Source organism: Bubalus bubalis, chromosome 22, assembly GCF_019923935.1.
Source record: "Bubalus bubalis isolate 160015118507 breed Murrah chromosome 22, NDDB_SH_1, whole genome shotgun sequence".
NCBI classification, from domain to species: domain Eukaryota; kingdom Metazoa; phylum Chordata; class Mammalia; order Artiodactyla; family Bovidae; genus Bubalus; species Bubalus bubalis.
The window spans coordinates 38,329,134-38,401,222 of record NC_059178.1 but is presented as its reverse complement, the minus strand read 5'-3'; positions in this window follow the sequence as shown (position 1 = coordinate 38,401,222).

Genomic DNA, 72,089 nt, shown 5'->3' with positions numbered 1-72,089 from the left:
GTACCTTCAAAATTCAGGGCTGGAGAGACAAGCAGTGAGCAGCAATGGGCTCAATCGTGAGCACCAGGCCTGTGTTCTCACTGGGCTCAGAGCTGTCGGGGGTCTTCTCCATCCCTTGCAGGGGCCACCAAATGTAGACCTAAAACAAACAGCCTGCTAGGTATGTCTCTAGCAAAGGTGACTTGATTTGGGATCAGTAGAGATTTACAGTTTGGAATCTACAACCATGACAAGTGAAAGTGTTAGTTACTCAGTCATGTCCAACTCTTTGCGACCCCACCAGACTTCTCTGTCCATGGGATTCTCCAGGCAAGATTGCTGGAGTGGGTTTCCATTCCTTTCTCCAGGGGAATCTTCCCCACCCAGGGATCAAACCCAGGTCTCCTGAATGCAGACGGTTTCTTTACTGACTGAGCCATCAGGGAAGCCCTGGTGACAAGCTACAGGTTAGCTGCAGCCGCACAGCAAAGAAAGAACACTTATATATAGAGGGAAAGGAAGGTGGGATGATTTTAGTAAACAAAGATTGCATGGCTTTTTATTGGCTGAGTCCTTGCAAGGAAGGAGGAGTCTTTCTTCCCGTTGGGCCCTGATATCATCCCAGGATGTGAGAGCTTCCCTTTCTGATCTCCCAACTCTGTTTAACTGAGGTTTGTGTCTGCTAATTTTTTGCAAATTAAAAATTGGCTTTAAGTATATACATTATGTTAAGTACTCTTATCACAAAAATAATAATAACAACAAATAAAGAGGGCAAGGGGAAATTTATATTGGTGATGGGTATATTTATGACGAACATCGTGATGGTTTCATGGTGTACATGTGTCTCCAAATCATTAACTGGTATGTATTAAACAGGACTAGCCTTTTGTGTGATGGTCATACTTTAATAAAGTGTATTTTAAAAAAAGAACTTAATGTGATACAGCACAAAAAAAATGGTAACTTTGACTAATAAATATATTGGTTCTTTGGAAAACAACAGAATATTTACCTAATATAATGAACTTCTACCTAATGGTGGTAGACGTCTGCTTAATTAATAAAGAAAATGGAGAAAACACAGACATACAAAGTAAGAAATGGCATAAAGGTAATAACATTGAAATAGAAGGAGCATTTAATAAAATATTGAAAGAGGATTCTTTGAAAGCCTCTATGAAAATAAATTTGAAAGCCTGGTTTAAATTAATATATATAGGAAAATAACTTTTAACAAAACTGATCTTTTAGAGAAAAAAGCTTAGCACATTAATTTCTGTAGAAGGAATTTTAAACATTACTAAGAAACTACTGTACAATAAAGGGCATCCCTGGTGGCTCAGTGGTAAAGAATCTGCCTGCCAATACAGGAGATGTGGGTTCGATCCCTGGTTCAGGAAGATCCCCTGGAGAAGGAAATGGCAAACCACTCCAGTATTCTTGCTTGGGCACTCCCATGGACAGAGGAACCTGGCGGCTACAGTTAATGGGTTTGCAAAAGAGTCAGACATGACTTAGTGACTAAACAATAGCAACTCTGTAATAAAGCACCCAGTCCAGTCAGTTTCCCAAAAGGAACCTACAAACTTCTGAAGAACAGATAATCACAATGCCAAATAAAATGTTTTGAGTGGGGTAAATGAAGAAATACGTCCCAACTTTTTTTGAAGCTAGTTTAAAATCAATAATTAAACCAAATAAAGATAGTACTGCTGCTGCTGCTGCTAAGTCGCTTCAGTCGTGTCCGACTCTGTGCGACCCCATAGACGGAAGCTCACCAGGCTCCCCCGTCCCTGGGATTCTCCAGGCAAGAACACTGAGTGGGTTGCCATTTCCTTCTCCAATGCATGAAAGTGAAAAGCGAAAGGGAAGTCGCTCAGTCATGTCCGACTCTTAGCAACACCATGGACTACAGCCCACCAGGCTCCTCCATCCATGGGATTTTCCAAGCAAGAGTACTGGAGTGGGGTGCCATTAAAGTTACAAATCAGTAAATAGAACATTCATTACCCACTGTATGGCCTGGTGGTCTACAGTTGAAAGAGTTGTAAAAAGTCAGACATGACTGAATGACTAAGGGTGTGCGTGCACACACACACATACACACACACATACGCATAATGAAAGGTAAATGGTATTTATTTCAGGAAAGCAAGGTTGGTTATTTATGTAGATTAGATATAAATATAGACATAGACATATGTTAGGTAAAGAGAAATAGTCTTACTCTCCCGTCTCTTGCCTCTCTGTTGTTTAGTTATTCAACACTGTATTGGAGGTATTACCTAATGTAATTTGATAAAAGAAAGCAGTGAGACATCTGAATTAGAAAGAAGTAAAAATTCCCTATTCGCAAAGATACAATAGTATACCTAGAAAACACGAGAGAACCAATTATCATATTGTCAAATACAAAAAATGAGTAAGGTAGCAAGGTATACTCTATTTATCAGATCTAGTCCCTTAAATCTATTTCTCACTTCCACTGTATAATCATAAAGGATTTGATTTAGGTCATACCTGAATGGTCTAGTGGTTTTCCCTACTTTCTTCAATTTAAGTCTGAATTTGGTAATAAGGAGTTCATGATCTGAGCCACAGTCAGCTCCTGGTCTTATTTTTGTTGACTGTATAGAGCTTCTCCATCTTTGGCTGCAAAGAATATAATCAATCTGATTTCAGTGTTGACCATCTGGTGCTGTCCACATGTAGAGTCTTCTCTTGTTTTGTTGGAAGTGGGTGTTTGCTATGACCAGTGCATTTTCTTGGCAAAATTCTATTAGTCTTTGCCCTGTTTCATTCTGTATTCCAAGACCAAATTTGCCTGTTACTCCAGGTGTTTCCTGACTTCCTACTTTTGCATTCCAGGCCCCTATAATGAAAAGGACATCTTTTTTGGGTGCTAGTTCTAAGAGGTCTTGTAGGTCTTCATAAAACCGTTCAACTTCAGCTTCTTCAGCGTTACTGGTTGGGGCATAGACTTGGGTTACTGTGATATTGAATGGTTTGCCTTGGAAAGGAACAGAGATCATTCTGTCGTTTTTGAGATTGCATCCAAGTACTGCATTTTGGACTCTTTTGTTGACCACAATGGCTACTCCATTTCTTCTAAGGGATTTCTGCCCACAGTAGTAGATGTAATGGTCATCTGAGTTAAATTCACCTATTCCAGTCCATCTTAGTTCACTGATTCCTAGGATGTCGACATTCACTCTTGCCATCTCCTGTTTGACCACTTCCAATTTGCCTTGATTCATGGACCTAACATTCCAGGTTCCTATGCAATATTGCTCTTTACAGCATTGGACCTTGCTTCTATCACCAGTCACATCCACAACTGGGTATTGTTTTTGTTTTGGCTCCATCCCTTCATTCTTTCTGGAGTTATTTCTCCACTGATCTCCAGTAGCATATTGGGCACCTACTGACCTGGGGAGTTCCTCTTTCAATATCCTATCATTTTGCCTTTTCATACTGTTCATGGGGTTCTCAAGGCAAGAATACTGAAGTGGTTTGCCATTCCCTTCTCCAGTGGACCACATTCTGTCAGACCTCTCCACCATGCCCCGCCCGTCTTGGCTGGCCCCACAGGGCATGGCTGAGTTTCATTGCTGGTTTTAGAAAAGGCAGAGGAACCAGAGATCAAATTGCCAACATCCGCTGGATCATCAAAAAAGCAAGAGAGTTCCAGAAAAACTTCTATTTCTGCTTTATTGACTATGCCAAAGCCTTTGACTGTGTGGATCACAATAAACTGTGGAAAATTCTGAAAGAGATGGGAATACCAGACCTCTGATCTGCCTCTTGAGAAATCTGTATGCAGGTCAGGAAGCAACAGCTAGAACTGGACATGGAACAGCAGACTGGTTCCAAATAGGAAAAGGAGTACGTCAAGGCTGTATATTGTCACCCTGCTTACTTAACTTATATGCAGAGTACATCATGAGAAACGCTGGACTGGAATAAGCACAAGCTGGAATCAAGATTGCCGAGAGAAATATCAATGACCTCAGTTATGCAGATGGCACCACCCTTATGGCAGAAAGTGAAGAGGAACTAAAAAGCCTCTTGATGAAAGTGAAAGTGGAGAGTGAGAAAGTTGGCTTAAAGCTCAACATTCAGAAAACAAAGATCATGGCATCTGGTCCCAGCACTTCATGGGAAATAGATGGAGAAACAGTGGAAACAGTGTCAGACTTTATTTTGGGGGGCTCCAAAATCACTGCAGATGGTGACTGCAGCCATGAAATTAAAAGACAGAAAGTTATGACCAATCTAGATAGCATATTCAAAAGCAGAGACATTACTTTGCCAACAAAGGTTCATCTAGTCAAGGCTATGGTTTTTCCAGTGGTCATGTATGGATATGAGAGTTGGACTGTGAAGAAAGCTGAGCGCCCAAGAATTGATGCTTTTGAACTGTGGTGTTGGAGAAGACTCTTGAGAGTCCCTTGGACTGCAAGGAGATCCAACCAGTCCATTCTGAAGGAGATCAGCCCTGGGATTTCTTTGGAGGGAATGATGCTGAAGCTGAAACTCCAGTACTTTGGCCACCTCATGCGAAGAGTTGACTCATTGGAAAAGACTCTGATGCTGGGAGGGATTGGGGGCAGGAGAAGAAGGGGACAACAGAGGATGAGATGTCTGGATGGCATCACTGACTCAATGGACGAGAGTCTGAGTGAACTCCAGGAGTTGGTGACGGACAGGGAGGCCTGGCGTGCTGCGATTCATGGGGTCACAAAGAGTCAGACATGACTGAGCGACTGAACTGAACTGAACTGAGCAAGGTATACAAATAATATTTAAAAAATCAGATTTTCCTATATATATAAATAACCACCTAGCTACAATGTTAGCAAAAACCTCATTTTTAATAACTAAAGAAAATTAAAATGCAAATACTTGGAAATTAATTTAACACATAATGAGCAAAACCAAAATAGTCCTAAAAGACACAAATGTAGTTTTGTACAAAGAAAATACATCCCTTTTCTTCAACAGAAGTCAACATCACAAAGATATCAGTTCTCCCTAGAGTAATTTTTAAACTTTATACAATTCTTTAAAGTATTCTTAAATTCTTAAAGTATTTAAAGCCAATAAACTAGTTTTTTGCAGCTAGAAAAATTGATATTAAATTTCATGGGAAAAAAATAATGTAATAATAACAAGGGAAAAAAAAAACAGATGAAAACCTGTAATAGACTCACAAGATATTAAAACATGAAATTGCCCCCACAATGAAGGCAGTATAGTATTAACTCATAAACAGATATAACCAGTATATAACAGAAATTTCCGAAATAGACCAAGGTACATATGTACAAATGAAGTACATAACATACATGGCATCACAAATCACTGGGCAAAGTAGGCTCTTTCTCAATGATGCTGAGATCATTGGCTAGCCATTTTAAAAAAGATGAAGATGATTCATAGCAGACACTATATGTAAAAAAAAATTCAAATGTTATCAGGGACGTCCATATAAAAAATGCATGCAACTAGAAAAAGACAAGTTGCGCAAGTTCCTCAAAAACTTGGGTGTAGAAAAGACTTTCTAAATATCACTCACAATCCAGATGTAAGAATGAAAACTTTCCAAATTCTATTAGAAAGAGCCAAACTTTTGAGTGATGAAAACACAATAAAGCAATCTAAAAAACAAAGGAAACCAGAGAAAAATTTAAATGTACAGCATAGTTAAAGGCTGCTGCTGCTGCTAAGTCACTTCAGTCGTGTCCGACTCTGTGCGATCCCATAGACGGCAGCCCACCAGGCTCCCCTGTCCCTGGGATTCTCCAGGCAAGAACACTGGAGCGGGTTGCCATTTCCTTCTCCAATGCATGAAAGTGAAAAGTGAAAGTGAAGCCACTCAGTCGTGTCCGACTCTTAGTGACTCCATGGACTGCAGCCTACCAGGCTCCTCTGTCCATGGGATTTTCCAGGCAAGAGTACTGGAGTGGGGTGTGGTTGCCTTCTCCAGTTAGAGGCTAGTATCCCTAATATATGGGCTTCCCTCGTGGCTCAGATGGTAAAGAATCTGCCTGCAGTGCAGGAGACCCGCATTCAATCCCTGGGTTGGGAAGTTCCCCTGGAGGAGGGAATGGCTCCAGTATTCTTGCCTGGAGAATTCCATGGATAGAGGAGCCTCATGTGGTATAGTCTATAGGGTCACAAAGAGTCAGACACAACTGAGCGACTAGCACACACACACATATCCCTAATATATAAAGAACCACCAGTGGCTTCATAGTGACTGTCCAGAAGTACCAGAGCAATTGTTCACTTTCTTTCTGAAACTTCCTTGTCATAATTATGCCTTTCATACAGAATCATTCATGTGGTAGTTTAAAAGAAAGCATACACTTCCACTATTTGAATTACATATGAGTGTAGTACTAAACTCAGAATACAGAATGTAGCTGTAAATTCAGTGCCTTAGGCAAAATTGTCTTTTGGCAAATTGAACTCAGAATCATTTGATTGCAGAAGTCATACCCCCAGCCTGATTTTATGCTAATTGGCCAGGTGATTCAGGTTTTAAAAACAAATTTCTTTCCTTCATCCCCTAATCAATTTACTGCTCTGTCTTTGAAGTTTTACTACACATTCTGGATGAATCCATGGCTAAATCCACCACAGTCTCTTTGACTAAATGGATGTTAATGAATACAATATTGAGCTTTTTGTTGGCTAAATTACCTCTAACAAGATATTTTAGAGTTAATTTAATGAAGTGCACTAGGAAGTTAAGTAAGCAGCTTATTTTATTGTATGAGGCAAGTTGAAAGAGAATAAACACAATAAATACTATAAGGTAAAAAAATACATAATTTTTTTGTCTACAAAGTGTTTTGAAATCCTTCAAATGAAAAGGTCACTGTTGTCATTAATCACTTCCTTCTATGTCTTATCTCCCTGAATATTGGATTGATAAATTTACTTTATCTATTGCTATTTGGGGGCTTCCCTGGAGGCTCATATGGTAAAGAATTTGCCTGCAATGCGGGAGACATGGGCTTGATCCCTGGGATGGGAATATCCTCTGAAGAAGGAAACTACTTCTGAAGCTACCCACTCCAGTATTCTTGGCTGGGAAATCCTATGGACAGGGGTGCCTGGTGGGCCCCAGATTTTGTTCCAGGATGATTTCACATAAACTATATAAAACAAGTACATGATGTTACTATGTAACTTTGATAGATGTATCTGAATGTAAAGTGGAAAAAGCTGCAATCTTTACTTGTATTAACTATAGAAATACTTGTGTTGTTTTCAAAATGTCATTAGAGATAAGAAGAATTGCATGACTATCTTTCCTACTTTTAGGAAATAGCTCTCACACTAAATATGGGCATACTGATTTAAAGTTTACATAGCATTTGACATGTGTTATCTCTTGATTCCTACAACAAATCTTCAAGATAAACAAAGAAGGATTTTCTCCAGGAAAACAAAAGAACTAAAAGAGGTCAAGGACATAAGATCATACTGCTGATATTCCTGAACTTTTCCTATAAATTAAAGGCTTCCCTGATGGCTCAGACAGTAAAGAATCTGCCTGCCATGTGAGAGACCTAGGTTCGATCCCTGAGTCGGGAAGATCCCCTGGAGAAGGGAATGGCAACCCACTCCAGTATTCTTGCCTGGAGAATTCCAGGGACAGAGGAGCCTGGGGGGCTGCAGTCCATGGGGTAACAATGAGTTGGACATGCCTGAGCGACAAACACTTTCTAAAGTGCTGCTATGAAAAACAAAGTTGATTTATTAACTGGTCTGGGGACAAGTTGTTGCTACATGCAGAAAACAATCAGTTGGCATTGGCCTCTTTAATTTACCTACCATCTCCTTGCCAAATCAACAAATGCTTCAGGGAAGAGTTTTCCTGATATTTCTACCACTGCTGAGCAGGATTCAGCAGTGTATCAGTTGGAGTGCATATGTACTTTCACCAAACATTATGAACTCTGAACACAGATAAGAAACAGGGACACCCTCTGGGCAATCAGTCCAGAAACTTGTTGACTTGCCACAAACACATGCTGTACTATTGTGTTGAGCTGGAAGCAGTCACATACTTGCAAATGTCTAGCAACTGGCTCTCTAGGAAACCAGAAGTCCTGATTTGCAGGGTTTGCCCTCTCTATAAATATTCTCACCAAGGCTAATTTCAAACTTCCAACATCACTGAACAGAGTTGGGAAGGGATATGCACCATCCGTTCTCATTGGCAGATGTGATTCAGCCCCACCCAATGCTGAAAGTCACCATTAATTTCCATGTCTTAAGTGTAGCTTTTGGAAAAGAGGTTGTGGAGAATATACTTTTGTATTTAGATTAGATTCCATATTTTACCTGGATCACTTGCTATTTTCACCTAATCCATAGCTAGCTTAAGACTGGGGGAATATAAAAGCACAGAGATGAATGTTTCCTACTTCCATTTTACCAGAAAACTTTCAGTAGAGCTCTGATGTAATGAGTCAACTAAGAATTTGGTCGAAATTGTACCACAGGAAATAAGATAGCCCACAGAGCTCCAAAGGAGTGTATATTTTCTGAGTCTGAATGAATAAAAGAGACCTTCTTTGTGTTTCACAAATAGGATTTCCCTCTTAAAAAATCAGAACTTAGTTGTGGTCATGGGAAAATATTAGACACGTCAGACAAAACAAACAAGTCTCTGTTTTCTAGGGGTCTACAATCTACCTGGAAGAAGGACTTAAACACAAGTACCAATAATGTATGTTTTTAAGAGCAAGCATTTTGAGTTTATAGCTTTGATGTAGTAAATCTCTAACTGCCTACTCACTTGACATCAATTTTTGAAGTCTGTTTCTTTCTTAAAAAAAAAAAATATATATATATATATATATATTTATTTATTTAGCTGTACCAGGTCTTAGTTGTAGCATGTGAGATCGTCAATCTTTGTTGCCAAATGCATGATCTTTAGTTGGGGCAGTCATCTTTACTGATCTTTACTGTTCCCCTACAGGGATCGAACCTGTAGCCCTTACACTGGGAGCAGAGAGTCTTAGTCAGAGGACAATCAGGGATGTCCCTAATGTTTCTTAGTCTTTCTTTTCACACAGACCAATGAGTTACTTGTGATCCTTGGAATTAATTTAGGTTTTTCTCTGGAATTGATATGTTCAACCTGTTTTATGAACACTAACAGTGGATTAGGTTGGCACATTGTTTCTGAATGATAACTTTGTGTGAACTGGAACAATGTTCCTTAACTCAACAAGTTATTAAAAATGGACACTTCTCTGTCTGGATGATCCTGTGTGATGACAATCCACAGCAATTCCAAATGGTTTTCCGGTGGGAGTTTTCCTAGAAGGTCTGGTGGATACATCTGTTCTAAGTGACTATGCTCTCCACCTAGGAGGGCTGTCTTGTGTCAAATTATTGAGAAATAAGCTTCAATGAGGAGAATTTATCCTACTCTTCAGTTATTCTGTCTAGGTGACCATCTGGTTCTCTGTACTAACACCACCAAAAAGTAGAAGGCTAGAAACAAACAAAAATCTGTTGAAATATGTAGGTTATATTCTTAGCATTTCCATTACAAAATTGTCGTTCAGTCACTAAATCATTTCTGACTCTTTGAAACTCCATGGACTGTAACACGCCAGGCTCCTCTCCCCTCCACTATCTCCCAGGGTTTGCTCAAACTCATATCCATTGAGTTGGTGATGCCATTCAACCATCTCATCATCTGCTACTCCATTCTCCTTTTGCCATCAATCTTACCCAGCATCAGGATCTTTTCCAGTGAGTCTGTTCTTCACATCAGGTGGCCAAAGTATTGGAGCTACAGCTTCAGCATCAGTCCTTTCAATTAATATTTAGAGTTGATTTCCTTTAGGATTGACTGGTTTGATCCCCTCACAGTCCAAGGGACTCTCAAGAGTCTTTTCCAGCACCACAGTTCGAAAGCATCAATTCTTCAGTGCTCAGTGCTCTTTATGGTCCAACTCTCTTATTGGTACATGACTATTGGGAAAACCATTGCTTTGACTCTACGGATCTTTGTCAGCAAAGTGATGTCTCTGCTTTTTAGTACACTGTCTAGGTTTGTCAAAGCTTTCCTTCCAAGGAGCAAGCATCTTTTAATTTCATGGCTGTGGTCATCATCTGCAGTGATTTTGGATACCTAAAAAATAAAATCTGTCACTTCTTATACTTTTTCTCCTTCATTTTTCCATGAAGTGATGGGACCAGATGGCACAAGCTTAGTTTTTTGAATGTTGAGTTTCAAGCCACCCTTCTCACTCTCATTTTCACCATCATCAAGAGGCTCTTTAGTTCCTCTTTGCTTTCTGCCATTAGAGTGGTATTATCTGCATATCTGAGGTGGTTGATATTTCTCCTGGCAGGCTTGATTCCAGCTTACAAAACTCCAGTTACAAACTTGGCCATGTTTAACTCATACATCAACAGTTTTCACAGTGAGGTTCCTGGAGTAGAAGTAGCAGCACATGGAAATAGATTTTCCACCACATCTGGTACCTACTGAATGAGAAATTCTATGGGTGGAACCCAGGAATTTATAAGCTCTCCAGATGATGCTGATGCAGGCTCAAATTTGAAAATCACTCTTAGGACAAGTATCTTTAATATGCAAGGACTTTCTCCCCCTGTTGGTTTAATGAATAAAATTCTAGGAAGATATATGGGCAATTACTTTTTTCTTGACATTCTTTCCTTTTCAGTAATGTTTTTCCTAATTTTTTTCTCTTAACCAAAATCTTCAAATACTGTTTACCTTTTGGTATTAACTTCTGTGATGGAATAAACTCATTCTATTGAGGAAAAGCTAACTGACTCCTCTAAGACTTCTGGACCACTTAAATTACATTTAACTCTACTTTAAACACAGCACAAGTTGATTTGAATTTTAGGGCTTTTAAAGAGAGGTGTTTATTTTGTAGTTAATAAAGGATGAGAGGACCCTTCCAGAAATTTCTGGTTGAACACTTTTATGTGAGGGGATCCTTCAGGCTAAATTTAAGTTCCATAATGCCCCATAATTGCCCATAAGAGTCCAGGAATCTCTAGCAGAGGACTGGGTCAGTGGTGGCCTGCTGCAGGGCTGGGGGCACTGAGTGTAGCAGTTCTTGCATGGGACCTTTTGAAGGAGGTTGCCATTATCTTCATTACCTCCACCATAGTTTGGCCTCAGGTAAATAACAGGGAGGGAACATAGCCCCACCCATCAGCCCCACCCACCAACAGAAAATTGGATTAGAGATTTATTGAACATGGCCCCTACCATCACAACAAGACCCAGTTTCCCCCTCAGTCAGTCTTTCCCATCAGGAAGCTTCCATAAGCCTCTTATCCTTCTCCATCAGAGGGCAGAGAGACTGAAAACCACAATCACAGGAAATTAACCAGTCTGATGAAATGGACCACAGCCTGTCTAACTCAATGAAACTATGAGCCATGCCCTGTAGGGCCACCCAAGATGGACAGGTCATGGTGGAGAGTTTTCACAAAATGTGGTCCACTGGATAAGGGAATGGCAAACCACTTAAGTATTCTTGCCTTGAGAACCCCATGAACAGTATGAAAAGGCAAAAAGATAGGACACTGAAAGATGAAATCCCCAGGTTGGTTCAGTTCAGTCACTCAGTCATGTCCAACTCTTTGCGACCCCATGAATCGCAGCATGCCAGGCCTCGCTGTCTTTCACCAACTCCCGGAGTTTACTCAAACTCATGTCCATTAAGTCGGTGATGCCATCTAGCTATCTCATCCTCTGTCATCCCCTTCTCCTCCTGCCCCCAATCCCTCCCAACATCAGGGTCCTTTCCAGTGAATCAACTCTTCACATGAGGTGGCCAAAGTATTGGAGTTTCAGCTTAGCATCAGTCCTTCCAATGAACACCCAGGGCTGATCTCCTTTAGAATGGACTGGTTGGATCTCCTTGCAGTCCAAGGGGCTCTCAAGAGTCTTCTCCGAGGAGGAGCCAAGATGGCGGAGGAGTAGGACGGGGAGAACACTTTCTCCCCCACAAATTCATCAAAAGAGCATTTAAACGTCGAGTAAATTCCACAAAACAACTTCTGAATGCCGGCAGAGGACATCAGGCACCCAGAAAAGCAGCCCAACTCTTCGAAAGGAGGTAGGAAAAAATATAAAAGACAAAAAAAGAGACAAAAGAGGGAGGGACGGAGTTCCGTCCCGGGAAGGGAGTCTTAAAAAGAGAGAAGTTTCCAAACACCAGGAAACCCTCTCACTGCCGAATCTGTGCCAAGCTTTGGAAGCACAGAGGGCAACATAAAAGGGAGGGGGAAAAAAAATAAACAATTAAAAATCGCGGATTGTGAGCCCTACGGGAACTCCCCCAGCGGAGAAGCAGCGCAGACGCCTGCACACGGCATTAGCAAGCGGGGGCTGGGCAGGGAAGTGCGGCGCGGGCTGTGTCCCTTAGAGTAAGAATCCGCCCGAATGTCCTGAGCGCTATCTGAGCGAAATAATTTGGGCTAGCAAACCAGACTGTTGGATATCTACCACGCGAAAAGCCAGCCCTAACCTAAGACACCGCCAGGCCCGCGCACGGAACAAAGGACTGAGCAGAGAGAGATAGCCGGCGCAGACCTTCCCCCTCCGGTGACAGGCAGCCAGAGCTGGAAGGGGGCAATCGCAGCCCCAGAGAGACACTATCTATAAAACTGTAAGCAGGCTTCTTTGCTAACTAAAACTTCTTGGGGGTCTGGACGGTCAACATCTGCCTGAGAAGGTGCGCCGGTTTTACACCCAGATAACCGAGTGGCGGGGAGGCGATAAGTCGCAGCATTGGCGCCCGCCAAACACATCACCTGAGCTGCTCGGACCTGGGAAGAGCACAAAACGCAGGCCCAACCGAGTCTGCGCCTCTGAGGACTACCCGAGTGCCTGAACCTGAGCAGCTTGGACCTGGGAGCTCAGCCCAGGGCCGGCCTCTGATTGTTCCCGGCGGAACAACCTAGAGCCCGAGCAGTGTGGGCACGGAGGCTACACACGCCGTGAGCGGGGGCAGACCCAGTGTGGCTGAGGCACTGCGAGAGCACGCCAGTGTTACCTGTTTGCAGCATCCCTCCCTCCCTTCCCACAGCGCGGCTGAACAAGTGAGCCTAAATTTAAAAAAAAAAAAAAATAGTGTCCGCAACCATCCCCTTTGTGTCAGGGCGGGAACCAGACACTGAAGAGACCAGCAAACAGAAGAAGCTGTAACAGAGGGAAACGCCTTGGAAGCTACAGGCCATAGATTAAACCCTGTGGTTACTACGGATTACATAGGAAGGGGCCTATAGATCTTGAGAAATATAAGTCGGACTAAGGAACTGCCAAAAATGAACTGAACCCACAATACTCACAACAAAACCAGAGAAAGACCTAGATATATTTTTACTATTTTTACGATCAATCTTTCTTTCTTTTTTTTTTTAATTAAAAAAGAAAAAAAATTTTTAAGTCCTCTATTGTCCTTTAATTTTCACTTTTATAACTATTACTTTGCAAAAAAAAAAAAAAAAAGACCCTATTTTTTTTTTCTTCTTCAGCAAACTTCATATATATATTTTATAATTTTTTGACCGTGGTTTTTTTTTTTTTTTTCTTCTTTTTTCTTTTTCTTCTTTTCTTTAACATTGTATTTTTGAAATTCCAAACTGTACTCTAGATTTTTAATTTTAGCCTTTTGATATATGCTATCAATTTTGCACCTATAGTTTTTTTCATAATTTCTGTAACTTTTTTTTTTCCTCTGTTTCTTTCTCTTCTTCTTTTATATAACATCATATATCTGCAATTCCAAACTCTACTCAAGATTTTTAATTTATGCTTTTTGGTATTTGATATCAATTTTGTACCTGTATTTTCTTTATAATTTTTGCGACATTGTTTTTGTTGGTTTGTTTGTTTTCTCTCTTTATTTTTCTTCTTCTTCTTTTTTTTTTTAACATTGTATTTTTGAAATTCCAAACTCTACTCTAGATTTTTAATTTTTGCTTTTTGGTATTAGTTATCAATTTTGTACCTGTAGTTTCTTTATTACTTTCACGACCTTGTTTGTTTTTCTTTGTTCGTTTTTTCTCTCTTTCTTTTCCTTCTTCTTTTCATTAACATTGCATTTTTGAAATTCCAAACTCTACTCTAGATTTCTAATTTTTGTTTTTATGTATTTGTTACCAATTTTGTACCTTTAAGAACCCAATCTTCAGGACCCATTTTTCACTAGTGTACGAGATTACTGGCTTGACTGCTCTCTCTCCCTTTGGACTCTCCATTTTCTCCACCAGGTCACCTGTATCTCCTCCCTAACCCCTCTCTACTCTACCCAACTCTGTGAATTTCTGTGTGTTCCAGACGGTGGAGAACACTTAAGGAACTGATTACTGGCTGGATCTGTCTCCCTCCTTTTCATTTCCCCCTTTTATCCTTCTGGCCACCTCTGTCTCCTGCCTCCTTCTTCTCTTCCCTGTATAACTCCGTGAACATCTCTGAGCGGTCCAGTTGTGGAGTGCACATAAGGAAGTGACTACTGGATAGCCCACTCTCTCCACTATTGATTCCACCTCATCTCATTTGGGTCACCTCTAACTCCCTCCTCCCACTTCTCTTCTCCATGTAACGCTGTGAACCTCTCTGAGTGACCCTCACAGTAGAGAAACTTTTCATCTTTAACGTAGATGTTTTATCAGTGGTGCTGTATAGAAGGAGAAGTTTTGAAACTACTGTAAAATTAAGACCGATAACTGGAAGTAGGAGGCTTAAGTCCAAACCCTGACTCCAGGGAACTCCTGACTCCAAGGAACATTAATTGACAGGAGCTCATCAAACGCCTCCATACCGACACTGAAACCAAGCACCACACAAGGGCCAACAAGTTCCAGGGAAAGACATAACAAGCAAATTCTCCAGCAACAAAGGAACACAGCCCTGAGCTTCAAGATACAGGCTGCCCAAAGTCACCCCAAAACCATAGACATCTCATAACTCATTACTGGACATTTCATTACACTCCAGAGAGAAGAAATACAGTTCCATCCACCAGAACATCGACACAAGCTTCCCTAACCAGGAAACCTTGACAAGCCACCTGTACAAACCCACACACAGCGAGGAAACGCCACAATAAAGAGAACTCCACAAACTGCCAGAATACAGAAAGGACACCCCAAACTCAGCAATTTAAACAAGATGAAGAGACAGAGGAATAGCCAGCAGATAAAGGAACAGGATAAATGCCCACCAAACCAAACAAAAGAGGAAGAGATAGGGAATCTACCTGATAAAGAATTCCGAATAATGATAGTGAAATTGATCCAAAATCTTGAAATTAAAATGGAATCACAGATAAATAGCCTGGAGGCAAGGATTGAGAAGATGCAAGAAAGGTTTAACAAGGACTTAGAAGAAATAAAAAAGAGTCAATATATAATGAATAATGCAATAAGTGAAATTAAAAACACTCTGGAGGCAACAAATAGTAGAATAACAGAGGCAGAAGATAGGATTAGTGAATTAGAAGATAGAATGGTAGAAATAAATGAATCAGAGAGGATAAAAGAAAAACGAATTAAAAGAAATGAGGACAATCTCAGAGACCTCCAGGACAATATTAACGCTACAACATTCGAATCATAGGGGTCCCAGAAGAAGAAGACAAAAGAAAGACCATGAGAAAATACTTGAGGAGATAATAGTTGAAAACTTCCCTAAAATGGGGAAGGAAATAATCACCCAAGTCCAAGAAACCCAGAGAGTCCCAAACAGGATAAACCCAAGGCGAAACACCCCAAGACACATAGTAATCAAATTAACAAAGATCAAACACAAAGAACAAATATTAAAAGCAGCAAGGGAAAAACAACAAATAACACACAAGGGAATTCCCATAAGGATAACAGCTGATCTTTCAATAGAAACTCTTCAAGCCAGGAGGGAATGGCAAGACATACTTAAAATGATGAAAGAAAATAACCTACAGCCCAGATTATTGTACCCAGCAAGGATCTCATTCAAGTATGAAGGAGAAATCAAAGCTTTTCAGACAAGCAAAAGCTGAGAGAATTCTGCACCACCAAACCAGCTCTCCAACAAATACTAAAGGATATTCTCTAGACAGGAAACACAAAAATTGTGTATAAATTCGAACCCAAAACAATAAAGTAAATGGCAACGGGGTCATACTTATCAGTAATTACCTTAAACGTAAATGGGTTCAATGCCCCAACCAAAAGACAAAGACTGCCTGAATGGATACAAAAACAAGACCCCTGCATATGTTGTCTACAAGAGACCCACCTCAAAACAGGGGACACATACAGACTGAAAGTGAAGGGCTGGAAAAAGATTTTCCATGCGAATAGGGACCAAAAGAAAGCAGGAGTAGCAATACTCATATCAGATAAAATAGACTTTAAAACAAAGACTGTGAAAAGAGACAAAGATGGTCACTACATAATGATCAAAGGATCAATCCAAGAAGAAGATATAACAATTATAAATATATATGCACCCAACACGGGAGCACCGCAGTATGTAAGACAAATGCTAACAAGTATGAAAGAAGAAATTAACAATAACACAATAATAGTGGGAGACTTTAATACCCCACTCACACCTATGGATAGATCAACTAAACAGAAAATTAACAAGGAAACACAAACTTTAAATGATACAATAGACCAGTTAGACCTAATTGATATCTATAGGACATTTCATCCCAAAACAATGAATTTCACCTTCTTCTCAAGTGCACATGGAACCTTCTCCAGGATAGATCACATCCTGGGCCATAAAGCTAGCCTTGGTAAATTCAAAAAAATAGAAATCATTCCAAGCATCTTTTCTGACCACAATGCAGTAAGATTAGATCTCAATTACAGGAGAAAAACTATTAAAAAATCCAACATATGGAGGCTGAACAACACACTGCTGAATAACCAACAAATCACAGAAGAAATCAAAAAAGAAATCAAAATTTGCATAGAAATGAATGAAAATGAAAACACAACAACCCAAACCTGTGGGACACGGTAAAAGCAGTCCTAAGGGGAAAGTTCATAGCAATACAGGCACACCTCAAGAAACAAGAAAAAAGTCAAATAAATAACCTAACTCTACACCTAAAGCAACTAGAAAGGGAAGAAATGAAGAACCCCAGGGTTAGTAGAAGGAAAGAAATCTTAAAAATTAGAGCAGAAATAAATGCAAAAGAAACAAAAGAGACCATAGCAAAAATCAACAAAACCAAAAGCTGGTTCTTTGAAAGGATGAATAAAATTGACAAACCATTAGCCAGACTCATCAAGAAACAAAGGGAGAAAAATCAAATCAATAAAATTAGAAATGAAAATGGAGAGATCACAACAAACAACACAGAAATACAAAGGATCATAAGAGACTACTATCAACAATTATATGCCAATAAAATGGACAACGAGGAAGAAATGGACAAATTCTTAGAAAAGTACAACTTTCCAAAACTTGATCAGGAAGAAATAGAAAATCTTAACAGACCCATCACAAGCACGGAAATTGAAACTGTAATCAAAAATCTTCCAGCAAACAAAAGCCCAGGTCCAGACGGCTACACACCTGAATTCTACCAAAAATTTAGAGAAGAGCTAACACCTATCCTGCTCAAACTCTTCCAGAAAATTGCAGAGGATGGTAAACTTCCAAACTCATTCTATGAGGCCACCATCACCCTAATACCAAAACCTGACAAAGATCCCACAAAAAAAGAAAACTACAGGCCAATATCACTGATGAACATAGATGCAAAAATCCTTAACAAAATTCTAGCAATCAGAATCCAACAACACATTAAAAAGATCATACACCATGACCAAGTGGGCTTTATCCCAGGGATGCAAGGATTCTTCAATATCCGCAAATCAATCAATGTAATACACCACATTAACAAATTGAAAAATAAAACCATATGATTCTCTCAATAGATGCAGAGAAAGCCTTTGACAAAATTCAACATCCATTTATGATCAAAACTCTCCAGAAAGCAGGAATAGAAGGAACATACCTCAACATAATCAAAGCTATATATGACAAACCCACAGCAAACATTATCCTCAATGGTGAAAAATTGAAAGCATTTCCTCTGAAGTCAGGAACAAGACAAGGGTGCCCACTTTCACCATTACTATTCAACATAGTTTTGGAAGTTTTGGCCACAGCAATCAGAGCAGAAAAAGAAATAAAAGGAATCCAAATTGGAAAAGAAGAAGTAAGCTCTCACTGTTTGCAGATGACGTGATCCTCTACATAGAAAACCCTAAAGACTCCACCAGAAAATTACTAGAACTAATCAATGACTATAGTAAAGTTGCAGGATATAAAATCAACACACAGAAATCCCTTGCATTCCTATACACTAATAATGAGAAAACAGAAAGAGAAATTAAGGAAACAATTCCATTCACCATTGCAACGGAAAGAATAAAATACTTAGGAATATATCTACCTAAAGATTCTAAAGACCTATATATAGAAAACTATAAAACACTGGTGAAAGAAATCAAAGAGGACACTAACAGATGGAGAAATATACCATGTTCATGGATTGGAAGAATCAATATAGTGAAAATGAGTATACTACCCAAAGCAATCTATAGATTCAATGCAATCCCTATCAAGCTACCAACAGCATTCTTCACAGAGCTAGAACAAATAATTTCACAATTTGTATGGAAAACAAAAAACCTCGAATAGCCAAAGCGATCTTGAGAAAGAAGAATGGAACTGGAGGAATCAACCTACCTGACCTCAGGCTCTACTACAAAGCCACAGTTATCAAGACAGTATGATACTGGCACAAAGACAGAAATATAGATCAATGGAACAAAATAGAAAGCCCAGAGATAAATCCACGCACATATGGACACCTTATCTTCGACAAAGGAGGCAAGAATATACAATGGATTAAAGACAATCTCTTTAACAAGTGGTGCTGGGAACTCTGGTCAACCACGTGTAAAAGAATGAAACTAGAACACTTTCTAACACCATACACAAAAATAAACTCAAATGGATTAAAGATCTAAACGTAAGACCAGAAACTATAAAACTCCTAGAGGAGAACATAGGCAAAACACTCTCTGACATACATCACAGCAGGATCCTCTATGACCCACCTCCCAGAATATTGGAAATAAAAGCAAAAATAAACAAATGGGACCTAATTAACCTTAAAAGCTTCTGCACATCAAAGGAAACTATTAGCAAGGTGAAAAGACAGCCTTCAGAATGGGAGAAGATAATAGCAAATGAAGCAACTGACAAACAACTAATCTCAAGAATATACAAGCAACTCCTACAGCTCAACTCCAGAAAAATAAATGACCCAATCAAAAAATGGGCCAAAGAACTAAATAGACATTTCTCCAAAGAAGACATACAGATGGCTAACAAACACATGAAAAGAGGCTCAACATCACTCATTATCAGAGAAATGCAAATAAAAACCACTATGAGGTACCATTTCACACCAGTCAGAATGGCTGCGATCCAAAAGTCTACAAGTAATAAATGCTGGAGAGGGTGTGGAGAAAAGGGAACCCTCCTACACTGTTGGTGGGAATGCAAACTAGTACAGCCACTATGGAGAACAGTGTGGAGATTCCTTAAAAAACTGGAAATAGACATGCCTTATGATCCAGCAATCCCACTGCTGGGCATACACACTGAGAAAACCAGAAGGGAAAGAGACACGAGTACCCCAGTGTTCATCGCAGCACTGTTTATAATAGCCAGGACATGGAAGCAACCTAGATGTCCATCAGCAGATGAATGGATAAGAAAGCTGTGGTACATATACACAATGGAGTATTATTCAGCCATTAAAAAGAATACATTTGAATCAGTTCTAATGAGGTGGATGAAACTGGAGCCTATTATACAGAGTGAAGTAAGCCAGAAAGAAAAACACCAATACAGTATACTAACGCATATATATGGAATTTAGAAAGATGGTAACAATAACCCTGTGTACGAGACAGCAAAAGAGACACTGATGTATAGAACAGTCTTATGGACTCTGTGGGAGAGGGAGAGGGTGGGAAGATTTGGGAGAATGGCATTGAAACACGTAAAATATCATGTATGAAACGAGTTGCCAGTCCAGGTTCGATGCACGATACTGGATGCTTGGGGCTGGTGCACTGGGACGACCCAGAGGGATGGAATGGGGAGGGAGGAGGGAGGAGGGCTCAGGATGGGGAACACATGTATACCTGTGGCGGATTCATTTGATATTTGGCAAATCTAATACAGTTATGTAAAGTTTAAAAATAAAATAAAATTAAAAAAAAATGTAAAAAAATAAATAAATAAATAAATTTAAAAAAAAAAAAAAAAAAAAAAAAAAAAGAGTCTTCTCCAACACCACAGTTCAAAAGCATCAATTCTTCGGCACTCGGCTTTCTTCACAGTCCAACTCTCACATCCATACATGACCACTGGAAAAACTATTGCCTTGACTGGACGGACCTTGGTAGGTGCCCAATATGTTACTGGAGATCAGTGGAGAAATAACTCCAGAAGGAAGAGATGGAGCCAAAGCAAAAACAACACTCAGTTGTGGTGTTGGAAGTAAAGTACGATGCTGTAAACAGCAATATTGCATAGGGACCTGGAATGTTAGGTCCACGAATCAAGGCAAATCTGAAGTGGTCAAACAGGGGATGGCAAGAGTGAACATTGACATTTTAGGAATCAGTGAACTAAAATGGACTGGAATGGGTGCATTTAACTCAGATGACCATTACATCTACTACTGTGGGCAAGGATCCCTTAGAAGAAACGGAGGAGCCATCATAGGCAACAAAAGAGTCCGAAATGCAGTACTTGGATGCAATCTCAAAAACGACAGAAGATCTCTGTTCATTTCCAAGGCAAACCATTCAATATCACAGTAATCCAAGTCTATGCCCCGACCAATAATGCTGAAGAAGCTAAAGTTGAACGGTTCTATGAAGACCTACAAGACTTTTTAGAACACCCAAAAAAGATGTCCTTTTCATTATAGGGGACTGGAATGCAAAAGTAGGAGGTCAAGAGATACCTGAAGTAACAGGCAAGTTTGGCCTTGGAGTACAGAATGAAGCAGGGCAAAGGCTAATAGAGTTTTGCCAAGAGAACACACTGGTCATAGCAAACACCCTCTTCCAATAACACAAGAGAAGACTCTACACATGGACATCACTAGATAGATGGTCAATACCAAAATCAGATTGATTATATTCCTTGCAGCCAAAGATGGAGAAGCTCTATACAGTCAGCAAAACCAAGACAGGGAGCTGACTGTGGCATGGACCATGGACTCCTTATTGCCAAATTCAGACTTAAATTGAAGAAAGTAGGGGAAATCACTAGACCATTCAGGTATGACCTAAATCAAATCTCTTAAAATTATACAGTGGAAGTGACAAATAGATTCAAGGGATTATATCTGTTAGACAGAGTACCTGAAGAACTATGGGTAGAGGTTCATGACATGGTACAAGACAGGGATCAAGACCATCCCCAAGGAAAAAAAAATGCAAAAAGGCAAAATGGTTGTCTGAGGAGGCCTTACAAATAGCTGAGAAAAGAAGAGAAGTGAAAGGCAAAGGAGAAAAGGAAAGATATACCCATTTGAATGTAGAGTTCCAAAGAATAGCAAGGAGAGATAAGAAAGCCTTCCTCAGCAATCACTGCAAAGAAATAGAGGAAAAGAATAGAATGGGAAAGACTAGAGAACTCTTCAAGAAAATTAGAGATACCAAGGGAACATTGAATGCAAAGATGGGCTTGATAAAGGACAGAAATGGTATGGACCTAACAGAAGCAGAAGATATTAAGAAGAGGTGGTAAGAACACACAGAAGAACTATATAAAAAAGATCTTCATGACCCAGATAACCATGATGGTGTGATCACTCACCTAGAACCAGACATTCTGGAATGTGAAGTCAAGTGGGCCTTAGAAAGCATCACCACGAACAAAGCTAGTGGAGGTGATATAATTCCAGTTGAGCTATTTCAAATCCTAAAAGATGATGCTGTGAGAGTGCTGCACTCAATATGTCAGCAAATTGGGAAAACTCAGCAGTGGCCACAGGACTGGAAAAGGTCAGTTTTCATTCCAATCCCAAAGAAAGGCAATGCCAAAGAATGCTCAAACTACTGCACAATTGCACTCATCTCACACTATAGCAAAGTAATACTCAAAATTCTCCAAGCCCGGCTTCAACAGTAAGTGAATCATGAACTTCCAGATGTTCAAGCTGGATTTAGAAAAGGCAGAGGATCCAGAAATCAAATTACCAACATCCATTGGATCATCAAAAAAGCAAGAGAGTTCCAGAAAAATACCTACTTCAGCTTTATTGACTACGCCAAAGCCTTTGATGGTGTGGACCACAACAAACTGTGGGAAATTTTTAAAGAGATAGGAATACCTGACCACTTGACCTGCCTCTTGAGAAATCTGTATGCAGGTCAGGAAACAACAGTTAGAACTGGACATGGAACACAGACAGATTCCAAATCGGGAAAGGAGTATGTCAAGTCTGTATATTGTCACCCTGCTTATTTAACTTATATGCAGAGTACATCATGAGAAATGCTGGGCTGGATGAAACAGGAAACAGTGACAGACTACTTTTGGGGGCTCCAAAATCACTGCAGATGGTGACTGGAGCCATGAAATTAAAAGACGCTTGCTCCTTGGAAGAAAAGTATAACCAACCTAGACAGCATATTAAAAAGCAGAGACATCACTTTGCCAACAAAGGTCCGTCTAGTCAAGGCTATGGTTTTTCCAGTAGTCATGTATGGGTGTGAGTTTGGACTATAAAGAAAGCTGAGTGCCAAAGAATTGATGCTTTTGAACTGTGGTGTGGAGAAGACTCTTGAGAGTCCCTTGGACTGCAAGGAGATCCAACCCGTCCATCCTAAAGGAAATCAGTCCTGAATATTCATTTGGAAGGACTGATGCTGAAGCTGAAACTCCAATACTTTGGCCACCTGATGTGAAGTACTAACTCATTAGAAAAGACCCTGATACTGGGAAAGATTGAAGGCAGGAGGAGAAGGGGATGACAGAAGTGAGATGGTTGAATGGCATCACCGATTCAATGGACATGAGCTTGAGTATACTCCAGGAGTTGGTGATGGACAGGAGGCCTGGCGTTGACAGTCTATGGGTTTGCATATTCGGACATGATTGAGAGACTGAACTGAACTGAACTGAAGTCCCATAATGAATAGTGAACTCCTCTTTTTCCTTTTCTTCAGAGTATTGTAGTTTAACACTGCTACTGCTACTGCTGCTAAGTCACTTCAGTCGTGTCCGACTCTGTGCGACCCCATAGACGGCAGCCCACCAGGCTCCCCTGTCCCTGGGATTCTCCAGGCAAGAACACTGGAGTGGGTTGCCATTTCCTTCTCCAATGCATGAAAGTGAAAAGTGAAAGGGAAGTCGCTCAGTCGTGTCCGACTCTTAGCGACCCCATGGACTGCAGCCTACCAGGCTCCTCCATCCATGGGATTTTCCAGGCAAGAGTACTGGAGTGGGGTGCCATTGCCTTCCGGTAGTTTAACACACTAGTTCCCAAATATTTGGAAACTGAAAGTGAAAGTTGCTCAGTTGTGTCTGACTCTTTGTAACCCCAGGGACTATAGTCCATGGAATTCTCGAGTCCAGAATACTGGATTGGGTAGCCTTTCCCTTCTCCAGGGGATCTTCCGAACCCAGGGATCGAATCCAGATCTCCTGCATTGCAGGCTGACTCTTTACCAGCTGAGGCACAAGGAAAGCCCAAGAATACTAGAGTGGGTAGCCTATCCCCTCTCCAGTGGCTCTTCCCAATCCAGGAATCAAACTAGGGTCTCCTGCATTGCAAGTGGATTCTTTAACAGCTGAGCGACCAGGGAAGGCCCATTGGGAAATTAATTTAGATGAAAAAAGTACTCTGTTGCATGTGTGGTTAGCTGAAGATGGAGCTTTTTCTGAATACCAGCTTCATCTTTGTAAGACAAGCCAGTCTCCACAATAACTCATAGAGTCAACAAAGCCCAGGTTCCCTAGGCCTTTCCTCCTTTTTCTTTTCCCAGATATGTTACTTCTTTGTTTCCTGCTTGAATTATTCCCCAAGCCACTTTTCTCTATTTTATCCCAAGTTAATTTTTATTTCCCACCTTGTCTCTTGTTCTGATCCTACTACATTTCATTCTCCTAGTTTTATCCTGGTTCCTTTGTCAGGATCACGGACTGGCTCCAATTACGGAAACCTTATATTTACTCTTAAGATTCATATTTGAAATCAAGCTCTTTCACAGATAAGTACATTTTTTTTGTAAATGGACTACTGCTATTCAAAGAAACACTTACTGACATTAGAAATAAGATTATTGGTTCTGGTTTCAGATAATCAAGAAAGTGAAAATCTTGCCCTATTGACAAAAAGATCTGCTAGATTTTTCCCCTTTGCTTACTTAATGGTTTATAACTTTTTAAAGGTAAGTTTTTAAAGCCAGAAAAGTTTAAAGCTATCCTCTAATGAGCTTCTACCCACTTCTTGTCATTTTGTTTATCATTTTTTACAAAGTACTGGTAATTGTTTACTTGTTTTTTTTTAAAACAGATTATTCAGGTTATTTTGAAGGTCATAGCATTCAAGAAATGCTGTAATTTCTACAGTTTTAATATACAAATTAAAACGTTAAAATTTTCTGTTTTAATACCAGAATACCCTACAAATAATCACAATATTTCTCTCTACATTTTCTTCAGCAATGTAAATGTTACACATCTATCAGTTCTTTAAGTTTGAAATACTATAAAAATATGAAACACTCACTTATCAGAACATGAATTCTTTGGTCCTTCGGTTTGTAGGTGCTCTTTTAATGTGCAAATATGTGGAAGATTATTCTACAGCTCTCTCCCATCTCAGAGGAGTTGGGAATTCTAGACACTTTGTTAGCATTCTTTAGATTTTGCATATCAAGCTAATGCTTAATTCTCATTAATTTTGTTGAATAAATTCATTCTATCCTATGTTAAGTAAAGAAATAGTGTGTTCATTTTAGTTTTTGTTGTCACTTGCATGAGCAAAAAATAATATGATTAAAAATATATAAGAATTTAGTACAGATTTCATGACTGATTCAATTAAATATATTTTTCAATTCCTAAATATCTTACTTTGAAGTGTCTAAGTATTTAGATGTACTTATATACCACATATTTCCAAAATTATTTTTGAAAAAATTAAAAACAGAAAAGTACCAGTATTATAGACAATTACTTGCTGAAATTAATAAACACTCTTGCCTGGAAAATCCCATGGATGGAGGAGCCTGGTAGGCTACAGTCCACGGGGTCGCTAAGAGTCAGACACGACTGACCGACTTCACTTTCACTTTTCACTTTCCTGCATTGGAGAAGGAAATGGCAACCCACTCCAGTGTTCTTGCCTGGAGAATCCCACGGACAGGGCAGCCTGGTGGGCTGCCGTCTATGGGGTCGCACAGAGTCGGACACAACTGAAGCAACTTAGCAGCAGCAGCAGCAGCAGCAGCAACAGCAGCATTTTATTATTTGCTTCATAAGTATTAATAAAAGCAAAATTATAAGTACATTTAACATTTCCATTTCTAAAAAACAGAAAAAATGTCCATTGTCCATCATTCCCATTTCACTCATTATTATGAATTTGATATTTATTCTATCAGTTATTTTATATTTCAACAAATATATGAACATCAATGAATATAATACAATTTGTAGCTCTTTCAAAAATTGTATATAAATAGCGTATTATTCACTCACTCTGCCACTGGCTTTTAAAAAATTTATTGCAGTCCAGCTTCGATGCACGATACTGGATGCTTGGGGCTGGTGCACTGGGATGACCCAGAGGGATGGTATGGGGAGGGAGGAGGGAGGAGGGTTCAGGATGGGGAACACATGTATACCTGTGGTGGATTCATTTCAATATTTGGCAAAACCAATACAATATTGGAAAGTTTAAAAATAAAATAAAATTAAAAAAAATTTTATTGCCCTAAAAAATAGATCTATTTTATTCAGTATATTACTGTACACTCTTCCATTCTGCTAATCTTCTATATTTTAAAACCTGTTTCTGTACTGACAGCATCTTTTTGCTGTTATAAACAGTTTTTCAGTGAACAACTTCATATCTGTCTGTTTATGACCTTGTTGGAGGTGTTTTTCTATTAGGGTAGGCATCATGACAGTTGTTGGGTTATAGGGTACGGATATTTTCAACATGACTAGATTCCTTCAAAGTGTTGAACAAGGTGATTATACCAATGTACACTTCCACAATCTATGAACGAAGTTTCAGTTTCCTCATTTATTTGGATCAGATCAGATCAGATCAGTCGCTCAGTCGTGTCCGACTCTTTGCGACCCCATGAATCGCAGCACGCCAGGCCTCCCTGTCCATCACCAACTCCTGGAGTTCACTCAGACTCATGCCCATCGAGTCAGTGATGCCATCCAGCCATCTCATCCTCTGTCGTCCCCTTCTCCTCCTGCCCCCAATCCCTCCCAGCATCAGAGTCTTTTCCAATGAGTCAACTCTTTGCATGAGGTGGCCAAAGTACTGGAGTTTCAGCTTTAGCATCATTCCTTCCAAAGAAATCCCAGGGCTTATCTCCTTTAGAATGGACTGGTTGGATCTCCTTGCAGTCCAAGGGACTCTCAAGAGTCTTCTCCAACACCACAGTTCAAAAGCATCAATTCTTCGGTGCTCAGCCTTCTTCACAGTCCAACTCTCACATCCATACATGACCACAGGAAAAACCATAGTCTTGACTAGATGAACCTTTGTTGGCAAAGTAATGTCTCTGCTTTTGAATACGCTATCTGGGTTGGTCATAACTTTCCTTCCAAGGTGTAAGCATCTTTTAATTTCATGGCTGCAGTCACCATCTGCAGTGATTTTGGAGCCCAGAAAAATAAAGTCTGACACTGTTTCCACTGTTTCCCCATCTATTTCCCATGAAGTGATGGGACCGGATGCCATGATCTTCGTTTTCTGAATGTTGAGCTTTAAGCCAACTTTTTCATTCTCCACTCTCACTTTCATCAAGAGGCTTTTTAGTTCCTCTTCACTTTCTGCCATAAGGGTGGTGCCATCTGCATATCTGAGGTTATTGATATTTCTCCCGGCAATCTTGATTCCAGCTTGTGTTTCTTCCAGTCCAGCATTTCTCATGATATACTCTGCATATAACAGTAGACGTAAAACATTAGCATAATGAGTGAGAGATTTTCTTATAACATTAATTGCACTATATCTGATACTCAGACTTTCTCTTTTGTGACTTCTCTATACATTTTTTTATAGCATCTTTTGTCCTTTTCTTATTTATCTACGTGAGAGCTTTATATATTTTAGATTTAAATAATATATTTACTATGTTGCAAATATCTTTTGGTTGTTTCTCTTTTAACTTTGATTATATATATAAAACATCTTAATTATTAAAAATGTTAATTATAATGTCTCCTCTGATTGACCAAGAAGTATATCAATAATTTGTGTTCCAGTTCTCCTCGACTTACAGATCTAATTAAACATTCAAGCTGAGAAGCAATATGTAACTTTTAAGAAAAACATATTTGGAAAACTGACCTCACTGGGAATATATTATAATTATTACGTTTCTTTGATCAATGACATCAATGAGCTTTGAATTCTTAAAATATTTGGAACTATATGGTACGATTAAGGACTAGATTCCCAAAGTTGCTACATTTTGGCATTGAAAGCAGTCTGAGATCAACTTTTTCTTGCGTTACACAAGCTGGAACTAAAATCAAGAAAATGTAATGGCCAAAAACCCAGTATCCACGGGGACATTCAGCCAGAATCAATGCCTATTTATTACTATTTTGGGGTCATTTCCCTGAACCACAAAGCAACTCCAAGAGCAAACAGATGTATTTCACGTTTCAGAATTAAAGTAACTGCTATTCTTAACTAGCATGTTTCCTTTCTTTCCAGAAATGAGTAACGTTTGACAGCCAGTTCTCATATTTCAAGATAATACCAACTTTCTTTGTAATGGGGGGAGGTAAGAACATGATTCAGTTCAGTTCTTTTAAACAAGTGAGGGGGGCACACACACCACATACATTGCTCCCCCTGGTGACTCCACTCAGCAGGTGGCAGGGACTGCAAAGACATCTAACTGGCAGAAGTTTTACCAATTCCAGCTCCTAGAAAATTGTTTTCACATTCAGAGAAATTCTCTAGTAAGGCTGAACCAATCCCAGGTTTCCATGTGCCAAAGTTAAGTTTTAAACATTGTTCACAATATGGAGACTGTTGACCACAGAGTAACTACAGTGTAATTATGTTTATTGTGTGTTTCCAAGTTCCTATAACAGGAAAAGCAGTAAACACTGCAGATGCTTAACTACTTACTTTTACCTTTAGTGCATCAGCACAGTTCATTTTCATTTGCTGCAGGAATCAGTTTAACCAGTTTTGTTGTTGCTTTTCAAGCAGAAAGAACCTGTGGTTGGCAAAGGCATTAAACAAATACAACTAAGAATACTTTGGATCAGTGTGTAGCTATTTTAAACGGTAGCTGAAACACTCTCAAACATAACCTGAGCTTTCTATTCCCTGAGTTGTTTGTAGATAGGCATCCTTTCATCTTTTTGTGATAGTTCACCATTTATTTACATCTTTTAATAGTACATTTTGTAGTTCTGACACCAAGGACTATATGTTCTTTCTAGTTTGTTCAGTTTGGGATCAAAATAAAACTAGAGGGTATTAGAGGCAGGAAAAAATTATTATTTTAATACTGTAGTAGTGTACATAGGGGGCTTCCCTGGTGGCTCAGACGGTAAAGCCTCTGCCTGTAGTGCGGGAGACCTGGGTTTGATCCCTAGGTTGGGAAGATCCCCTGGAGAAGGAAATGGCGACCCACTCCGGTACTCTTGCCTGGAAAATTCCATGGACTGAGGAGCCTGGTAGGCTACAGTCCATGGGGTCGCAAAGAGTCGGACACGACTGAGTGCCTTCACTTCACTTCACTTCAGCGTACATGGGAAGGAAATCTACACCGCAAGCAAGCTTATATATGTGATTTCTACAGCATAAAGCACGCTGAGTCTTAGAGGTCAGTTTGTGCCCCCCGTAATACTCTCCAGTTGCCATGGCAATTACTTGTTTTCATTGGGTAACTGAGCGAATGGCCACATCTGTTCTTGCTGAGCTCTCCTTTCCCCCCACGCAGCACAGAGCATAGGGAATAGATTCACTTCTTAGTGCTCAAGGATTTACATGCATAACTGTCTCCACATCAAGGAGAGACCATAAATCTTAGGTCAGAAAGTCACACTTGTCCTCGAGTCCCTCCTTTTTTTCTGCTCAAAAGTTCTTCTGTTCTTATATAAACACAACTAAATATGCATGTATTCAATGGAAAAGGAGACATTCCCCTGAGGCAATAAAGAAATGTATATATATATTGAAGAAATGGCAACTTTTCCACAGGCATGATGATATCCTACAATTCAAAATAATAGTTTCTTTGGGATAAATTTGCATCTTTTTTTCCTTTTTAAGCAAATATTTCTCTCTTTTTTTTTTTGTAAGCTCCATTGCTTTTATTTTTTTAATTATTTTAATTGGAGGCTAATTCCTTTACAATATTGTAGTGTTTTTTGCCATACATTGACATGAATCAGCCATGGGTGTACATGTGTCCCCCATCCTGAACCCCCTCTCCCACCTCCCTCCCTATCCCATCCCTCAGGGTCATTCCAGTGCATCAGCCCTGAGCACCCTGTCTCATGCATCGAACCTGGGCTGGCGATCTGTTTCACATATGATAATACATGTTTCAGTGCTATTCTCCCAAGTCATCCCACCCTTGCTTTCTCCCACAGAGTCCAAAAGACTGTTCTTTACATCTATGTCTCTTTTGCTGTCTTGCATATAGGGTCATCATTACCATCTTTCGGTATATATGCATTAATATACCATGTTGGTGTTTTTCTTTCTGACTTACTTCAGTCTGTATAATAGGCTCCAGTTTCATCCACCTCATTAGAACTGATTCAAATGTATTCTTTTTAGTGGCTGAGTAATACTCCATTGTGTATATGTTCCACAGCTTTCTTATCCATTCATCTACCTATGGACATCTAGGTTGCTTCTATGTCCTAGCTATTGTAAACAGTGCTGCAATGAACACTGGGGTACATGTGTCTCTTTCAAATCTGGTTTCCTCAGTGTGTATGCCCAGCAGTGGGACTGCTGGCTGGGTCACATGGCAGTTCTATTTCCAGTTTTTAAAGGAATCTCCACACTGTTCTCCATAGTGGCTGTACTAGTTTGCATTCCTACTAATGGTGTAAGAGGGTCCCTTTTTCTCTGCACCCTCTCCAGCATTTATTGTTTGTAGACCTTTTGATAGCAGCCATTCTGACTGGTGTGAGATGATACCTCATTGTGGTTTTGATTTGCATTTCTCTGATAATGAGTGATGTTGAGAATCTTTTCATGTGGTTGTTAGCCATCTGTATGTCTTCTTTGGAGAAATGTCTGTTTAGTTCTTTGGCCCATTTTTCAATTGGGTTGTTTATTTTTCTAGAATTGAGCTGCATGAGCTGCTTGTATATTTTTGAGATTAATTCTTTGTAAGCAAATATTTCTTAGTTGATAAAGTCTTTAGGTAAGTATTTTGATATCTTAATTCTGATGCCAATTAGGACTAGAAGACATTTTTGCACCTTAATAAATTTGTACCAGCATCACTGAAATAAATAACAGTTGAATTGAGTCCATTCTTTTCCATTTCCTGCACCCCCAGAGACAGAGAAGGGATAACAGTGATGTTAGAGATATTTAAGCCAACATTCATCTCACTAATATTGAGAGTCATGAAAGAGATAATTTCTGGTATTTCTCTTATGTCTTTTTTTTTTTTAAATCTGAAGATCACAAGATACCATCTGAGAGAAGAGTCAGCACAGAGCTTCTTGTATTTCCTATAGTTATTAAGTACTTTTCTAAGGCTAAAGTCTTGTATTCATAGTCTTCTAAATTTGCAGAAACTACTCTGCAGTTTTGCTAGATTTTTCCAATCCTCAAGATCTAAGAGATTTTTCTAAAGATGCTATTCTGCGTGATATGGAGTTATCTTAAATTCTGCCAGATAGATGAGGGAAGTTAGAATTTCTTAGGTGCAAGAAATCCTACTGGATGAGTCTACTCAACTTGAGAGTCAATTGGTTTTCCAGATATTTTCACAGGATGTGAGGCAGAAGGTTTAAGAAGCAGAAGGACTGCATGGTGGTAAAAAATTCTGACTGAGAAAAGCTGGACACCTATTGTCAAGCTGACCCTAACAGGTAAGCCAAATGTGAAGAGCTAAAAAGATAAAGAGGAAAAGTGGGCATTTGAGCACAAAGGCAGGGATGAGCTTACTCCATGGTAAGGGAATCCAACAGTGGAGTCCAAACCAGAGTCAAGATTCAAGCTGTTCATCAACATAGCCAGGAAATATATAGAGGCCTAGGCATGTGAGGATTTAATTCCACTTCCTGAGAAGTTAGAGTAGGTCTCAGTTGGATATAAGGTCACAATGGCTGAAATGCAGGAATAGACACTGGGTTCTACATTACTGAGTTATCCACAGCAACCAAGAGAAGGAAGAACAGAAGGGCAAGTTCAAGTCCAGACCTAGAGCAAGTACTACAGTCCAAGGATGACTGTTGAATCCTGTCTGGTGCAATGCCTGAGCATGGGCTTGAGACAAGAGACCATGGATCAGGGTACACTGGATTGGTACAGGGAGGCAGAGGCAGTTGGAAAGGGCAGAGTAGCAAAGGGATCACTTCCAACAAGGTTAGTGTGCCTTTGAGTGGGTCATGCATGCATGCTCAGTCACGTCTGACTTGTTGTGACCCCATGGACTGTAACCCACCAGGCTCTTCTGTCCATGGGATTTTCCAGGCAAGAATACTGGAGTGGGTTGCCATTTCCTTATCCAGGGGATCTTCCTGGACCAGGGATCCAACCCACGTTTTTATGCATTGGCAGGCAGGTGGATTCTTCACCATTGAGCCACCTGGGAAGCCCCTTTAAGTGGGTCAGCCTGATTTAAAAGCACTGTATCCAACTGGACATATGGAGATCTGAGAAATCAGGGTAAGGAGTCAAGAGATCCCTGTGTTGATCACGGTTTTTATGAAATTTACACATTATAGATATTCATGTTCCTCTGCTGAGTCCATGGCTAAAAATCTTAGCACTGGCTAATTCAGGGACTTTGTCATTATCATTAAACCAGGCCAAAGAGTTGAAAGCCACAAACAGATTCCTTAAGTCTTTGTTGCTTGCGGGAGTCAGAAGGCATGGAGTTATATGCATTTAACAACTTGCCCATCACCTATCAGTATGTGTGTGTGTGTGTGTGTACTTAGTCGCTCAGTCTTGTCCGACTCTGTGATCCCATGGACTGTAGCCTGCCAAGCTCCTCTGTCTGTGGGATACTCCAAGCAAGAATATTGGAGTGAGCTGGAATGCTCTCCTCCAGAGGATCTTCCTGACACAGGGATCAAACTCAAGTCTTTTGTGTCTCCTGCACTGGCAGGCAGATTCTTCACTGTGCCTCTTGGGAAGCCCTCTCACTAAGTAGTATTTAAAAATAGTAAGTCAGATTATGCCAATATATTAGATTTCTCCCTTTCATTTTTCAGTCAACAAATATTATGGAATGCATACTGTGTGTGAGACAGAATCTTGGGTGACATGGCCATGATGCACAGTGAAATGGTAAGAAGGCCCAGTGCCTCTCTCAAAGGGCTTAGGGCCTTAAAGAGAGACAGATGTTACAAAGCTCATTTTGCCAGTCAGGCTGCTGCTGCTCCGCTTCTCTAGCCTAGCTCTATTTCTGCCTTTTTCTTTCATCCCTGACCAATTATCCATGCATTTTCTATCTCTTTTTTGCTTCTTTGGTTATTACTGCCTTTCCTATCCTTCTCTAGAGGCTCTTCCTCATCTCCACTTCTCCTTCCCCATTCTCCTGGTCCCTTACCCTTAGCACTTTCAGTCGGTATCTAGACACTAAGAAAATGTGGCAGGGTAAAATTTAGAGATTTATATTTAACTTGAGTTTTTAGTTTTCGTTTGACTGAGAGATGACACTGACTGGGTTGATAATGGAGATCAGGGGAAATGGGGTGACTGCAATGTAAATATTTACTGTGTAATTAGAGTATCTCCATAAAGTTGTTCTCAGGTCCTATCAGGAGGTAATTCCATGAAGGCAAGGATGGGGTTCCTTTAGTCCATGTGTAGCCTTGGTGCCAAGGCAGCCCTGGCACAGAGCAAATACTCAGTATTCAGTGAATGAATGCACACATGAATGAATGAACAGTTAGATGAATGAACAGTGGAGGATAGGCAGGAAGAAACAGGATTGGACTGCAGGTTCTTGGAGTCACTGTTAGGATGCACATGCTTGCATTTATGGCATGGTATAGGAATTGAAACATTAAAAAGCCTTGAGACACGAAATCAAAGTTCTGTCTACTTTCCAGATTTTACTGGAGAGGGGCCTAGCTCATCTCTACAGGTCTACAGAAAAATAAAGCCTCTGTGTTTAGTCATCTCATAGGCCTCAGAGTTGGCTGGACCTGGATTCACATGTCATAGCTCTGGGGCAAGTTACCTAATCTTCATCCCAAGTCCCTTTATTTTTAAAACTAGAAAATGATACTTATCTGAGAATGTATCTGCGAGGATTAAAAATGAAGTGGCCAGAATCATTTCATTTCAATGCTCAAGGAAGGCTTTCTTCTTCTTTACAGCACTTGCTATTCTTCCTGCCCTTCCCCACTGCCTCCTCACTCATTATCAGCTAACTTGATTTCCAGTTTGCTTCATATTTCCTTTGTTAATGGAAAAAGTAAACTATTTAAATAAATGATGACAATTATAGTACATCTGAATTTTAAAGAGAATTCTGGCAAAAAAGTTCTGGATAAAATGGATAATCTCGAAGACCAAAGCCAGTCAGAATAAATAACACAAGACAAATAATATGAACATTTGCAATAAAGAACTGAAAGTCTCAAGTTCTTCTTTCGGAGTACACTTGAGCTTCTTATTAGTCATAATTTTATATTTATACAATCAATGTAAGTGTGAGGGTTTCAGGAGATTTTATTAGCATTAATCTATCTTCACAAATACTTCTATTTTTTCCCCCATTTTTCAGACATTTAGAAGGTATTTAAAGCTACAAAAGAAATAAAGCATCTCTTTTGCTTCCAAGTTTGATAGATTTTTTTCAGGGAAATCTCTGGGATTTATTTAAAACAATTCTTTGAGTGAAATTAAATGTTAATTACCAAATTATTTCATGTTTAGCCATTGATGAATGCATTTCTGCACACAGATTTATAAACTTTTTAAAAAGCAATAGCTCAATTGTTATACAGCACCGGTAGTTGTCTTTCATATGTATGAACCAGTATAAAATGAACACGCTTTATTCAATAGTACATTCTTACATTTATTTCAACAGACTAAAAGTATCCCCTCGATTCTTTTGCATATGGATCAAAATATTGTGACAATGACATAGGGAAGGGAATTATCCTATTTAAAATACTGGTAAAAAGAAAGTTACTCTGAAACCAAGCTTTATTAGATATGTCAAATAATTATCCATTTTTAAAAACTATATTTTCCTTTAAAATGCCACCAAGATACAATTAATTCATTGCATGCTCTGCCTAAATAAACCAGTAATAACAACTACAATAAATATTTGAAAGGTAAAATTACAATCAAGATCTCTTTATAAGATTATCTCCATGTTTATCATATTTGTCAGTAAAAACAATCTAGTTTTAGTGAAAGGTACAAGTTATAAACCAAATAGGGGGCTTCCCAGGTGGCTCAGTGGTGAAGAATCCACCTACCAATGCAGGTGACACAAGAGAGGCTGGTTTGATCCCTGGGTTGGGAAGATTTCCTGGAGAAGGAAATGGCAACACACTCCAGTATTCTTGCCTGGAGAATCCCGTGGACAGAGGAGCCTGGCAGGCTATATAGTCCATGGGGTTGCAAAGAGTTGGATTCAACTTAGCGATTGAGCACGCACATTAACTAAAGGCAATACTTTACTTGCCATCTCAGATTTCCTTTGTTAAGACTCAGATCTGAGACTGAAATACCTTTCGATTCAGGGAGAAGCAGGAGTCATAAAGTGCTTTTGTCTAAGCACTGGTCCACCCGGGCTTTTCTGTAGGGCTGGAGTTGCAGTGCTCCCAGGTCCATCCTGCCCAGTAGCCCTCACCACATCCACTGTGTGCCCCCTGAGAGTGCCTGGGATGTAAAGTGCTTAGTCACTATGTCTACTCTAGTTTTTTTTCTTTTCAAATAAAGTCAGTTGTGAGTAAAAAGCTGTTTCTTAAAATTTCTTCAATTTAACTCATTACCTGCCTTCAAAAATGACAAAGCCTAGTCTTATAGCTAAAACTGTTCTCTAAGAAGGTACTTTCTCTCCAGCTGTGAAACTGATTGATGTTTTTAAAACCCCTGAGGAACTTCTGCTGGCAGTTAAGTTGTAGTTTCAAAGAAGAAATAGATGTGGCATGTGTCCTTTTGTAGAGAAATATTTCTACCTGAAGGAGCAGCATCACTGCACATGAGGGACTGAAAAATCAATGCAATTGATCAACATCTAAAAATTCATTTTACTAATGATTAACTATTTTAAATTAATACAAATATTGGTATATTTTTAGACTACTGCAGCATTGCAGAGATGGCCCAGCTATGAATGATCAAAATGCTGTATTTTTGAGGAGGTTGTTCAGAGCCAGAAAAATCACTAAGGATTTATTTAGTGGGGATTAAAAACATTGGAATATCTCTATGCATACTTTGGAATATCTGTCTTAGAGGAGGAAAGGAGAAGGAATACAAAGGAGAAGAAAAGTGAATAGTGAAAGTGTTGTTTGCTCAGCACGTCCAACTCTTTGCTACCCCATCAACTGTAGCCCACCAGGCTCCCCTGTCCATGGAATTCTCCAGGCAGGAATACTGGAGTGGGTAGTCATTCCTTACTCCATGGTATCTTCCCAACCCAGGGATCGAACCCGGGTCTCTTGCATTGCAGGCAGCTTCTTTATTGTCCAAGCCATCAGAGAAGCCCCAAGATACTAAAACAGCATGATAGTTGACTCCCTTCTCCAAAAGTAACCACTGAGAAGCTAGGCAGGAAAATACCAAAAAAAGAAGAAAAGTGTAAAATTCTTCTGGGTAATAGGGGAATTGTTACAAAACAGTGGGTTTGAGGGAGGTCAATTCTAGACTTTAACCAGGTCAAGATTGGCAGCCTGGGGTTATTGAGAGAGAGAATGTAGCAATCCTGGAGCTAGAGTTCTGCTGTTGCTTCCTCTCTATTATTGCCTTGGTAGAAAGAATGTCTGTCCACAGCAGGAGTGATACAGAATTCTGGTGCAGGTGTCTGCAGGAGGTAGTTCCCATTAGAGAAATAGTAGAACTTTGGATCATCAAATTAGCTGAAGTGCCAAAAGTGGAGACTAGAGGAGACATGGGACATATGCTGAATTTTGAATTTGTGTGGCGTGTGAAGCAAACATGCTGTAATGGAAACCAGAGATGAATCAAATGCAATTGCAGGAAACAAAGGCCTTTCAGGGGAAATGACTCCAGCAAATATACCAGAACCAGTGAACTGATGATCTGAAGCCAGTTTTACCACGAGGACATTTTGCTGATTTGGGGGAACTGAGACTATGGACTGAAATTTCTGGCTTTGCAGGACAGAGGGCCTCTGCAGAGAAAGCTGGGTTTTTAGCCAGCATATGGGATGGAGAGAAAGATAGAAAACTGTGAAAGATAGAAAACTGAGTCTCAAAAGAAGATGTTCTTTCTTTTAAACACTTAAACAATTCTAAAACACTTCAGTGTAGAAAACTAAAAAGTTACGCCAAAAATCTCTCAAAGGATCATAGTACTCATGTCATTCTGCACTGCTGAGAGGACAAAGACCAAATACAGGAGAAGCCCCAATGAATATCAGCATGAAAAGTGAAAGTGTTAGTTGCAAACCCATGGACTGTAGCCCACTAGGTTCCTCTCTCTGTGGGATTCTCCAGGCAAGAATGGAGTGGATTGACATTCCCTTCTCCAGGGGATCTTCCCAACCCAGGGATGGAACCCAAGTCTCCTGCGCTGCAAGTAGATTGTTTACCATCTGAGCAACCAGGGAAGCCCAAATGTAAGCATACTCTCATTAAAAAACTTCTGAAGGCTAAGCCCTAATGACAGAACAAACCAGATGCAGACCAAGCCTTATTAAAATGTCAACCAAGCAGCCAACTCCATCTGCCTAGCATAAAAAAGGGAAAATACTCTCAGGACGCGATAACATTGTCATAAAGAGTCAATAAAACAATATTAGCCAAGAAACAAGGCAATTTGACCAGGCTAAGGAGGAATACATAGACAATAATAAAAGAATAAAATGCAGATTAGATAGTTAAGCTATCAAAAACTGTAAAACAATTATAACTAATCCATTTGGGAGAAGAAAGAAAAAGTTGTAGAAAACACATGGAAATATTGAGTTTCACCAGATACTTGGACTACACAAGGAAAACATATATAACAGAGATTCTAGAATTTAAAATATATTATCTGAAACTAGAAACTTATTTACTAGGCTTAACATCAAACCAGAAGTAACATACACCAAGATTAGTAACCTGAAGAACAATAGAAACCCAAACATAAAGCACAAAGTAAAGCCTATCAAATGTGTAATGAGAATCCCAGATGAAAACAAGAAAAAGAATGGACCAGAAGCAACACTTGAAAAAGCCATAGCTCAATATCTTAAAAATCTTTATGAATCCCTATGTGAAAGTGAAAGTCAGTCAGTTGTGTCTGACTATTTGTGACCCCATGGACTATACAGTCCATGGAATTTGCTGGCATCTCCATGGACACCAGAATACTAGAGTGGGTAGCCATTCCCTTCTCCAGGGGATCTTCCCAACCCAGGGATCAAATCCAGGTCTCCTGCATTGCAGGTGGATTCTTTACCAGCTGAGCGACCAGGGAAGCCAGGAATCCCTATAAGGATCTATAGAGTTATTGTTACCATCTTTCTAAATTCCATATATATGCGTTAGTATACTGTATTGGTGTTTTTCTTTCTGGCTTACTTCACTCTGTATAATAGGCTCCAGTTTCATCCACCTCATTAGAACTGATTCAAATGTATTCTTTTTAATGGCTGAATAATACTCCATTGTGTATATGTACCACTGCTTTCTTACCCATTCATCTGCTGATGGACATCTAGGTTGCTTCCATGTCCTGGCTATTATAAACAGTGCTGCGATGAACATTGGGGTACTCGTGTCTCTTTCCCTTCTGGTTTCCTCAGTGTGTATGCCCAGCAGTGGGATTGCTGGATCATAAGGCAGGTCTATTTCCAGTTTTTTAAGGAATCTCCACACTGTTCTCCATAGTGGCTGTACTAGTTTGCATTCCCACCAACAGTGTAAGAGGGTTCCCTTTTCTCCACACCCTCTCCAGCATTTATTGCTTGTAGATTTTTGGATCGCAGCCATTCTGACTGGTGTGAAATGGTACCTCATAGTGGTTTTGATTTGCATTTCTCTGATAATGAGTGATGTTGAGCATCTTTTCATGTGTTTGTTAGCCATCTGTATGTCTTCTTTGGAGAAATGTCTATTTAGTTCTTTGGCCCATTTTTTGATTGGGTCATTTATTTTTCTGGAGTTGAGCTGTAGGAATTGCTTGTATATTTTCGAGATTAGTTGTTTGTCAGTTGCTTCATTTGCTATTATCTTCTCCCATTCTTTTATTTACTTAACTAAACCAGTAACCAAATGGAAGAAACCATGTACCAGTAGACAACTTCAGTGCAAAGTCTCCATCGGGAAGAGCTAGGGAAAGCACGTTACGGGGAGTCGACCATGGGGGCGGAGTAGAGAAAGGATGCCAGGCCAGGGATTGCCCTCCAGAAGATGGGCAGGGTTGGGCCAGGGATCTCAGAGAAGGAGACTGCATGAGACAGGGGCCTGGCCAGTCCCCGAGGCCCCGGCCATGCCCTCCTCCTATAGGTTGTATGTCTGTGTTGGCAAAGAGTGTTGGCCCTGCCTTCCAGCCAGATTCTTAGAGAGACACATAATGTCAGTGGGAACAATAACACAGTCATAATTAATTTTCCTCTTCAGTCTGGCCAGAGAGATATTTTGCCTGTTTTTGTGGTTGACATAAAATAATTTCCTGTGGTATCGTTTCCATTCCAATCTTATGCAAAACGGCCCTATATTCTTTTTATTTAGCCAAACATATTTTGTTTTGATTTGCATTTCTCTGGTAATGAGTGATGTTGAGCATCTTTTCATGTGTTTGTTAGCCATCTGTATGTCTTCTTTGGAGAAATGTCTATTTAGTTCTTTGGCCCATTTTTTGATTGGGTCATTTATTTTTCTGGAGTTGAGCTGTAGGAGTTGCTTGTATATTCTCGAGATTAGTTGTTTGTCAGTTGCTTCATTTGCTATTATCTTCTCCCATTCTGAAGGCTGTCTTTTCACCTTGCTAATAGTTTCCTTTGATGTGCAGAAGCTTTTAAGGTTAATTAGGTCCCATTTGTTTATTTTTGCTTTTATTTCCAATATTCTGGGAGGTGGGTCATAGAGGATCCTGCTGTGATGTATGTCAGAGAGTGTTTTGCCTATGTTCTCCTCTAGGAGTTTTATAGTTTCTGGTCTTACGTTTAGATCTTTAATCCATTTTGAGTTTATTTTTGTGTATGGTGTTAGAAAGTGTTCTAGTTTCATTCTTTTACAAGTGGTTGACCAGAGTTCCCAGCACCACTTGTTAAAGAGATTGTCTTTAATCCATTGTATATTCTTGCCTCCTTTGTCAAAGATGAGGTGTCCATATGTGCGTGGATTTATCTCTGGGCTTTCTATTTTGTTCCATTGATCTATATTTCGGTCTTTGTGCCAGTACCATACTGTCTTGATAACTGTGGCTTTGTAGTAGAGCCTGAAGTCAGGTAGGTTGATTCCTCCAGTTCCATTCTTCTTTCTCAAGATCGCTTTGGCTATTCGAGGTTTTTTGTTTTTCCATACAAATTGTGAAATTATTTGTTCTAGCTCTGTGAAGAATGCTGTTGGTAGCTTGATAGGGATTGCATTGAATCTATAGATTGCTTTGGGTAGTATACTCATTTTCACTATATTGATTCTTCCAATCCATGAACATGGTATATTTCTCCATCTGTTAGTGTCCTCTTTGATTTCTTTCACCAGTGTTTTATAGTTTTCTATATATAGGTCTTTAGATTCTTTAGGTAGATATATTCCTAAGTATTTTATTCTTTCCGTTGCAATGGTGAATGGAATTGTTTCCTTAATTTCTCTTTCTGTTTTCTCATTATTAGTGTATAGGAATGCAAGGGATTTCTGTGTGTTGATTTTATATCCTGCAACTTTACTATAGTCATTGATTAGTTCTAGTAATTTTCTGGTGGAGTCTTTAGGGTTTTCTATGTAGAGGATCATGTCATCTGCAAACAGTGAGAGCTTTACTTCTTCTTTTCCAATTTGGATTCCTTTTGATATTTGGCAAAACTAATACAGTTATGTAAAGTCTAAAAATAAAATAAAATTAAAAAAAAAAAAAAGGATCTATAGAAAGATAACCTATCCACAGCATGTCACCATAAAACTTCTGGGCAACAAAGACAAAGAGAAAGTCCTAAAGGCAGTAAGAGGTGAGAAAAGATATGTTACCATCTAAAGAAGAATAATACTAATGATGGAAGCTGGAACACAGTGAAATAACACACAATTAAGGAACTGAAAAGAAAAACTGCCAACCTAGACTTTCTTTCCCAGTAAAAATATTCTTTAGTATACCTCCATGAAGGTAAAATAAAGAGGTTTTTAGACAAGCAGAAACTGCAAAAATATGTTGCCTACAAACTTGCCCTAAAAATATAAAGCAGTTAAAATTCTAGAGATCTGCTATGTAAAAGCTTGGAAGTCATTACTCCTGTCCTTAAAATAAGACAACAGCTAAGCATATTGGAAACCAAGGACTTTTCTTAGATTCATCAGAGAAACGGGGTCACAAGGCAAACTGCCACCCTGAAATCTGGAAGGACTCACAGCTGAGATGGGTTTATCTGGAGTGAAAATCACTAAAGCCACATTCTGGTGGGAACGCTTAAATGACAATTTTGATGAACTGTTGGAGGCTAAGGATAGACTAATTTCAGAGTAAGAAACTCTTTGGAGCCCCACATTTCCTGGATTTTTCCTCTAAAAACTCTGCCAAGTTCTAATAGTAAAGCAGTGGAGTAAAAATCTCCACGTGTTTATGGCAGGAGATGAAGGAAAGTATCCATTTTAAAACATATCCAGAACATTCTCTATTAAAAAAACAAACAAAAAAACTACTCTCTAAGAGAAAATACTTTACCAGAGCCTTATCTGACCTCTGTTGCTGTTGTTCCGTTGCTCAGGTATATCTGACTCTTTACGACCCCGTGAACTGTAGCACGCCAGGCTTCCCTGTCCTTCACCCATCTCCCGGAGTTTACTCAAACTCATATCCTTTGAGTTGGTGATGCCATCCAACGACCTCATCCTCTGCCATCCCCTTCTCCTTCTGCCTTCAATCTTTCTCAGCATCAGGGTCTTTTCCAGTGAGTTGGTTCTTCCCATCAGGTGGCCAAAGTACTGAAGCTGAGCTTCAGCTTCAGCATCAGTCCTTCCAGTGAATATTCAGGATTGACTTTCATTAGGATTGTCTGGTTTGATCTCCTTGCAGTCCAAGGGACTCTCAAGAGTCTTCTCCAACACCCTAGTTCAAAAGCATCAATACTTCAGTGCTCAGTCAGCTTTCACATCCATACATGACTACTGGAAAAACCATAGCTTTGACTAGACATAGCTTTGTTGGCAAAGTAGGGTCTCTGATTTTTAATATGCTGTCTAGCTTGGACATAGCTTTTCTTCCAAGGAGCAAGCATCTTTTAATTTCATGGCTGCAGTCACCATCTGCAGTTATTTTAGAGCCCAAGAAAATAGTCTGTCACTGTTTCCATTGTTTCCCCATTTGCCATGAAAAGATGGGACTGAATGCCATGATCTTCATTTTTTGAATGTTCAGTTTTAAGTCAGCTTTTCACTCTCCTCTTTCACCTTCATCAAGGCTCTTTAGTTCCTTTTTGCTTTCTGCCATAAGGGTGGTATCATCTGCATATCTGAAGTTATTGATATTTTTCCCTGAAATTCTGATACTAGCCTGTGCTTTATCCAGCCCGGCATTTCACATGATGTACTCTGCATAGAGGTTAAATAAGCAGGTTGACAATCCACAGCCTTGACATACTTCTTTCCCAATTTGGAAGCAGTCCATTGTTCAATGTCTGGTTCTAACTGTTGCTCTTTGACCTGTATACAGGTTTCTCAGGATGCAGGTAAGGTGGTCTGGTATTCCCATCTCTTTAAAAATTTCCAGAATTTGTTGTGATCCACACAGTCAAAGGGTTTAGTGCAGTCGATGAAGCAGAAATAGGTATTTTTTCTCTTGCTTTTTCTATGATGCAATGGATGTTGGCATTTTGATCTCTGGTTCCTTTGTCTTTTGTAAATCCAGCCTGTATATCTGGGAGTTCTTGGTTCATGCACTGCTGAAGCCTAGCTTGGAGAATTCTGAGCATTACTTTGCTAGAATGTGAAATGATCTTGAGAAACCGAAATTAACCACTCCAGCCCTCTGACCTTCCCGTCTCATGTCAGGGAGGGGTAGGTGGAGAAGAACTAAGAAGCATTTTGAATGTCTTGCCCCAAGACTCAGTCCCAAGGGGAAAAAAATTTTTTTTAATAAAAATACAGGCTTCCTCTCCTCAATTTACCATTACTTCAACAAGGTGACACAATAAGAACAGTGAATTGCAGCTGAAAGAGCTGCAAGACTTGTATCTGATCAAGAAAGCGTTCTTAGAGAAATCCAGACAACAGGGAAGAAGAAAAAGGCACTTGAGAAAACTGAAGCCTCTGCACCTACTTGTACTGCAAACATTAAACACAGTCCAATTTTGAGCCAATTAAACATAAATTCTCCCGTGGAAGGCCTTCGTATCTCAGATCTTATTACCCAATGTACCGCATCAAGCTTTCAACAAAAATTTTCAGGTACACCAAAGAGAATAAAAAATAGTCTGAAGATAGACAGCAAGAATTGGAACCAGACTCAAATATGACACAGATTTTGGAAATATTAGACCAAGAATTTAAAATATATATGATTAACATTTTAAGGGTTTTATGGAAAAAGTAGACAACATGTAAGAATAGATGTGTAATTTATGCAGAAAGATGAAAACTCTAAGAGTCAAAAGGATATGCTTGAAATTTAAATGCTGGAAAAGAAGAATGCCTTTGATGGGCTCATCAGTCGACTAAATCAGGAGGAAATAGCAGTGACTCTGCAGATACGTTAATAGAAACTTCCCAAAGTGAACTGCAAGGAGAAAATGACTTAAAAAGAATATCCAAGCATTATGAGGTCGTGGGGCATTTACAAAAGGTGTAACATACATGTAAGTGGAATATGAGGAGAAAAAAAACAGGCAGAAGAAACATTTGAAGTAATAATGACTGTGAATTTTCAAATTTAATGACAGACACCAAACTACCAATCCAGGAATCTCAGAGAACACTAAGCAGGATAACTTTCAAAAATGTAAAACTTAGCCATATCATATTCAAACTTTAGAAACCAAAGGCAAAGAAAACTTTGAAAGAAAGTGGAAGGGAATAGGGGTACACTTTACTGAGGAAAAAGATAAGAATTACATCAGATATCTCATCAGAAACAATGAAAGGAGGAAGAGAGTGGAGTGGCATATTTAAAATGACTGGAAGAAGAAAGAAATATCAAACTAAAATTCTGCATCCATGGAAATGAAGAGAAATAATGACTTTCTCAGAAAAATGAAAAGGAGTGAATTCATTGTAGTACAACTTCCTTCCAAGAAACATTAAAGAAGTTCCTCTGAGAGAAGGGAAATGATGTAGATCAGAAGCCCATATCTGCATAAGAAAGGAAAGTATCACAAAAAGAATAAGGGAAAGTAAAATAAAGCCTTTATTTCTCCTATTCACAAATAGTCTATTAGATTACTGTTCAAAGTAATAGTAGTAACACTATACTAGGTGATTATAGTTTAGGGATAAATGAAATGAATAGCAGAAATGTTACAAGGGATGGGGGAGAGGGATTGGGAATTGGGACTACTCTGTTAGTATAGAAGTAGTAGTTATAATATACATATGTATATAGTATTAAAGTGTCCTGGAATCTATTATGAAGTATCTGTACTACTCATGAAGTAATGTGGTGCTATTTGAAAGTGGAATTAGTTAAACATGTAGATTGCAAAATTTAGAGCAGTATCTAAAATTTTTTAAGTATAATTGATGTGCTAAGAGAGGATAGAAAATGGAAACAAAATACTCAATTAAAACCAGAGAGGAAAGAAAACTGAGAGAAAGATTTTAAAATGAAGAACAGTTATAATAAATAGAAAATACTTACAAACTGGTACATATTAATCCAACTATATCAGTGGTAGCTTTAAATGTGAGGGGCCTAGATTTGCTGTTTAAAAGACAGAGATTGTCAGAATGGTGGTAGAAGAAGAAACAAGACCAAACTATGTTGTCTACCAAAATACCTTGTTTCAATATAAAGACACAGGTTAAAAGTAAAGGAATGGAGAAAGACATTACATGCTAACAATCAAAAGAAAGTTGGAGTAGGTATATTAATTTCACATAACACAGACTTCAGAACAAAGAAAAAATATTAAGAATAATGAGAAGGATTTCACAACCATAAAGGGGTCAATTCTCCAAGAACACATAAAAATATTTAAAGTGCATACACCTAAAAACAGAGTGTCAAAACACATAATTTAAAAACTGATAGAACTACCAGGAGAAATAGACAAATCCACTATTATAGTTGGAAACTTCAACACCTCTTTATTCCAACAGTGAAAAAATCAGTAACGATAGAATTACATGAAAGAGCAGCTTCAATCACTTTGTTCTAATTGACATTTATAGAACATTCCATCCAGCAACAGCAGAATACATATTCTCCTCAATCTCAAATGGAATAGACCACATTCTGGGCTACAAAACACAGCTTGACAAATTTAATGCAATAGTAATCACTCAAAGTATGTTCATAGATGACAATGGAGTTAAACTAGAGATCCGAAAACTAACAGAAAATTAGCTGAAAAACAAAAATAATGGACAGTAAATAAGACTCTCCTAAATCAGTCGTGGGTGTTCTTTGGAAGGAATGATGCTAAAGTTGAAACTCCAGTACTTTGGCCACCTCATGTGAAGAGCTGACTCATTGGAAAAGACCCTGATGCTGGGAGGGATTGGGGGCAGGAGGAAAAGGGGACGACAGAGGATGAGATGGCTGGATGGCATCACCAACTTGATGGACATGGGTTTGGGTCAACTCCGGGAGTTGGTGATGGACAGGGAGGCCTGGTGTGCTGCGATTTATGGGGTTGCAAAGAGTCAGACACAACTGAGAGACTGAACTGAAATAACATGGGGGTCAAAGAAGTCTCAAGTGAGATTTTAAACTATTTTTAACTAAATAAAAGTGGAAATGCAACTTATCAATGTGCAGGGTGCAGCAAAAACAAAGTTTACAGGAAGGTTTATAGTATAAAATGCATGTATTAGAGAAGAAACATACCTAAAATTAAAAAAATCTAAACTTTTCCCCTAGGAAATTAGAGAAAGAAAAGCAATTTATGCCAAGGCAAGCAATTTGAGTCAAAAGGAAGAAGAAGAAAAGAAAAAGCAGAAATCAATAAAATTGAAAACAGGAAATCAATAGGCAGAATCAATGAAACCAAAAGTTGGTACTTTGAAAATATCAATAAAACGTCTAAACCTCTAGCTGGACTAACCAAGAAAAAACCCTTCAGCAGAAGGAAAATGATTCCAAAAAGCTATGTGGAAACACAGGAAGCAGTGAAAAGCAATAAATGGTAAATACAAATGATTACTGATTGCACAAGATGATAACAATATTTTGTAGAATTCAAAATACATGCAGAACTGACATGCATGACAAGAGCAGGGCCAAAGATGAAAGGCACAAAAGTAGAATTCAACCATTCTAGGATCTAAGCAGTATCAGGAAAATGAAAAAATTAATCATTTTACTAGATGCATTAGGCCACATATCTGTCCTCTAAAGTAAAGATCTCTAAAATGACCCTTAAAGAATTCCTCCTGATAGCAGCTTCAGCAATCACCTCAGCAATGGGAAGGTAATGTGGTGAATCCCACACCTGCTTTGAAATATGTCACATCAATGTGATACACACACACACAAGTAAAAATAGTAAAAGAATGTATAACCAATTAAAGATGGGGAAATAAAATAATTTAACATATTTTGCTAATTCAAAGAAAACAAGAAAGCATAGAAAAGTAAACATAAAGAGATCAGTCACATATAAAGCCAATTGCAAGATGACAGACATTGACCCAAGTAAATCAATAATTAAAATAAATGGAAAAAATATTTCAATAGAAGAATCAAATTCTCAGACTCAGAATTTAAATATAACATAGTAATTAGAAGTAAATAATGTGGCACAGAACGTTTGAACCTCAAGGAATGAGAATCATTACCAGAGTTCCATGGAGACATTTGGTAATATTGTCTAACTCATCAGTTAGAAATAAAAAACATAAATATATGTGTGCACAGTTACATATTTGAAAATATATCAGACAAAACCTAGTGAAAGTAAATAGTGACCTAAACAAATCTACAGTCATATCAGGAGATTTTATTGTGCTTCTTTCAATAGCTAATAGGACAACATAAGGAGTTATCCCTCTTAAGTCAACTTATACCCAAAAGACAAAGCCTGGAACTCTAGTGAGAAGTTTTCCCAAATGAAGAATGATTATCTGTTTTTTCTGGTGTCTAGACCTCTGTAATCACAGACCATATCCACTCTCCTCCCTTGAAACCTATAAGGCTTTATAGCCTGAGATCTGACCTCCCATACTTACTATCTGACAGGATATCTGATACCCCCAGAGGAAATGTCCTCAGAGAATAAAATAACAAGCTATTTGAAGAGAATGATTTGTAAAGAAAAAAGAACACACTGCATAAAAGTCCTTCAGTAAAATATAAATAAGGTATTTTTAATGTAGAGTAAGACAACATTAAAAGAACAAACAGGAAAAAAATGATTTGAAAAATAGAATAGTCAATGTAAAGAACACAATGGTTATAAGATTTGAATTGATACAACTGAGGGAGAAGTTAATAATTGGAAGACCCACTTGAGTAATTATCCAGGAGAACGAACTAAAAGAGAAAGAATAAGAAAATATTATATATTAAGCTATCTGGAAAATAGTATTAAAGTAGAATAAAAAATACAGATAATAAAGCCTCAAGAAAACCATACAAAAACTGAAAGAAGTAATAGAAAAATATTTCCTGGAATTAAAAAAATAAATAAATTCATATTGCAAGCATATATGAATTGTTAAAAGTTTATGTAAAATTTAAAAATAAAATAAAATAAAAAAAAAAAAAAAAAAGAAGAAACCCACCTGGGAACTAAAGAATCTATCAAAGACAAGAAACTTCCAAAAGCTTCAGAAAGAAGGAGCATATCAAGAAAGTCATCAGGTCAGCAACACGTTTTTCAACATCACTGGAAGCCGTATGAAGTTGGAATAGTATTTTGAAGACACTTAAAGAAAAAAATTTGAACATAGATGCTTAGACCCAACCAAACTAATTCAAATATTATGTGATTAAAAAAAAATTCACATGAATTCAAAGTGTTAGTTTTTCCTAAAAAAGATTTGCATTGAAAATACTTTTGGATATTTTTAAAAATAGCATTTTAAATAATAACATTTTTATTTTTCAGTAAATCTATGAGCTGCTACCAGAAATATGAAGAAATTGAATACATCAGTGAATTTTATTTTCTTTAAATTCACAGTGAGTGTCAGAGAAAAGAAAATAGATGCACATTATCCCAGAATTAAAATCTAGATCACATCAGATTAAGAAGGAAGGAGGGTGTGTGTGCCAGCAGGATGAGAAAGTGTATACCATCCTATTTAAAATTAGAGACATAGATAACAGTTGAAGACAATAAGTAGAAACGAGTTTTAAAATAGACACAGAAAACATAGATTAAACCAAAATATTTGCATTAGATACAAATATATGAAAAATTAATCTAAATGTAGTTTCTCTAAACTCACTATTCAAGACATATTTTCAGATTGGCTAAGATATATATTGTTTACAAGAGAAAGGGCTAAAGAATAAAGACATACAAGACTCGAAACTTTTTAATAAGAATAAGTGAAAACATTTTATCAGATAAATAGTAACTGAAACTGGTTTAGGTAAACTACTATTAGAAAAGTGTACTTAAAATCCTCTAGTACTGTGTAAAACAAGGTATAATCTATCTTAGTACATCCTACTATCTGCCCAGCTTTTTGTGTGGAAATGTTTCTGACACATGACACAGGGAAGTGGAACCAAAACAGTAGGAAGTGGTTAAGAATGAGCAGAGAAGAAGGTGATCAGAATTCTGGGAGGCAGAAGTAGCTGAAAATCTGTAAGACATTGTCACAAAGAAGAGGGATCCATGCAGAGAAATGCCTTCATAAATCTTCATGTTTGCTCAAAGAGTAACCAATAAGGTGTAAACCGAATATTTCACAAAGCTCACACAGAGCTGGACATGTGCATCCCAGTCAGTCAAAATAGAGAATCTTTGGAAAATACCCTAAGCATTCAAAAGAGACCCCTGAAAGAGGCATGTATTAGTAGATGGCTAAATTTCAGAGAAAAAGCACTATAAATGCACCAAAAGTCTTAAAAACAGCTTTCTATTAAAAAATAGAAAATCTCAATACTTACGTCTTCCTAAAAAAATTGAGTTTACAAATAAAAAGTCTTTCACAAGGAGCTTCTGTCCCAAATGGATTCAACAGTAAATTCTGTGAAACATTTCATAAGGAATAATATCATTCTCATACAAAATTTTTCAGAAAATAGAGGAAAAGGGGACACATGCCAACTCATTCAATGAGAAAGCATTGCCCTAATAACAAAAACAGTAAAACTGGATTGCAAAAAGAAAAAAAAATTAAAGAACGTTACAGTCAGTTGCACTGATTTATATTTAAAGGACACGTCCCTGAAACAACACTACTGTATAACTGCCTCTTTGTTAAATATCCAGATTTGATGTCCTCAGGGCAATGCACCCTGTTAGATTACGGATGGATGAAGGGTAGGTGAGAAAAGAAGAATCAACCTGATTTTAGGAAACGGTACATAGGGAAGCCTGTGGTCAGGAAACTGACAGCTTTAAAATTTCTGTTACCTCTGACATCCATATTTGTAATCCTAAATTAGATTGCTAAGCAATGCACAAGTATCTGTCCTGTTGCCTGAAGAGCATTTCAAGATTCTTCAGAAAGGAGATCTCGCCTCCAAGGATACTCTTCTGCTTTGCCTTTTATATAGTTTACAATTATGTTTTACTTACCCTTCATTTCAACCAGATTGTTTTTATTCACCAACTTAATAAGCATAGAAATCGGTTAATTTTTAAAATCTCCATTATAATTTATCTTGAAATATTTATTATAGTTGTTATTGCTAGTTCATTTAGGCATGAGAATTCTATCCCCATCTGACTAAATATCAGATCATGTTGTTAGAATATTGAAGCATCTGCCTCCAATAGAAGTTTCATGCAAAGTACTTATCACAGTTTCTTAAGGATAGAGAAATCAGACTTAATTAACTTGGAAAGAAGATTGTTTAGTATATTTATGATTGCCTGCTAATAAGTAATATGGCAGAATTTGTTTGAAAATGGTTTTTATTATGATATACAACCTGGTTTCGGAGAAGGCAATGGCACTCCACTCCAGTACTCTTGCCTGGAAAATCCCATGTATGGAGGATCCTGGTAGGCTATAGTCCATGGGGTCGCTAAGAGTCGGACATGACTGAGAGACTTCACTTTCACTTTTCACTTTCACGCATTGGAGAAGGAAATGGCAACCCACTCCAGTGTTCTTGCCTGGAGAATCCCAGGGACAGGGGAGCCTGGTGGGCTTCCGTCTATGGGGTCACACAGAGTCGGACACGACTGAAGCAACTTAGCAGCAGCACAACCTAGTTTAAAATTTGTCCAGTCAGTCAGTCAGTTCAGTCACTCAGTCATGTTCAACTCTTTGCGACCCCATGAATCGCAGCACGCCAGCCCTCCCTGTCCATCACCAACTCCTGGAGTTTAACCAAACTCATGTCCATTTAGTCAGTGATGCCATCCAGCCATCTCATCCTCTGTCATTCCCTTCTCCTTCTGCCCCAATCCCTCCCAGAATCAGGGTCTTTTCCAATGAGTCAACTCTTTGCATGAGGTGGCCAAAGTATTGGAATTTCAGCTTTAGCATCATTCCTTCCAAAGAACACCCAGGACTGATTTCCTTTAGAATGGACTGGTTGGATCTCCTTGCAGTCCAAGGGACTCAAGAATCTTCAACACCACAGTTCAAAAGCATCAATTCTTCAGCGCTTAGCTTTCTTCACATTCCAACTCTCACATCCATACATGACTGCTGGAAAAACCATAGCCTTGACTAGATGGACCTTCATTGCCAAAGTAATGTCTCTGCTTTTGAATATGTTATCTAGGTTGGTCATAACTTTCCTTCCAAGGAGTAAGCATCTTTTAATTTCATGGCTGTAATCACCATCTACAGTGATTTTGGAGCCCCCAAAAATAAAGTCTGACACTGTTTCCACTGTTTCCCCATCTATTTCCCATGAAGTGATGGGACCAGATACCATGATCTTAGTTTCCTGAATGTTGAGCTTTAAGCCAACTTTTTCACTCTCCTCTTTCACTTTCATCAAGAGGCTTTTTAGTTCCTCTTCACTTTCTGCCATAAGGGTGGTGTCATCTGCATATTTGAGGTTATTGATATTTCTTCCGGCAATCTTGATTCCAGCTTATGCTTCTTCCAGCCCAGCATTTCTCATGATGTACTCTGCATATAAGTTAAATAAGCAGGGTGACAATATGCAGCCTTGATGTACTCCTTTTCCTATTTGGAACCAGTCTGTTGTTCCATGTCCAGTTCTAACTGTTGCTTCCTGACCTGCATATAGGTTTCTCAAGAGACAGGTCAGGTGGTCTGGTATTCCCATCTCTTGAAGAATTTTCCACAGTTTATTGTGATCCACACAGTCAAAGGCTTTGGCATAGTCAATAAAGCAGGCATAAATGTTTTTCTGGAACTCTTTTGCTTTTTCCATGACCCAGTGGATGTTGGCAATTTGACCTCTGGTTCCTCTGCCTTTTCTGAAACCAGCTTGAACATCAGGAAGTTCACGGTTCACGTATTGCTGAAGTCTGGCTTGGAGAATTTTGAGCATTACTTTACTAGCGTGTGAGATGAGTGCAATTGTGCAGTAGTTTGAGCATTCTTTGGTGTTGCCTTTCTTTGGGATTGGAATGTAAACTGACCTTTTCCAGTCCTGTGGCCGCTGCTGAGTTTTCCCAATTTGCTGGCATATTGAGTGCAGCACTTTCACAGCATCATCTTTCAGGATTTGAAATAACTCAACTGGAATTCCATCACCTCCACTAGCTTTGTTCGTAGTGATGCTTTCTAAGGCCCACTTGACTTCACATTCCAGGATGTCTGGCTCTAGGTGAGTGATCACATCATTGTGATTATCTGGGCCGTGAAGATCTTTTTTGTATAGTTCTTCTGTGTATTCTTATCACCTCTTCTTAATATCTTCTGCTTCTGTTAGGTCCATACCATTTCTGTCCTTTATCGAGCCCGTCTTTGCATGAAATGTTCCCTTGGTATCTCTAATTTTCTTGAAGAGATCTGTAGTCTTTCCCATCCTGTTGTTTTCCTCTATTTCTTTGCATTGATCGCTGAGGAAGGCTTTCTTATCTTTCCTTGCTATTCTTTGGAACTCTGCATTCAGATGCTTATACCTTTCCTTTTCTCCTTTGCTGACAGAATGTGGTCCACTGGAGAAGGGAATGGCAAAATTTGTCCAAGGAGTCCCTAAAGCTCTTACCTACCTCAGATTATTGAAGAATGCCATAATTATAGATGGACAGCTCAGGTGACAACAATACCTCCTTAAAATCAGGAGTAAGAAATCTGACTATTTTTTTTACTAAGAAATTTAATTATTATTATTATTTTTTACTCCTTACTTTCTTTTCCTTTGAGGGCTTCCCTTGTGGCTCAGACAGTAAAGAATCTGCCTGCAATGCCGGAGACCCAGGTTCGATCTCTCAGTTAGGAAGATTCCTTGGAGAAACGAATGGGTACCCACTCCAGTATTCTTGCCTTGAGAATTCCATGGACAGAGGAGCCTGGTGGGCTATAGTCGACAGGGTTGCAAAGAGTTGGACAAAACTGATACTTCATTACTTTGGCCACCTGATGTGAGGAGCTGACTCCTCAGAAAAGACCCTGATGCTGGGCAAGACTCTTCAAAAGAAGAGTCACTGCAAAAGAAGAAGCAGTAGCAGAGGATAAGATGGTTATATAGCATCACCAAACTCAATGGACATGAGTCAGAGCAAACTCCAGGAGATAGTGAAGGATAGGGAAGCCTGGTGTGCTGCAGTCTATGGGGTTGCAAAGAGTCGGACGTGACTTTGTGACTAAACAACAACTATCTATAAATAATTAAATCTCATTGTCTAACAATGAAATATTTTAAAATAAAATAAAATATAAATATTCAAATGCTAACTCACAATAGATAATGTAGCAATTCTTATGTTTATTGTTTTGTTCTTGAGAAATGGTTTTCAAATGTTATCTACCCAATAAGTTGCCTCAGAATGATCATTTCTGTGTGTTTGTGTGTGTGTGTGTGTGTGTTTGTGTGTACAGGGAGGGGAGAGGCTGTTAAATCCAGGTTCATGAGCCTCTTTCAGAACTAATGAATTTAAATTTCGGGGGGTGGGACCCAATAATTTACATTTTAACAAGTCTCCTCTCCCAAGGAGATTCTGATTCATGTTACATCTTGTGAGCAACAGCTTCAAAGTCTCAGGATATATACATATTTCTTTTCTAAAATGTTCATACAAATGCAAATGATAAATTGCTATTAACATCACTGTCATAATTAATTTAAAATGATTAATGAATTGGCTTTAGTTTTCCTGGTTTAATTATTTGCTAACGACACTAGTTTAATTAATTGTTCATGTCAACAAATATATGATTCCTGTTTTCACAGCTCTTCATAAGCCCACCAGGAAAGCAGATCTTTTATCAATGCAAGGCATGGCCCACCTGTCACCATTTCATGTTGCAGTCATGTGCTAATTTGATACTCTTTAAATAGTGCTATATCCATTTCCTTTTCCAGCCTTTTATTCAGTCTAAACATTTCCAAAGGACTAACATCTAGTAAGCTTTGTCTTGGTATGCACAGACATCAACTCCACTACTGAAAAGGAGTTCCTTCAGTAACTCTGATGAACACACATTTGTCACGGGAGGGGAATGGAGAATGTGGAATTATATGTATTTTAACATACCCCTGGGGAATTCATGCTTTAGGAGTAAGACAACTATTTTTTCTCACGCCTTAGAACCAAAAGGTCTAATTAATTTCCCCCAGGAAACTGAATAGAATAACTCCTTGCTTCTGTGGTCCACAACTTTCTTGTTTAGGGAAAGGAAACACTTTCTTCCATGATTCTATTTTGTTTTTTCTGGCATCTTTCTTTATGGGAAAGAGTAGAAAATTTGAAACATCCTGTCTCTGCTGGGGCATCCTGTTACAAACGCATTTGTGTACTTATTAGACCATGCCTGTTTTGTTTACATCATACAACCAGCCATAGCACAGTCCTTGGACTGGCATAGGTACTTGGTAACTATCTTGAATCTCTCAGCTTTAGGTTACTTCTCAGAATGTTAGGGCTGTTGCACTGTCATTCTTAAGTACAACCTGCAGGAAAGATATATTTTCCTTGAAACATTTTCCTGCTGAATTTTAAGCATGTAGCAAGTAATTATCTTAACCTGAAAATCTGTTTGTCAAATTACTTACTCATTTTCTTTACTTTTTATTAATTGCAACAATTTTGGCTCAGGATATCTATCTCACTAAGTTGGTGAGACATTTCCCTCTTATCTCACTGCCATTTTCACCAGGTCAGGAACCAAAGTACAAAGTCAGCAAAGCATTGGGAGCTGAAATGCAGATCTGAGGAAGAGAATTTTAAAGGCATAAATGATTACTGACATGTGAATAAAATGTATCTCCCCCCAAATTTCAGCGAAGTGTAACCTCACATATCTGGGAAAGACATCTGGCTTCAAGATGGCATATAAGTATACGAGGGAGACTGAAAACAGATTAAATCTTGATGTATTAAAAATTCCGATCCTGCATGTGTATTAATATTAAAGCAAACCATTATTGTAGAAATATACTGTAAAACGTATGGAGAAGTAAATGGAACAAAGAAAATGTAATCAGGCCAATAAAAGACAGAAATGTTAAAAATGAGAAGGAAAAAGAGAGTACCATAAATATGAAACATGAAACAAAATGGCAAGAATAAGTTCAAATAAATTAACAATAACAATAAATAGTGTTTGGCTAAAGAATATTTGTTGTTTGTGTCAGAAATAAAGCTACATTTTATTTTCCAGACACATGTCTGAAACAAAGTGACACAGGATGATGGAAAAAAAATCTAGCAAGTACTAACATAGAGAAAATAACTCAAGGTACAAAGCATTAAAAGGATCAAGGTAAGGCATCCTTTTTTCCATAAAAGGAACCCTCCACCTTAAAATAATACAATAGCCATGGTCCTTACAAAATAAACTCATAAAATACAATGAAAAAAATGACAAAAAAGTTATATTAACAGATTTTAAAATCTCTCTCATTAATAACCATGAAGTAAATAAAACTCTAGATGTTTTAGATATTATAAATGCTGCTGCTGCTGCGAAGTTGCTTCAGTAGTGTCTGACTCTGTGTGACCCCATAGACGGCAGACCCCTAGGCTCCTCTGTCCCTGGGATTCTCCAGGCAAGAATACTGGAGTTTGATCTAGTTGGTAGTTACTCAGAATTATTTGCACATAAAATAGATGCTATAGTTTTGTAAGCATTCAAGAATTTTAAAAGACTTTAAAAGTAATCATGTACTAGAGTCATAATTTGAAAAATTTTCCCCAAAATCGAGAAACCAATGTATTGTATGCCTTGATGAAAATGCAATAAATATAAAGGTCTGATGTGTGTGTGCTCAGTCACTCAGACAACAAAACGAAAGCCAAACATCTGTGTAATAGCAGTATTGTAAAATAAACTTGAAAAAAAGTGATGGGTCAAAGAGAACATCAAAATGAAATTGTTAACATTTAGATTTAGAATAAATAATGGCTAACTACTTATGTATAAACAGTGTGGGACATTTTAGCCTTGAGAAAAATGTGTAGAACTTATATATATTAGAAAGTAAAAAAACTAATAAGTAAACTGAGAGTTCTCTTTTGATTAGTAGGATGCTTGTGATATAATTTTGCTTTCGTGGTGAGACCAACAGCAATAGCCACTTCTTAGGTGAAGAACAAACCCTTTATAGGTGTGTACGGAGCTGAGGAAAATTCTACAGCTGGAGGTGAACACCTTGCCTGAGTTCAACCAAGTCAAAAATCAGTCTGCTTGAGATAGATTGTTGTTGTTCTGTCGCTAAGTCGTGTACAACTCTGCAGTCCCATGGACTGCAACACACCCGGCTTCCCTGTCCTTCACTGTCTCCTGAAGTTTTCTCAAACCATAACCATTGAGTTGGTGATGCCATCCAACCACTTCATCCTCTGTGGTCCCCATCTCCTCCTGCCCTCAGTCTTCCTCAGCATCAGGAATGAGGAGGAGTCAACTGGGTTGGGGAAACATATTAAGATCTGGAGCCCTAATTGCCCAAATGAATTGATTAGTCCAACAATTTTATCAATACATGCTCTCTCCTCCCAAATTCTACAAAGAAAATAAAAGTGGAAAGGGGGTTCAAAGTGGAGGGACACTGTCTCATGCATTTGTGTGATAATTGGATTCTAAGACCCTAAGTTTAATTCAAAGGTGAACTAAATGACTCAAAAGTACAGTTACCCTCTCCCAGGTCAAAAAGTGACTATCCTGAAAAACAGATGTGTGAGAGCGGTTAGATGCAGAGAACACAACTGGTGAAACTAACCTAATCAAAACTAAGGAACAGCATAAGGCCAACTTGACCCTTAAGAAGAATTTAAATAATCAATAATAATCTTAGCTACCACAGAGGAAAGACTACATAGTCTCTGAGGAAAAAAAATAAAAACTCTGCAAAATCTTACACTCAGCCTCCATTGTCCTTGTATACACAATGTCTGGAGTAAAACAAAAATTTATGAGACATGCACAGATGCACATTTTCCTTTAATTTTTTAGACATGGTTTCCTTTTGTTCTTTGAACATATTTAAAATAGTTCATTTAAAGTTTTTGTCCAGTAAATCCAATGACTTAGTACCCTCAGGGGAAATTTTTATCAATTGATTTTTTTCCCTCCAAGTATGAGCCATACTTTCTCATTTCTCTACATGTTTTATTAATTTCTTTTGAAAACTGGACATTTAAACATTAAAAAGTTTGTCACTTGTTGTTTGCTGTTGTTATTGTCTTTTTGTTGTTTGCTTGTTTAGCAGCTTTCCTGGATAAATTCTTTTAGGTCTGTATTCTTTTTAGTGTGTGGCCAGAGAAGTCTGTGCTCAGTTAGCTTAATGGCTAGCTAATGACTGGACAAAGATTTCTTTTAATGCATGAAGCAACAAGCCTTTCAGATTATGAACAAAGTCTTTGTGTGGTTTGGGGGAGGCACTGACTTAATGTTCAGACATGAAGTTTACAAGTCTACCTTAACTTTTATTTCCTATTTGTGTAGAACTTCACATTCAGAGGTGGAGAGCTTAGGGCCCTCTCAGCTCTTTCATAGCTGTTCCCAGAGCCTTTTGCATGCACATGGCCTTCCAGATTTCTAGGAATATTTCAGAGCTTTTCAAAGTCATCTACGTATATCTCATTCAAAACTTTTCCTTTTGAGATTTTTGATCTGTTTGATGTTTGTGTCAATTTCCATCGCTACCTAAGAAGTTGGGATATTAAACAATTGTGGCTGATTGTTTCTGACAAATATCTCTAGGGAAAAAGGCTCTCTACATTGGGCCAGCTCTGTGTCAGGCCAAAGAAAGATGAGCCTTACTGTTGGGATTGCCCAGAAAACTGCCAGACAGATAATAATGACATTTATCTGGGAACTGGGTTTTAAATGTGATCTCACTCTGTTATTTCACCTTCTAGGCTGTTAAGCTATTGCTTTCAGTAAGCTGGTGGAGCATTGGTTTTCAGAGCTACTGTGGGGTTGATGAAGAGTCACAAGACTAGGAGAAGTAAAAATAGCACAAAGTTCACTGTTTTTATCAAGATTCAGCCAATTTTCTTGAATAAACAACCTACAGGTTATTGAATGTCTTTGGCTAATTTCCACATTTATGAAAATGTTGATTTTGACAATTTTGTATGTTATCACTGCTTTTAAGAAGGAGAAGATTATTGGAGTTCCTTATTACATCATTCTTGCTGACATCTGGCAAAGAGTTCTTAGACTTGATACCAAAAAGCCTGATTCATAAAATTTTAAAAATTGACTGTCAAAATTAAATTTTTTGCTCTGTGGAAGACTCTGTTGAGAGGATAATAAAATACATCACACAGTGAAAGAAATATCTGTAAAGCACATACTTGATAAAGGACTTGCATCTAGAGTATAAAGAACTCTCAAACTTCAATATTTAAAACCATCAATCAAATTAGAAAGAGGGCAAAAGACTGGAACTGACACTTTTCAAAAGAAAATATGAAAATGGAAAATAAGTGCATAAAAATATGTTCAACATCAGTCAGTTAAATAAATGCAAATTAAAGCCAACCAACTGTCAGAAGAACCAAGTTAAAAATAGTGATAATACCAAATATTGTTGAGGATGTTGAAAACCAAATCTCTCTTACATCTCTAATAGGAATATAAAATATTGAAAGCACTCTGGAAAAGAGTCTCCTAGTTCCCATTAAAATTAAAAAATGGATTACCATATGATCTAGAAACGGCATATGTATTGTGTATATATGCCAAAGTAATGAAAACTCTTTTCCTCGTAGAAACTTGGACATGAATATTCTTAGCAGCTTTAATACAGTAGTCCCAAACCAAAAACTATCCAAATGTCCTACATCCAATTAATTATTGTATGATTAATAAAGTAAGATGCATCTGTGCCATAGAACACTACTCAGGAATAACTTGCTATTGAAAGCTGCAATAACTTGCATGAACGTAAAGGACATTATGTTGAGAAAAACATCTAATACCAAAAGGATATATACTGCATGGTCCCATTCATATAACACTCGTGAAGTAGCAAACACATGGATGCAAAACAAATTAGTGATTGTTGAAGGTTAAGATGCAGAGGCAGGAGTGAGTGTGGCTGTAAAAAAGTTGAATAGAGGAGTCTTATCATAATGGTTCAATTATCTTGATTGTTGTAGTGATTACTTATGCATGAGATAGAACTACACAGAGCTATATCCCCTTCCTTCCACACATAAATGAATGTGCGTATAACTTGTGAAATCTGAATAAGCTCTAAGGGTTGTACCAGTGATAGTGCCAGATTACAAATAAAATATTAGCCAATCAAATCAAGCAATGTGTTAAAAGGACAATGTATTACAAACATAGAGAGGAGAATCAGCTATCTACTAAATACTCAGCTTCCTTCTTCCCTAGTAAGAATCCCCTCATTTTAATCCAATCACTAATATAACCAGTTTAAAAATTATATTTCTCTCAATCTTTTGGAGGTTGGATTGATAACAAAATGCAAAGAGAAACTTAGGGTTAGGACTTCTGGGAAACTACCATTACTCAAATCCCTTCCCTGCAGCTCCCCTCCTCATTTTTCCTGCCTCTAATGAGGACACGATGCTTACATTTCTAGTGGTAATCTTGGGATTACAAGGAAAAACAAGACAGAGACTTCCCCCCTTATATCCTTAAATTGCTGAACCAGTGCCAGCAACTGCTTTACTCGAGACCTGATTATGTCGGGAATATGAGCCCTTGTGTATTTAATTCACCATAGCCAGGTCTCTCCTACTAGTAGCTGAATGCAATACTTTATGATATACTGACCAAGATAGCTTATCCATGTATTGAAAAGATGGGTCAAAATGAGAAACTCTATCAAGGTAATTTTCTTTGTTAACAGACTTGAGGAGAAAATTATATGATTATTTGCATGGATGTTGATTAAGAATTTTATAAAATCTAACATACATTCATGGTAACAACTCAAAAAATGAGAAGTAGAAACTTTCTTAATTAAGTACCATCTGGTAAAAACTGATGCAAAAATCACATTTAATGATGAAATGTTAAACACATGCTCAGTAATGGCAGAAATAAGAACAGAATTTCTTTGACCATTTCTATTATTGATTGTTATACTGGAGACTAAAACTAAAATAGCAAAAGAAAAAAATGGCTCAAAGATAACATTCTTCCTAGAACATTTAAGAGAATCAACTAATAAACAATGGAACTGATAAAAGAACTTAGCAAGTTGGCTGGATAAAATTCCCCATGCAAAATCAATTTAGTTTTCATCAGTAAAAAACTAAAAATCAAAACATATTATAAGTTCAGGATGGGGAACACATGTATACCTGTGGCGGATTCATTTTGATATTTGGCAAAACTAATACAATTATGTAAAGTTTAAAAATAAAATAAAATTAAAAAAAAAAAAAAGAATAGTTACAACAGTAAGAGAAAATTAAGATCCTTGGTTTTAAAAAAAATAAAAAATGCAAGATGTTTATGGAGAAAGTAATAAAACTTTATTCAGTGATACATATAGATATAACTAAAAGGAGAAATATGCTATGTTCATAAATGGCAATATTCAATATTAGGAAAAATATCAGTCCTCTCCAAATCAATCTAGTCATAGAAATGCATATAAAAACAATGTGAGATTATTTTATGCAAAAGTTTAAAAAAGTCTGGTAATAAGTGTCACGAAAAAAATGTAGAAAACAGATTCATTCTAAACTATTTTTAGAGTATGAAAACATTGATTTACTCACATTAGGTAGAAATTTGGAAGTATAATTAAAAGTAAATTTTCCAAGCCTGTGACCTTGCAATTCTATTTCTAGATATCTGCCTGAGGGCAAAAGAATGTCTGCTACAGCATTATTTAAATTATCAAAATATTAAAAACAAACTACACATCTTTCCAAGGAAGTTTAAGAGACAAAATGTACATTTTATGGAATACTGTCTATGAATTAAAATATACAATCTATAACTATCAACATAGATTACACTCAAAGTTTTATATTGTACAGTTCATGGAATATGATCAGATCAGTCACTCAGTCGTGTCCGACTCTTTGAGACCCCATGAATCGCAGCACGCCAGGCCTCCCTGTCCATCACCAACTCCCGGAGTTCACTCAGACTCACGTCCATTGAGTCAGTGATGCCATCCAGCCATCTCATCCTCTGTCGTCCCCTTCTCCTCCTGCCCCCAATCCCTCCCAGCATCAGAGTCTTTTCCAATGAGTCAGCTCTTCGCATGAGGTGGCCAAAGTACTGGAGTTTCAGCTTTAGCATCATTCCTTCCAAAGAAATCCCAGGGCTGATCTCCTTCAGAATGGACTGGTTGGATCTAATTTAAAACAGCACACACATACACTAACTGAAGTTTTTTTAAAAAAGGAGATATGCACCAAAGACATAATATTGATTACCTAGAGGAATGGGAAATGATACTATGACTGAGGAGGTCAAAGTGGACTTTAGATTTAGATATAATGTTTTTGAAAATGTAAAAGGAAATTGTAATTATATCTTAGTTGTGCAATTAAAAATGAGTTTAAAGGGTCTGGTAAATATTTGTATAAGTGGATTTTGATGGTGTTCAGTTAAAAGGTAGAACAAAATTCTGGGTCATGCTGGATTAATACAGGTATACTTATCAGAGATTTGCATTGGACACATGCTTAGGAGCACGTATAGGCACATATAGCACAAAAATCAACCAAACAATATAGTAAGTGCTATGACTGTGTTGGGAATAGAGAAGAGGAAGTTGCTGGCATTTTCTTCGGAAATATGAGGAGGTAAATTTGAATTTTGAATTTGAAGGGAAAAAAATTTTAAATTAAGAGCTCAGAGTGAGCAGAGTGATTGTAGGTCAGGCGAGTAGCCTGTACCAAAGATGTGACTCTAGAGAGGGTTTGACATGTCTGAAGGATAGTGTTTGCAGGCGTGACTGTGTATGGAGAGCAAAAGTTGTGGAGTCTATAAAGAGAGCAGAGGCTAGAGATTAAATGTCGGTGCCAGATTGTGGGATCTTTCTGCACAGAAATATATATGTTGTTTTCCTGATCTCTAAGCCTTTCCCTAAAATTTCTCTACTTGTTTTACCTATTCTTAAGTTTCTACCTAAAATCCCATGGCGCTTTCCTCACCTACCTCAATCCGTTTTGAGTTTTTCAGAATGTTTTTAGTGCCTGTAGTCTATATACATCATTTTAATACTTAAGTGTCTTCATTCCAAAAGAATTAAATTGGGTTGTATATTTGCCATGTATCCTGAAATCACTAAAACGGGTGTTAGGATCATAATGGATGACTATATTTTCTGAGTTGAACTGAGAGGAGATAAAGTGGTACTTTCTAGGCTCTCCAACAAAATTAGCCTTTAACATGGGCAACAGTGTACAAAGAGTAAGGCCTCAAGAAGTAATTCATTTCAGTATCCATTTTGCTTATTAGCTAGTTCTGTTGCTTTGAAGGGTTGTTTACATTCTTTGTCATTCATTTTCATCTATAAAGTAGGGATGATACTAACACATTTAATTTGTTGGCTTTTTGCAATATACTAGGAACATTGCAATGGCATCCCACTCCAGTACTCTTGCCTGGAAAATCCCGTGGATGGAGGAGCCTGGGGTCGCTGAGGGTCGGACACGACTGAGTGACTTCACTTTCACTTTTCACTTTCATGCATTGGAGAAGGAAACGGCAACCCACTCCAGTGTTCTTGCCTGGACAATCCCAGGGACGGGGGAGCCTGGTGGGCTGCTGTCTATGGGGTTGCACAGAGTCGGACACGACTGAAGTGACTTAGCAGCAGCAGCAGCAGCAGGAACATTGCTAAGGTGTTTTGTTTTTTTTTTAAACACGTAACAGGTACAAACTAGCACCATAACACTTACATATAATAATTGTTACATTTCTTTAGTTTTCTAAAGCAAATCAATTCTAGCTTAATCACTACCTGCCAGGGTTTGAAGAACCACCCACAACCCTTGGGACTGATATAAACTTGAGGTTTAGTCTAGAGAAGCTGGACTTAGTCTGTATGTACATCATTATAGGTGCATATTGTTCAATGTTAGAGACCCATTTAAAGGCAGGTGACTTTGCAGCTTAAAGAATGCCCTCCATTCTTTCAATACCGAATTCAGATTCTGACATTTACTGTAAGCCAGTGGTTCTCCACAGCGTGAAGGGGATTTGGCCCTTCAGGAGGCATTTGGCAATAATAGGAGGCATTTTTAGTTGTCACAGTTTGGAGGGGAGGTGCTAATGGCGTCTAGTGAGTAGAAGTCAGGGATGCTGCTAGACATCTGGCAATGCCAGGACAGCTCCTGACAACAAAGAATTATCCATCTCAGTATATCAACAGGCCAAGGCTGAGAAACTGCTCTGAGGGTTAGCGATGATACTGTGGACAGAACCATGGGGATTTTGCTGTTTGCTGAGAACTAAGGAGTATAACCAGAACTCAGTAGATCACAGAACCTGCTAGGATTCCACTTGATTTAGACAGAGTTCCAACTATTACTTCCTTCTACCTCAAAATGCTCTAGCTTCCCTCCATCCTCACAACTATAATGTAATTGCATGTTCCTTTATTTAAAAAAAAAAAAACAACAGTTTGGTTCTTTCAAACAAGGACTGGTTTGAGAAATTTTCTTAAGAATGGATCTTGAAACCCAAAGAAGGTGGTTGGGAAGCCTAGAATATGGCTGTCCATCCTACCTCAGGAAAAACAAGATTAGAATTAATATCTCATTAAATGATCCTATAACATTTTTTAAAACAGAAAACTGAGATTTTGCAGACATAAGGTCACTTGTCTAAGACAACTAAGTTATGAAAAAGCTAGAGCCAGTTAACAGAAACCTAAAGCTTAGCAGTTTTCTTCAATAAGAAAAGATTTTATTCAACTATGAAGTTGATCGATGGCCTGAAGTCACTTTCAAAGTCACTTTGTCCAGGTAAACTTAAAACAGATGGAAAGTAATACATGTTCCCCTGTAGCACATGTTTTATTTTAAAGTATTTTAGTGAAATATAATATATCAAAAGTACACATATCATATGTGTAGGCTTGATGAATTGTTACAAATTGAATCTACCTACATAACCAGTAAGCAGATGCAGTAACAGTATATTACCAGCACCTCAGAAGCCCTATTAAGGTCCCTCCCAGTCATTAATCTCTTCTCTCCCCATAGTGTAACACTGGTTTTCATATTTAGATAAACTGCAGGTGCCTCTCAAAAGCCTGTAACGATACTAACAATACCCAATTCTATTTTTTTGCATATTTGAAAAAACAAGTATAGTTGATTTACAACGTTACAGCCCAGTGATCACTTATACATACATATATGCATACATTCATACACATATTCTTTTCCTTATAGGTTATGACAGAACATTGAGTATAGTTTCCTGTGCTATACAGTAGATCTTTGTAAGTTATCTATTTCATACATAGTAGTGTGTATAGGTTAATCTCATCTTCTTGATTTATACTCCCCCACCTCTATCCCCTTTGGTAACCTTAAGTTTATTTTTTATGTCTGTGGGTCTATTTCTGCTTTGGAAGTGAGTTCTTTGTATTTTTGTTTTAGATTTCACATGTCTTGGCTATTGTAAATAATGTTGTTTTGAACATTGGGGTGCAAGTATCTTTGAATTATAGTTTTCTCCAAATATATACCCAGGAGTGGGATTGAAGAATCATATGGTAGCTCTATTTTTAGTTTTTTTGGGAAACACCATACCATTCTCCAAAGTGGCTGTACCAGTTTACATTTCCACCAACATCCTCTCCAGAACTTATTATTTGTAGACTTTTTTGATGATGGTCATTCTGACTGATGTGGGGTGATACCTCATAGGTTTGATTTTCATTTCTATAATAATTAGTGATGTTGAGCATCTTTTCATGTGCCTGTTGGCCATCTGTGTTTCTTTGGGGGAAATGTCGATTTAACTCTTTTGTCTGCTTTTTGATTGGGTTGTCTGCTTTTTGACATTGAGCTGTATGAGCTGCTTGTATATATTGGAAATTAATCCTTTGTTTGCTGCATCATTTACAAATATTTTCTCCCATTCTGTGGGCTGTCTTTTCACTTTCTTTATGGTTTCCTTGGTTGTGCAAAAGCTTTTCATTTTAATTAGTTCTCATTTATTTATTCCCAATTCTATTTTCTCTATTTTTCACCTCTCTCTTTTTGACTCCTCCCTCCCACTTGCCCCATTTTTTCTCTTCTTTTTCCTTCTCCCTCCCTTCATTTCTTTATCTTTGGCTACCACCATTTACTACATATTTTATTCCATTATTCCTAATAAATTCGGGCCAATAGAAAGGCAAATAGGTACTAAAGTAGAGAACTATTACGGTAGAAGGAAAACACTTCAAAGTCATGCCACACTCACAGTAATGCTGATTATGAAATCCCATATAACTGGAATAAAACCATGCACACTGCCAAAAACAGCAAACAGGGAAATAGCTGACTGTATTTAAACTAACAAAAAACTCCTGTCCCTCCTGGATTCTATCTTCAATAATGCTTGCGAGTGTAGTGTGTTTAACATTAAAGATAAATAATTTATCACTTTTAAACATTACATAAACCAATTCTCCCCTCCTGTAGTAAAGCTTGGTAAAATTTAGCCACTTAGGGAACTGGTGTAGTATTTGAATTATAGATCATATGAGCCTATTTTTTTAAGAGTGAGACTGAGGAATAGAAGAAGTAGGCATTACACCTGTTTTATAAATTAATTATTTTGCAATAGAGCTTTATGCTAGGTACTGTTATGTTCCATGGGGTGAATTTAAGGAGTGAGATACCCTAATCTAGGGAATAATCAGCCACATGAAATTGAAGTTTTCCTTGTTTGTTTAAAAAACTCAACCTTATTTCCAAGTATATTCAGTCCTTCAAACTAAGTGAAAAACCCTACCAAACAGAGATCTTGCTGATTTCAAGGAAGAAAGACACATCTATCTGTAATTATTTAATAGCAAATTAATTGGCTCAGTAGTACAAATGGTTACTACCACAGTATTTGAAAACAGTTGCAAATAGATTAAACATTTCTAGGATCTTCTTCAGCTGTGAATTTGCTAAGCCTGTCCTTTCTTCACAGATAATGCAAAATATGAGCGTTAGTATAATTTCCATATATCTGGATTAGCAAAGTTCTATCAAGTGAAATAGTCCTTATAAAAGTCTAGGGAAATTACTACACATTCAAAGCCTGTGCCTGGTCATATCAACAAATCAGCTGTTTTTCAGTTGATTTAGCTTCTAAGTCCATCTTAACATGGCACAATTTACTTAATGAACTGTGCTGTGATTGAATGGACTATTAAGATAGCTCCAAATTGTCCAAATTTGAATCTGGTCTTTTCTCATTGTAATGTGGGGAAGATTTATTTATTTGTCCCTGCAAAACTTTAAAATATGTATACTCTTGGAGAACAGTACTTTTTCCAAATATGTTTATGAAATAGAAATTATTCTACTTCATGATTACTTATCAATGTTCAATGAACATTATTCTCCAGTATTTTTTATTGTCATTCCAACTGGGATTCTGATTAACCACTCAACTGATGGCTTAATACAGGATAAAACTGAGCAGTTATTCCTGAGTTATTTCTTAGTTATTTCTAAGCAGATATTCTCAGAAGAAACAAAACTTTTCCTCATAGTTCATAGGTACCTTATCAAATAACCTTTTATTTTTCAAAAATAACAGAAAATTTACACTAAAAAATAATTCTATAATTTCTTGAAACAATTTTTTGTTCTCAGCTTGTAATACATGAATATTTTAAAGACAAATACCAACGCATTATGGACTTCCCAGGTGGTGCTAGTGGTAAAGAGCCCTCCTGCCAATGCAGGAGACAAAAGAGATGCAGGTTCAATTCCTGGGTTGGGAAGATTCCCCAGAGGAGGGCATGGCAACCTACTCCAGTGTTTTTGCCTGGAGAATCACAGGGACAGAGAAGCCTGGCAGGCTACAGTCCACGGGGTCTCAAAGAGTCAGACATGACTGAAGTCGGACATGACTTAACACACACGCAAGCACCCATCAATGCATTATATTTAAGGTAATATAATTTGAATTCAGGTTTTCAAGGAGAGACATCAGTCTTTAACAAGATTTTTCTGGGGCAAAAATTGGGATTATATATATGAAAGTATTTTGAAAGTGCTTAAAATCAATGCTAATGTTCCATATTTGTCCTGTGGCTTTGGCCGCCTTCCCAGCCTAGAATGAAATTTAACAAGCCTGGTATTATCTGTCGCAGCTGGAATCAATCTTCTCGGTTAACTAGCCAGTGACATAGGAAGCCGCCCCCTCCCTGAGAAAATGGGACAAATTTACAAATGCTGGATTTGAAAAAGAACTTCAGGAAAGCTCCTGAGACCATGGCCTGACCTGAGTGTGGGAGGGTTGAAGAGACCCCAGAATCTGGGGACTTGGGTAGTGATAGTATTCATAGCGTTTCAGTTTAATGTATTTTGTAGTTCTGCCTAAGGATGGTCCAGAGGAGATGGTTTCCCTATGTTTCACTGTATGATTGCGCTGAACAGAACCTAACAAGACGTCTCACCTATTCCTTACTCACAGAATGGGTTCTTGATAAGTACTTGACTGGGCAATAAAGAAAATAAAGGTGTATAACTCATTCATTTTTCAGTTTTCATTAGTAAGATGAATGTCATCTCTATTTCATCCTCTCCCTTTCTTTGGGTTCTCAGAAATAAATTGATTTACATGAACGAAGTTATCTAAACCAAATGCTTTAGAGTGAATTAGTTTAGTAGATAGTCTAATTCATTCTTGTCCATTTTTCAAATACTAATAGTATTAACTGAAATTGGCAGCAGTATGTGTAGTATTAATATACATGTGAATTATAACCATTTAATTCCTACTTTCATTCTATTAACAAATATGACTTAAATGAAATGGGAAAAACTCTCCTAACTTTATAGACATTGAACTATTGCTTATATTTAGAGGAAAAACCCGAAGCCATTTTATTTCCTTTTTCAAATGTTTTATTTTTCCTTTTTTGGCATTTGCCTGCATATAAAAATAGAAGCTCTTTCTGTTTTATTTGAATAATAGTCTTCTCATTTTGTGCTTCATGAATATTTTTCTCATAATCCTTATTACACAAATTTCCATGTTAAAATTCAGTTTAGTTATTTTGCTTACATCTCATGTTATTTTAAAGACTTCTTTCTCGAAAATGCATTTAGCTCAGCAATGTTAATGAAAGACTGTATTATAGGCATTTGCAGAAGCATCTGTAAATCATGAGATATGATGAAAATGTTTCACAAATACATATTCATGATTAATTTAATGACATGACAAGATAGCTTAAATCAGATACCTATTTATTATGAATAATTAACACTGTTTCTCTATTAAACACACAAGCTTAACCCCCCAAAATTTCTAGCCAGGATTCACAAAGAGTAAATTAATACGCTATAATTATCTCTGTTGAAGTTTTTCTCTGCCTGACCACATAGGAAAGAATGAATTTTTATAAGAAAATTATCCCTAGAATGTGAATCTATCCACTACGTTTATACTCATTTACATCTCTTAAAATTGGCCGTTATCAAACAACCCAGCATTGACTACCTGGAATTCAACACACCACACCACACCACAGCACAACAGGAGCCTCCCCTGTAGCATCCTGCTGGACTTGTTATTACTGAAATCAAGCAGATGGTGGCACTCTCCTCCACTGAACTCTCAACAGGCTCAACCAGATGGATGTTTGTGAGCAGCAAGTATGGATAGGAAAAGGATTACTTGACGGGCTCTTGCCATTCAGGGTTTCACTTTAGTTACAATAAAACAAGGCCTTTTATTTTCTCCTTCATTCTGAATCTCTACACTGCGGCTCTTAAAATTCTTCCCTAAGCAATTCATCCTCTCCTTGATGACAGTACTTCTCCAATTGGACAGCGTTTGTGTTACCTGCTTTAGTCCCCCGCCTGCCCTTTTTCTTCTTTTATGTTAGAAAATCATATCTCTTTTATTAAAAAAAAACATGAAATCCATCTGGTCATGATGAAGGTTGCTTCTTTCTATGCTTCATCAAAGAAGAGCTGTGCATGATTTGATTTTGTCCTGTGATGCAAAATCTCCTTTATTGTTCCATCTCTCTCTCTCACTTTTCCCTCCCTCCTTCCCTCCTTCTCCCTTCCTCCTCCCTCCCTCCTTCCTCTCCTTCTTCCTCTGTTTTCCTTTTTTATTTTGCACTCTTAGGTGAAATACGTTTAGGGTTAGTCGAACAATGACCGCCCAAGTATGTCCATCTCATAATTCCTGGAACCTGTTTTGTTGTTGTTGTTCAGTTACTAAGCCGTGTCTGACTCTGCATCCCTGTTGGACTGCAGTGTGCCAGGCTTCCCTGTCCTTCACTGTCTCCCAGAGTTTGCTCAAACTCAAGCCCATTGAGTTGGTGAAACCAACTCTTCCTCTGTTGCTCCCTTCTCCTGTTGCCTTCAATCTTTCCCATCATTGAAGTCTTTTCCAGTGAGTCAGTTCTTCGCATCAAGTGGCCAAACTACTGGAGCTTCAGTTTCAGCATCAGTCCTTCCAATGAATGTTCAGGGTTGATTTCCTTTAGGACTGACTGGTTTGATCTTCTTGCAGTCCAACAGACTCTCAAGAGTCTTCTCCAGCTTCACAATTCGAACCTGTATTACCTTATATGGTAAGAAGATCTTTATAGATGTGAATGAATAAAGATTCTTGAGATGGAGAGATCACCTGGGTTATTCAGCCAGCACACGGTCATCATAATGGTCTTTATAAGAGGCACACAGGAGTTAGAGGTGAAGATATGGTGAAAATGCAAGTAGAGAGATGGACTTGGAAGTGGAGGAAGGGGCCATAACACAAGGAGCACAGGAAGCCACTACAGCTGAAAAAGGCAAGGGAACCAACTCTCCCCTCAGAGCTTCATGAAGCAACCAGGCCTGTCAACATCTTGACCAGTGAAACTGCCTTCTGACTTCTGACCTTCAGAATTGTAAGCGTATGCTTGTGTTTTTTAAACCACTGAGTTTGTGGAAATTTGTAATAGTAGCAATACCAATCTAACACAGCTTCCAAGGAGAAAAATAAATACATCGAGAATCTGTTATTATTACACATACTGTTTAAGACAAAAAAATCTATTAGAGACTAAACATTGACCACTGAGTAAAACTTTTCCCTCCCAAGCAGGGAATTTAATCCAGCACAGAGCCTAGGTAGGATCTTGGCAGGAAATTCAAGGTAGGAGAAAGGGGGTAGAGTTTTAAAGGCAAAGTGCCATGAACCGTCCCTGCCCCTATTAGGAAAGGGACATCTCTGAGTGACATGCTCTGGCTCTAGGACCAGGTTTGTCAGCTGTGTGAGCACTGGGCCAGTTGGTGGTGGTCTGCTGGGAGCGTGTCGGCTGTCTGGATCTGACAGCCTCCACCCACCTTGCGACGTGCTCAAACCAAGATGCGTCTCCCACTCGGGTCTGCGCTAGTGTCGGTGACAGAGGTGTAAGATGACGGCTATGGAGACAGCACGGTGGAAGAGTGCCAGCCTACAGCGCTAGGAACTGTCAGAAAGAAAGCAGAAAAGCAGGAACGCGGAAGTAATAAAAAGTGTAACAGTGTAAGAGCTAACACTTAAAATACTACCTGCTAGGAATTTTTAAGTACTCTGCATGCCCACAATTCTATATGGGAAATACTATGATCACCCCATTTTATAGATAAGGAACTTAGGGCTTGGAGAAGTTACATAATTTGTCCAAGGTCACAGAGCTTCTGATCAAGCTAGATTCAAACTCAAGCCTATCTGACTCCAACACTGAGTGGTTGAAACGAACTTGCTTTGAATTTGAATATCAGTCATTCTAATTTTATAATTTGTTTACTCTGTGGCAGTTACCACTGCTGCCGCTAAAAAGGCTAGTCACATTTCCAGCTTAAAAGATTAGGAACAGTTCTCTCTGTTGAAAGACAAACTGAGGCATATTTTGACTAGCAGCCCACTCCAATATTCTTGCCTGGAGAATCCCATGGTGGGCTACTGTTCATGGGGTCACAAAGAACCGGACATGAATGAGTGACTAAGCACGAATACAATGCTAGGTTTCTCATTTACATTCACTCAAAACTTTGATGTATTTCCACTTACTCTGTCATCTAGTATTACTGCTAAAAGTCCAGAAAGCTTATTATCTCAGTGATTTAAAGGTAAGCTGAATAAGGCTTGAAACTTTTAATCTAGTTCTGAGAATATAAAGAAATACTATGTTGTAAAAATAGAAAACAAACAAACAGGAAAATAACATGTGATACAGTATTAACTAAAGTACAGATTTTGCTCAAATTTTAAAAAATTTTATGCTAGTGTCCATTATTTGTTTTCATACCTTATTCAACATTCCACATTGTATTTAGTGCACTGAGTAGTTTCAGCTGCATGCAACGAATTCTGAAAAATTGTTTTCATTTTTATTCTGTCGCAAATATATTTTTAATTTTCTTTGTTATGCCTTTTTAGATACACCCATTATTTAAAAGTGGACATTTAATTTCCAAGTACATGGGGTTTTTAAAGTATCTTTGATATTAATTTCTCATTTAAATGATTTCTTCTCTGCCATTGTCCTCTGTGTTTTTCAGCTTTTTAACTTTGAGGCTTTCAATGGCTAAGTCAAAGATCTTGCTTAGTAACTGTCACATTGCCATTGAAAATATATGGGTTATTTTTGAATATCTTTTGATATTGATTTCTAACATAATTCCACAGTGATGAGAACAGACTGTGTGATTTCAATACCTTTGGACCATTAAATTTTTGCACCTTGTTGTATGTCCCTGGATATGTTCCAGTGTCTCCTGGTTTATAGTCTATGGAAAGTTGAATTTGTATCTTGCTGTTGTGTGAAAATTGTATAAATCTTAATTATGTTGAATTGATTCATAGTGCTTTTCAGGTCTGCTATATTCTTTTAGCTTTCTATATATTCTATTAATTTTTGAGAGTTCGATATTGAAACTCCAACTAAAAATTTTTATCTACTTAAAAAAATAATTATAATATATAGTGGAACATACATACCTTTGTTCTGTAAAAAAATAATTATAATATATAGTGGAACATACATATCTTTGTTCTGTATTTTCTAAGTCTCCTGTAAATGTGTTATCATACTTTAATAATTAAAAAAATAAAAAAGAAATAAAAATGCAACAACCAAAAATTTTTTTTTGAAGTTTACTAGTGCAAAAATCTATGGCTAATTCATGTTGATGTATGACAGAAATCAAAC